The following is a 65162-nucleotide window of genomic DNA, read 5'->3' on the forward strand; positions in this document are numbered from 1 at the left end:
CAGCCCTTCATTATTTTTGTCTGTATGAAGGGAAACCATGATATGACAACTGAAATAAAATTTTAAAGGACCTATTCTTAACATACCCAGAAAGCTTCTCAGGAGTAACACTCAGCTTAGAAACATAATTGCAAAGTCTCATGACAGCTAAGGCAGAAAACTCAGTATTTTATTCATTTATGTTCCCAAATAACTAAAAGCTCATAAAATCCTCAGATACATACTACTTTTTATGGAACAGCTCTCAAACTATCAGCAGTAGAGAGTATTTGCAGTCTTTTTTTTTTTTTAATTTCATTTTGAAAAGGTGCTTGTTTGTTTAGACTTTCAAGGAAATGATGATGATACGGAAAAGTGTGGTTTAACCTTGTTTGTGGTTTCCCATATTGCCAAACTGTATCTTTTATATTTGCCTTTTATACACCTTTAACCTATGTGGTTTTTTTACAAGGAATGAATCTGATGTTAAATTAAATTCTTCCCTCCAGGTTAAGCGACTGGGAGCATTTCAATGCTAAGAACTGGGGCTGTGATTTAAGTGATACCAGTGGTATGAAATTTGGAAGTTAATTATTTGGGCCATACAATGCAGAAAAAGACAGTGTAGTTAAGACTCACAATTTCAGTTCATATTTACTGGCATTTTTGAGGAATTGCATCTGCACCAGTCATCTCTCTCTGTCTGTGACTTTGACAAAGCAAATGTTCCCTGTTCTCCTACAGGGAGACTGTGTTGTGAGTGACAATGTCAGCACAAGGAAACAGTGCTCACAACCTTTTGATTTGCTTCACATTCTCTTCTTCCTCACTAAGAGGAAAGAAAAACCATGAGGTTTGCTTTCATCACTTACATCTCCTATCCCTCCCTGGGAGTTGCAGCCAAAGGATTCATGGGGAAGGTGAAGACGGGAGTAGGAATTTAACATTCCTAAGGTACCCAGAGAAAAGGGAAAGCACAATAAACTCACATTTTTTCAAAGAAGCACAAGTTTATGTGCCCTTTTACATTATGGCTACTTTTTTTATCTGTATACCTTCTGGACTATTTTGAAAGAAAGGAAAAATGCTATTAATGGTTGATGTTGTAGGACAGGTTTTAATGTAGAGAAGAAAGAAAAGAAAAAAGAGGTTTCAGATCTTTGTGTGACTTAGCATCACGCCTAAGCTGCAGATCCATCTCTAGTGCTGACTAACTGCTCCCTCCTTTGATTGGCAGTGTTTATTCACCTTTGAAAGACTGAGTGAGTGGGGATGTAATATTTTTATTAGGTACAAGCCAAGTCATAACACTATGTAAGAGACAATTCATTTTTCTAATTACAAAGACAGGCAAGAAGAAGATTATATTTGGTGCAATTAAGTGTTAGTCATTCTTCCAGAATGAGAAAATCTTGCATACAGCTTTAAAAACCTTTTTGAACTACAGTAAAAGCAATCATATTTAAAAAAAAAAAAAAAAAAAAGGCATAAATGCTAAACATTTTGAATATTAAGCAAGCACTATATCTTTAATTAAATAAATTTTAAACAACTTAGTAAGTACCCAAATTGCTGACAGTCAAGTGATAGAGCCCTAATATCAATTTACCTCTTACATTGATATAAAAGGCAAAATAACTGCTGAATATGGCAACTAAAACTGGTTGGAACACACCATAATTATTTAAAGGTAGAAAAACTGAAATGTAAAACCTAACAAAATATTTATCAGGTTACAACTTAGAATTTGAATTCTTTTCCTGAATCAGAATCCATATGATATCATGGAAACTATCCATCCCAAAGGATTTACACAAACATGGAATATAAGGAAATTTAGTGATTTTCTCCTATTGATAATCAGTAACAAAAATGGACCTTGATAAAATTCCATATGATAAGAAGCATTTTTTTATTAATACTTTGATTTAGGTATCAAGAAAAGTAACTTCTTCTGAGCATCCAAGCAAAGCTTTAAACAGTCCTACATGAAAATAGCTTGAAATTACTAAAACAGAAGAGATAAAATAAGGAAGTATTAAACCACTGTGGACATTAATAATTAGATTAATTTTTTTTTAAAAAAAGGGGGACAAGCAAAACCACAGTAATAACAGGAAATCATTTTATCTTGATTAAAAGTATACATCTAAAGAACATTTATGCTCCTAGCTATTGAAAATAATCTGATACTAGCTATAGAAAATAATCTGAAACTGTAACAAAAATTTGTTTACAAAGAGGCTGTCATTTCAGTAAGGCTGAGAAAACAGGAGGCTTAAATGGAAGATGCAGTAGGCAGCAATGTTGTTACATTACAATTGAAATGAAAGTAACACTGCATCTGCAACAACCCATGGTAAAATCATTACTGTGTCATTATTTATGGATTCATGCATACTTGACAAGAAATGGACTAAATAATGTACAGAAATGTTGTACAACTACAGTTTTGATTAAGGAAAAGGGTAAAAGTATAGACCTGCCTCAATGAAATATACTTCAACAACAGAAAGAAGGAAAGGCTTACACCATGTCACTCTAACCTTTTGCACTCTTACTAGATTTCCTGATACTGTCACTGGTGGGATAGAGAAGCCAATAAAAACCTACTCAAACACAATTTGTCAAGGCAGAAGCTTTACCAGGGCTGGCAGTAGAAATGACAAGTTAAGAACAACTGACACAGTGGACAACTGTGGCCAAGGGGAACTCATCTCATTCCAGCTTTCAAAAATTTTTACAAGTATTGAGGAATCAAAAAAAAAAATCTGTCTCAGATGCCTTGAAGGTGAATATTACCCTTTTTTTCAGTGTTGGTAGACTCTTCGTTGAATGGAAACAGACGAAGTTATTTTCCTATTTAAATGGGAGGTGGGAAAAGGGTATTTTCAGAAAAATCCAATGAGGGTTAAATAATGTGACCAAAGTGGCATATATCCCAAACCTCTTTCTTTTGGAACAGATGTCACAGGAAAAACTTCAGAGCAGCTGGTTTAGCAAACCAAGTGAGAAGGGGAAGGAGAGTGGGGTGCAGGGTGACTGGGAGGGCTGTGCCAACCCCCTGCGGTGGGAGGAACCTCCTCTATGTCACTGTAATATTGTGTTATACCTCAGGTCAGGGCTTCCCTGTCACACCAAGAAGCTGCTCATAACGTTCACTTGGAGTACATGTCAGAGGCAGACTCCAAAATGACCCTGGATATCTGGCAGTGAGTTAATCGTCCTGGGTGATGACAGCTTCACAAGACTTTTGTCTGATCAAATGAAAGCACTTACTGTAGGAAGGCAGCTGGAGGTAACTTGATCAACATTTACCTAGAAGGCTACATTTTGATGTTTAAATGATTTTCAGATAGCGTTACAGCGTGCTGAGACTATTATTTCATGAGCATTAAGCCTATTAATTTATCAATGATATGAAAGGCAAGAACTGGCTCCGCAAGAAAATACCTTCTTAGTAGCCTCAGCCATCTGCAACAAACCTGCCTTCATGATCTCTTTTGCTATTTCATAGCATTTCTGGAATTTGCAGACTGGCAACAGAACAGGCACCAGGTGCTGCTGCTGGATTTCTCGAATGGGAGCTCTTTGCTCCGATTCCTTTGCGTTTGCGTAGGAGTAGCTGCATCTTGATCATTCAGTGGAGAAGACAGTCTGGAAAGTCAAGGGCACTGGATCAGCCACCCCTGCGCAGAGAAAGCAAACAGGGACAGTTTCTGCTTTCATCCTTTTCACCCTGTTTTAATTAAGATAGTGGGAGGAACCTCCTGACAGGACACGCAAAGGATTTGTTTCCCTAAGCTTGTGCTGTGCTAAGGATCTGTATACAGATCCTTCAAAAAGTGCCAGCATTGAGTGAATAATCCTTCCTGCAGAGAAAACAATTAAAAAAAAATAAAATTGTGCCACTATATCTGGTGCCTTAACAGTCAGTAAAATTAGGATCACACAACCATGTGAAGCATTGGAGGACAATTTTCTTCTCCCACTGGGTGAGTAAATCAACTCCCAGTGCTGGCCGGAAGGCTTCAAGGCATGAGAAACGGGGCTGTCACAAAGGAAAGATATCCAGGCTTCCTCTTTCTGCACACACATCCTCTTCCAAGTCAAGTAGACTTGGTCAACAATGGAAAGAATAAGTCTTCTCTTCCTTTTGTGTTGTTATTAGAACATTTTTTAGGATTTCACATGATACTTTGTAACTTCAAAAAAGAAGACTCAGTCTCCCTAAGCTGGCCAAAACAGCCAACATGCACAAATCACAGAAACTGGGGAATCAAAATTGGCATAGCAACATAACAAAAAAAAAATTTTAAAAATGTCAACACACAGCGATGTTAGGCTCCTTCATTTATATTCAAAAGCAATCCACTATTACAATTCCGAGATGTTATTCCTTACTTTAGAGAGTAAGCACATGAGTCACGACCTTCCCATGCTGAGGAAAACTTAAGTAGCTTCAGGAAATACCATAAAAGCCATTCTTGAAAACAGTTGGTAGGGTGGGAATCAGATGAGGAGGTAAAAGCTGTTGCTCACTCAAGAGATGACATTTTTACATCCTTGAAATGCTTTATTTTTTTCATTATCCTGTAGTACCTGCAAAATAGTATTTACCCTGAGTCAAGCACTGGCAATTCATTAAAGACTGAGCAGAACTTGGAAATACAGTAACACCCCTAACAGGTGGAACAGAGGATCTGGGACCTTGACAGGCTAGTGCAAAACAGCATGAAACCTTTGCAAGTAAAGTCTGAAATCCACTGCTTTTTTTGTTTTATTTCATTTTAAAATGAAATTGCGTGTTCTAAAATGTTGCTGAGGTGCATATACTTAAATCACTTGTCTATGTTACATGGACTTTGGTGTTGAGCAGAAAAATGCCTCTTTCCAAATCAAATTGGTCTATTATTTTGGAGTGGAGCTGTACAAATTGAAGAAGCAATCAAACCATTTCTACATTCTCTGACTGCAAACAGAAAATGGGAATGAGGCAAGAATAGAGCAAAATCAAAGACAGAGAAATGCTGAGTATTTTGTTGAAAAGCTATGCTGCGTAAGCTATAGGTTCTCTTACAGAGGCTTCAGAGATACTTGTCATTAAGATGTGGGACTTCACCAGATGAGCAGCATTGGGTCCCCAGCCCAATGTTTTTCATAAAACTGGAAAGGTAAGGATCAGAATGAAAGTAGAATGACGATGTGTAAGCTGGGGAGCATGCCCCAGTGCAGCTCATGCCAGACAGGTGCTGGCCTCCTGCTGCAGTCCCCGTGCAGCCCGTCACCGCGGGAAATCCCTACCAGAAGTAACAGTGTCCCCAAAACATTGCACGTGGAAACACAGCAGCCAAAAGCTGCGCAGGTGGCAAAGGTATGGAGACCTGCACGCAGCACGACAATACAGAGGCTGTGGGATCCCACCTTCGAGGCCCCTCGGCACACCAAGAGCAGCACCGTGGTCGCCTTTCGGACGCCGGTACACAAAGTGGCGTGAGGCAGAGGGCCCGGCTGCCTTGGCGCTCAGCTTGTTGGCTCAACACCTTCAGACCTTTGCTGAAGGTCTTCAGACCTGGGAGACCTCTCGCTGCTCTATCTCCAGTCGCGTCCCTGGAAGAGTAAAAGCCCTGTCGGTGTAATCCGTGGAAGGTGCCACGGCTCCACCGCAGCCGTGTCCCGCCGCGTGGGGAGAACGGCAGCGGGAGCGGGGCCGCCGCGCCGAGGGGGCTGCGACTCCCACTCTCCCCCTCTTCAAAATGGAGACGCGGCACCTCCTCGCCTTACTGCCGGCAGGCAGCCCCCTCCCCCCCACACCTCGGATGGAGCTGGACCGACCCCACCTCCCCGCCCGAGGGCCGCCTCACACCCCTCCCCTGCCATGCCCAGGGCGGCTGCGGCTGCCCACAGGTGTGGCCCGCTCCCGTGGCGGCGGGCGGTGCGTGCCCGGCGCTGTCTGTGGGCAGCGATCCTGCGCGGAACGCGGCGGCCGCCCCCCGGGAGCGGCGTGGAGGGACGGCGCCTGCTCCTGAGTCAGCAGCGGCGAGGAGGAGGCAGCGGCACCTTCGCCCTGCCCAGCCCGGCCCGGCCCCGGTCCTGGTCCCGGCCCCACGCCCGCTCCCGGCTCCCGGCGCTCAGCACCCGCGGGAGGGAGCGAGGGAGGGGCGGCGGGGCCGCGCCGGCTCCTGCCCTCCGCTAGGTAGGATCGCCACGAGATAGGATCGCCACAAGATGGGATCGCCGCCGCGGCCTGGGCGAGGGTGGGGAAGGGGCGGAAAACGGAGCCGGTGCTCTGGGTGAGGCTGGGCTGAGCGCTGGGCAGCCGCCCTCGGCTGCTGGTGGGGCGCAACCGGGGCTCCGGAGGAAGGAGCTCTGGCACGGCTGGGAACGCCGGGCTGGAAGGCTGCAGGACAGCGGTAGCGATGAGCCACCCGGTCTTCCAGGGAGTTCTTCACTCCTTGACTCCCCCGTCTGCGTGTAGCAAAGTGTGTATCCTGTGCGACCTGTTAGGCCGGGAGCGTGGGGAGATACAACAGTGGGCTGCTTTGGGGAAATGTGTGTGTGTTGGTGTTTAGTTGGCAGATAGATGTATTTATTTATGTACGTGTAGAAAAATAAGTATTTATGTATGAAGTATCAGTTTTGATAGGCTATTTCCTAGGTGTGCATGTGCATTTAGCTATGTCTGATATTAGATCAGAAATCATAGCATTATGTTGTTCTCTCTATGTGTGTGTATTGATATTTATGTATCCAAGGAATGTAAGAATATTACCCTCCCCAAGCTGCTCTCCAGTGTCAAAGTGTGTTTTTCTTACAGCCCAGACATGTATTTATATGTCTGCTGAGCATGGTGCTAGTGTGTAGTATGTGAAATGCTTTGTCAGATTGCATTCTCAGCAGTAGAACAGAGCTTAAACAGGAGAAAGTGTTATGTGTGATTTTTATATTACTGTAGTTTTGGGTGTTATCTGTATTATGATTGCTATACAGGAACAGTTCCATCCTTCTCCTTACCCCCTTCAGGCCCCTATTGCAGAATAGTCAGATAGTTGAGGGAACAAAATTAAATGCGAACTGTTTTGCCCTCTGTTCCTCCCTATCTGTTTATACTGTATACATGTTCCTCACACTGACTGCATGCCAAGAGAGCGGATTTGATATATTAAACTCTGGGGTAGGTTCTCTATCTGTTTTTGCCTTTAGTAGTTGGAGACTGGTCCTCAGCCACACAACTCAGAGATGTTTTTCATGTAAGTATCCAGCTCTTGTGTTTGACAAGATCTGACTGTTGCAGTTGATGTTTCACAGTTAGGCATTGCATTGAGCTAAATTTGAATCTTTATAAACCTGGCATAATACAGAGTTAATAGGTGATACTGTCTATACTCATTTTGGGAGCTTAGATGACGAGAGGTGAGCTGCTCAGCATGTTATGGGTCTGAGTGGTGCAGGTGAGGTGGGACTGTGTGTGTACAAGCTTCTTGGGCTGATGCTTCTCCCCTAAGCGCAAGGCAGTGGAGAATGCAGTATAGCATGGATTTTACATTATTTAAGGTAAGTGGAATTACGGTCATGGTGGTCTGTGGAGGGTGCTGTGTGCTGGGGCTGCTTGCCCAGTTTAGTCTTTTCCCCACCATTTCCTTTGGAGAATACTGTGATGGAGGGCTGGAGGAGCACTTCTGTAACACTTCTGAAAACTTCTGGTTCCACAGAGAACACATGCAGCTATTAATGTGCTTCATCTTCACTAGTTGTGTTATCAGTGAGCTGTAATTCTGTCAATTCTAATGAGCTGCATGGAGTGAAGAAGTTTTGGCGACCTGGAGGTGCTGTAGTTTGGTTCAGCTTTGCACAGAGCTGATCTCTCACCATGGTAGTTTTGGATGCTGTCTGAGCAGGCTGCTAATTTCAGTGGCATGGAGATGGAGGAGTTACCGTGGCCAGGTTTCTGAATGTGCTAATGAAATCTCCATCAGGAATGCTTTAAAAACAGTTTATTCTCTCTCCTACCTATATACTAAGACACAATATCTGTTTTAGGTGGAGTCTTTCCAACCCTTTCCAGCTGTACCTTCTGTAATATTGGAGCAGGCTTGCTATGGGCTTCCACATATACCAGTGGTATAGACTTTGCTTACAGATCTTTCTTTTAAGAAAGTGTGTGGGAAAGGTTTATGTATGCTAGTTTTGATATGTTAGTATGCTAGGTACTAAATGTATATCCTTAATGGGAAACTGGTGATTAAAGGTGGAGCTGTAAACAAGTGCTGCATATCCAGCAGTCTCCAATTGCAGGACTGTGGAGAAAGCAAAAACTATTGTAATGGATATTGTACTCATGGGGAGAAATCCTTCCTACTGTCAGGCAGTTAGCTTTCAATTTCTGTCACAAAGTGTCTTTCTGTACAAATTTATAATCTAATATAACAGCAGATATAGTTGCTTTTCCATTTAAGCATCTAATCTCTTTCTGAATGATGCCAGGGTATGACCACTGAGTATTTTTCAGGATGATGTGACTTTGTACTAAGCAGATTGGAAATGAGTCAGTCCATTTGGAGATAATATGAATGTGGTTAGTCTAATGCCATTTTTCAGCTAGTTAACCTTGATGAAGGGGCAGTTCAAGGGTTGTTTCCTGTCCTAGTGCATTTTCTTTGATAAATCTGTCCTCTGTACACTTCGTTAACTGTTCTGCATGTTGCAAGGAGTTCCCCTAGTAAAATATAGATGGGTTTTAGAGAAATAAAACATGCTCAGTTATCTGAGATTGGGCTCCAGAAGTTTGCATCTTAGGGGAGTGTGTGTGTGCATGTGTGCTTTAGCTGTTTATTACAAGCAACTGGTTTTCTGAACAGCAGAGTTAATGAGAATTTCTTTAAAGTTGTGTCTTGAGGTCAAAAAACCATTTTTTCATTGTCTTTACCTGTGCCTCCTCATTTTTGCCATGAAGCTCCCTCTTGCCACAGGCTGGACTGATTTCATGACACATGGGCTACCATTTTCAATTATGGAAACTGGATGGCATATTTTATGAGGTTTGAACCTGTAGATGTTAAAATTGCAGCTTTGCCTTCTCTGGCCTGGTTGATTTTACAAAAGTCGTAAGAACTTCCTTCTGGTTATCTCTTCTTCTCTGGTTGAAATCAATTAATGGCTTAAAGGGTACCTAAGTGAAAAAGAAAAGCTGTCAAGCAAGATTTTTCTCTGCAGGAGAGCAGACTAACAACGGACATAAAAACTTGACATGCTCTTGACATCCCCATGTCTAGAAATGGATGTGCAGCATCCAACTACATTAAAACTCTTTTCTTGAAGGTGATAAAGTAGCAAGACAAATTGAGAGAGTGTTTATGTTTGGAAGATTTGGGCTTTTCTGGCTATCTGCTGTTGTACCCATGCCCCTTAGCAAGCTTTTTCTCCTGCAGTGTGTGTTATTGTATCTCAGGCAGTTGCTGTGTGTTCAATACTCTAATCTCAGAAATGGTCAATTAACTTTGTTGACATCAGTACTTACTTATATTACTTGATCCAGTCTCTGCCAATCAATCTGTGAACAGCTTTGAAAGCTTTCATAATTAGGTAAGTTGGATTTTATCACACCATAGCATGATACAAAAATATTAACCTAAAATCCTAGCACATCCATTTGACTTTGAGTGTCAGACTAATGTTTCTTCTACTGTATGGTGCTTTGTTCATTATTGAAGGTAGTATGTATCACCTGCAGGCCATAAACCAGAAAGTTTGCATCTCGTATAAGGGAAGTGGGTTCAGAGAACTTCTACAGTAGAATTGTAATGTGGTAGTTTTCATTGTCTTCCTCCACAATGTTTGCATTGTGAGTACTATTAGTGCCGGAGTGTCAAAGTAAAATCTAATCATTAATTTAAGTGCAGCAATTCAAATTGCACTGGACAATAACATAAACATTTTTGCAACTCTTTCTGTAGGTAGTATTGCTTTGGTTGAGGTTATAAACTCGGTTTTTTGAGACAGCCTTGTGTGACAGCTAGCCTCTACATTTCAAAGATAGAAAGTGTCTGCAATTTCCTTTGAAGTGTTATCATCTCTGTGTTCAGCACTTCTGAGATCAGTGTCCGGGATTCCTGCATGGTATGTTTGCAAACCTGGTCTCCAGTCTGCAAATATTAGCTTTGATGCTTAGGTAGAAATCATGTTACAAGAAGAGTCATCTTTAAATTTTCTTTTTAAGTATTAGGTACTAAATAGCACTATTATTGCAACAGTTGAATTGCAACAGTTCAAGTTATCATAAAAGACATCTTCTAAATCCTAGCAGTGACTTAAATGGGGTCATGACTGTCCCATGAAGTTTTTCTTAAAAAAAAAAAAAAAGGGCATTATTTAAAGTCTCAACCAGTCTATGAAAACTATGAATCTTGTGGGTTTAAATTGTACGGTTTTCTCTTCAGCAGAGAAAGAGGGGGTTTTTTTCTACTGAAAATTGAGACCTTTTCAATAATTACTGTCGTTCAGGAAATGGCATTTTAAGAAAATTTGTCAAAATCCTAAGAACTGCAATTCAACAATGGTATTTTGAATCGATTAATTGTTCCTTTTAATTTGTGGATGTGGAATATAAGTGGAAAAAAATTGCTCTTTCTTTCAGCTCAATGCTATAGCAAAACTTTTTGTAGTTTTAGGATAGTCATTTTTGACCTTGAGCAAGTGCAAAATCAATACATTCTTGTGTTCTGTTCAATTATGTGATTCAGATTAAACTATCCACGTGAGAATCTTTCTTCCACCTCTCCTTATAATTTCCTCAAGTTTCTCCAGAAGCATCAACCTGCACTTGCAAATTTTCCCTCTGCTGCACAGGGATGCCTCGGCACCTAGCTGGAACCGGCTGTGTGGGGCAGCTTGCTGTGTGTAATTGCTTTCTGCCATAATGGCACTTGAAGGAACAAGGCAGTCGATTGAGACCACACGACTTTGTCACACAGGCCTTCAGTCAGCAGTTGAGCAGTAGCACATTTGGATTCTGCAAACTGAAGAAGATTTCTACCACCTTCTATGCAGTTGTACATGTCTTTTTTGCAGGCAGTTTCCTAAATCTCTTTTTGCGTTTTCCATCTGAAGCTCAAAACTGATGTTATGTACACCCATTGGATAGTTTTCTTCTGTGATCTGTTTTCCTGCTGGAAAAAAAGTAGTTAAATACTAGAAGATAGATAGATCGTTTGATAGATAGATAGATAGATAGATTGATTGATTGATTAATTGATTCTGAACTACCCTTCATGGCAGGCTAATGACAGGCTAGATGAAAATCCAGAGGATGGTGCAAGGTTGCTTTGCCTTGCCTCTGTGCTGTGGAAGGTACAAGATACCATCTTATTCCTTCGAGCTCTCCTTCTATGGGTCTCACTTAATTTTCATTGTGGTGTAGATATTTGAAGATTGCCTCACCAGTTCTCTCTCCTCTATGTCCTTGTGAAAATGGAAAGCAAATGGAGACGGAGTATAATAGTTTAGATGAGTTGTCCAATAGTTTCACTGCCTTCTGAAGAGAAATATTTTGATGTGTCTGACCTGTCAGTGGGGAGAGAAAGGTTCTCAGGTGTCTACTGATCTCACTCTGTGCTACTAACTTTTCCTAAGGGTTAGTATTTGATTAGTCTTCCCTCCTTGCTGGGCTGGCTGACCTTAGGGCTATACAAATGTATGTATGGAAATTAAGTAGTAACAATCCTGAAACATGTAAATCCTGACACTAACACAAATAGTGTTTTTACATCTTAGCAGAACAGTTCCACCATTCATTGGTGGGTTTAAAATATTCTTTCCTTCCTTGTCAATAGCTCTTCACAGCATATACCCCTGCTAACTCTCTCACCTTTAGGATTTCCACAATTGTTTGCTCTCTCCATGGCAGTTGTAATAAAGGCTGCTTAAATCTTGTAGAATAAAAGTGCTCTTTGTATGCAGCACTGCTCTTTCCTCTTTATCTGGCTGTTTGGTGTCACTTAGCAGTTGACAGAGCTGTGGATACCAGTGGAACTGGTGGAGCACATACTATCCAGCTTAACATGGCAGAGTATATTCAGCTATTCAGTTTGTTGTTTTATCACCACTTGCTGTTTGGGCCCTGGACTTGACTGAGGAAATTGATACAGAGTTGGGATGTAATGCCAATCCAATGTCAGCCTTCACTAAGACCTGTGGGAGACCCTCTTAATGAAGCAGAGAGATGTTTGCAATTATAGCTATATCCTGCAGCTGCAATAACTTTCCATGGGTAGTCATGGTTTTGTTTTCAAGTATAGGTACCTATTGTTAGAAAATTGTGTGAGAGGAAGGTGACTTTGCACAGGTCATAAGCATTGATGACTCTGCAATATCTTCCTCATCTGCTGAAGGGTTTGAAAATTATCCCCTTTATTTAGATGCCTAACTTGTGGCTGTTTTGATGATGTGTGTTCATACAGCACGTGTTATTGTTAGAAGTCCTAGTGTCTGCATGTGTCCTGAGTTTTTCTCTCTCTTATTAGGGACAAATGCTACTGGCATGAAGTTTAATTTTCCTCCCCTCTGCAGTATTTATGCAATGTTAATTAGTGCTCAGCTATTAAATAACTGTCTCAGGTATTAATGCAGGTACCATAACTGATAAAATAACTAATTTGAATTCTTCATGAGGGATGGATTTCCTGAAGGATTATCTTGTATTACGTTTAATAGAAACACTGACAAGTATGTGTGTGCGTGTGTGTTTTTGTGTACAGACACTTTCATTAGGTGTGGTAATACATTATTTTACTCGGCCAGCCTGCTTTATAAAGGAAATGTTGTCAGTTCAAAAATAAGGTTTTTGCTTTACCTGTGTGGTGAGTTTCAGATGCTGTTTCAGTATTTCTTTTGGCGTGTTCCCTAGCTGTGCTAATGACCAGAAGGGCAAGGAGGCAAGGAGCCCCTGCCTGCCTTTCTCCCCAGTGCCGGTGTGGCTGAGCCCAGTGTTCAGGGCCCTCATTCTCCTGGAGGTTTCTGCTGTCTGGCAGTGCTCTTTGACTGCCTTCATGACAGCATTTGTCCCTGTCTCTGATTTTTTTGGCATGCACGGATTCTGCTACACCTTTTGTGGAATGCCAGCATACTGCCTTATGCTCTATTTGCAGGTTTGCCGATGTAGGATTTGAATGTATTCCCAGACACAGGTAATTCAGTCTGTACACGTTCTTACTGCTAATGGCCCTGGCCTAATTATGTGTAGGAAGTGGCAATATAGTTCTGCTTGGCTGATCCCTTTCTCTAAGGGAGAAAATTACTTGAGTCTGCATTAAAATTAAGGTGAACCAAAATGCAGAGTGAGATCTGGCGTGGAGGAGAGGGGGAATATGAGGGTAACTTCTTTTCCTTGCAAATGTGTTGTACTTCATGTGTTATCTATGAAAAGGTGTTGTGGTCCTGATCAGCAACTGCATATGTCTAAAAGATCATGAAGTCAAAATGTTTGTAAAGAGGGATCAATTCAGAATTTCCCCTTGTTCTGTTGGCTAGAACACTGCCAGAAGCTGCCAGCTGGAACAGAAAAGCATAGTGTTCAGAGTAAGGCAATATATGTATAATACGTACCTGTTTTGACCATACCTGCTTCTCAAGGCTGCCATCCCTCTTCTAGCTAAGAGTGCAAGTCAGACTTGAACTCTTAAGAGCCAAGAAATGCCAGAGTAATTACCAGCAATGGTGTCTGCTTGTGTTGTTACAAAAATAACAGGCTTTGTGTTATATGTGAAGGATAGAGACACAGCTAGCAAATTAATCTTGTGGCCTTAGTTATTTTTAACTGCTGGGATTTCAGGGCTGGCCACCTTAAATTTTAATGTGTCTTATGTTTGTGTGATGAAACTTGCACTTGTGTGGCACAGAAAAGTATCATGGGGAAGATAAGAGGAGTGTTGCGTGCACACACCGCTGCTCTGTTTACTGTTTTAACAGTTCAAGAAGGCATGCAGTGTCTGGTAGCTTTGTTCTCATCTGTGAATCAGAAGCTGTGCACTGAATTGTGACTGGGTGTGCTTTGTGTCTGAGCTTGATCCTCATATCAGGAAGCACAAGCTAGTGTTGCAGTGAATACGAGCTCTTTTATTATGTGGAAATTAGGCATCAATAGATGTGGAGCCACAAAGGAGCATGGGAGAACACAGTGCTGCTTTTGTGCATTCACTGTATCCTCACATGGTGGGTCCCATCAGGATTCGATGAAGATTGTACATGTGGTCCAAAGTCTGGCATTTTGCAGCTTTGTTAAGTCATATTTTCTTAATAGAAATTTAAAAAAAAAAAAAAGAAGAAGAAATCAAACCACAACCATTTACTTCAAGAACTTTTGTTTCTGAACGCAGGACAGGTAATGCTGAAAAAGTCTGGATCATTTGCACCATCTCTCATTGTTTTTCTTAGTGTTGCTAAAAGTAATCATGTGGACTCCTCAGGGTACTGTTCTGTAAGAAATAGAAGCTGCTATTTGTCTCTTTTTAGTGACAGTGAGATTGTAAACTTGGCCTTGCAGAGGAAAAGACCTATAAAATAAATTATTTTTCTGCCTCTGATTGTGATTAATTCTGACCTTGTGATGTTCTGATACCAAGCCTGATGCTTTTTCCTTAGGCTAAAGAACTAAAAGTCTCTTTTAGGCATCTGGTCCATTTGGCTGTTTCTGGGAATGAGTGGAGGTTACAGGAAATGCACAGTATCTCAGAAACCTTGAGCTGCAGTAATAAGTTCTTCTGCAAATCATATTTTTAGTGGCTAACAACTTTTCCAAGTCTAGAAGGATTTCCATAGAAACAAGAAAAAGGCTGTATGTGAAATTATAGTCTTACCATAATAATATCTCTTCTACCCCTCAAGAATGAATTATTTGGGGTTTGTGCTAGTAAGTTGGAAATATTTATTAGGAACATAACTTACTAATGCTCCTCTGTTTTTTTTTTCTCAAAAGCCACAGAAACATTTTGGAAACTGTTGAAAGGTGAAGTCTATAAAAATTGTGTGCTCTGTACATTTCTCTGGTTTGGTTTGAATGTTCTGAAATAAAACACCAAATAAAAATAATCACTTTGAGTAATGTGTTAGAATAAATGTGCATGGGCAAGTGTATGCTGCTGGATTCAGCTGGAAAGGCTTAAGAAATCATCTCTTTTCAGCTGGACATCCCTGCCTGCATAACTGAGAGCAGGATAAATAGACTTTATTGTGGTGAGTGTGACCATTACTGACATATTGTCCAAGAAGGTTGTGGAGTCTCTATCCTTGGAGATACTGGATCTGTCTGCACATCATCCTTGGGAGCCAGCTCCTGGCTGCCCCGCTTGAGCTGGGGAGCGGACAAGGTGACTTACAGAAGTCCCTTCCAACCTCAACCATTCTGTGGATGGGTTTTGTTAGTCTCCATAGTTCATTTCAGTATGAAATTAAACAATTTCCTTTGCTTCACTTTTACAATGAAGTCAAAAGACAAGGCTCCATGTTGTAGGACCTTCAGGACTGGCTCTTTCCCTCTTGCGCACAAGTGCTCATTTCTGTTCAGTTGCCAATGATCCTGTACCCTGACACTGCTCAGTGGCTATTTCAGTGGCTACGTAAGTGGAACATGTAGAATGACTTGGCTTAAAAAAAATAAACACTCTTGGTCTTTTTGTCTGCTACAAAACCAAGTAAGTTTATCGTTGATTGAAGGACATAAGAGCAATTAGGGAATGCAAGACAGCAAAAATGGCCCTGTTGCTGAAAATTTTGTATCACAGAAGTAGTACCTGGAAGCATCCAGACAACCTTTTGCTCTTTCTCAGGTCAAGCCTTACTAAATTTGCTGTGGAGGAGCACAGCTATGTATATTCTGTCAGGAATTACTTCCTGAGAGAACATCTAATTGCAGATATTAAAATGGCATCATCTTAGAAGCAGTATAGTGTTGTGTGTTTGATTTTTTTTTTTTTTTAATATGATCAGAGATAATTTTTCTAATTGTTCAGCATAGGAATAGATTGGAAGACCATCTTACTCTTCACTAAGGCATCTGCCTTAGGAAGGGGATTTTGTTTTATGCTGTCTAGAGCAAAGGTCACAGAAGTAGAGTATCAGGCTTTTGAAAGTTAGTAATGGTCTCTCCTGGTTTTACAGGGAGCTTTCCCAAAGCTTTATCTTTTTGTATTTGGGACAGTCCCTGCTCTAGTCATGTTCTGTAGTCATGAGTCAAGGTTTTAAAAGGTTAGAATTTTAGCTAAGAGTTAGAAGAAATTTGTATTGATTAAGATACAAAGTAGAAAAACTAAAGGTAAGTTAATGATTATTAGATGCCTAAGCTAGAGCTAAGTGATGTATTATTTGCCATTATATTTTAGTTTTAAGGTTTTTTTTATAGAAGGAAACATAATAAATGAACTGTCATCAAAACAAATGGAAACTAATAGAACCAAGAAATAATTTCGTAATAATTGATCAAAAGTAGGAGATCTTGGGCTGTGCCAAGAGGTCATGAAGGCCTGCCAACAGTAAGAAAGTAAAAAGGTCACTGTGAGGAAGATATTCCTGATGTCATCTTTCAGGACCACTGACCCAATTCGAGACCACTGGCCCAATTCAAGAGAGAAACTGCGCATGCATGAAAGACTAATGATCTCATTTTAATACAAAGCGGAGGATGGGAGGTGCTGGGGTGATACATATGTAGAAGATGTAAAACTTGGAGGAATAAATAGAGAACGAAGAACCTTGTACTTTGCTGGCATGTCTTTAGGAGGCTACTCCCATGCCTCCTGCTGGTGCCTGAATAAACGTACCACTTTCTAACTTTAATTAGTTAGAGGGTCTTTTGTCCATGGATATTGAGATTTAACAAATCAGTCATTATGTTTGTGTTCTGAGCAGAGTTAATGCTTGTACCACAGGCTTGAGGAGAAATTGTCAGAGTCCAATATTCTCTGACCGGGCTCATTTAGATATTCCATGTGTACAGCATGCAATGTCTAATATGAGATTTAATTACTGTGACATGGGATTCCTGATTTAGTGAAGCAGTACAAAGTATACTGAAATCACAATAAAAATATCCATTATATTTGGCAAAATATAGCAATGGCAATATACAGTTCTATCTCAATACCAATATGATTCCCATTTCTGGTCTCTATCATCCCAGCATCACAACACTGGGCATCCTCTGTCACTGGGATGGAATGTGTGGGTTGAATCTAGCTCAGGCTCATTGCTGTCTGAAATTTTTTTGTTAGTTACTCAGTTTTTATACTCTGTATTGGGTTAAGCCACCTGTTTACTTGGCTTGTGCTGGTCTGGCGTTCTCAGGGAGGCAGTCACACTTTAATGAACTAACTGGGGGAAGTATTTATACCATCAGTTGATCCACTCAGCTGTTGCTAGAACACCTAGCACCTAAAACAAAAGCCAGCCTCAGGTCCATTTTGTCTTGAGATAAATACACGTCTTGCTTTGGAAAGCCTGTGGTCAGTCTTACAGGAGTGCAAGTTGCAGACCAGGGTCCAGTTGTTTGTGTGATTTAGGGACATGCCTCCTATAAAGGATCCCTTCTCGGAGGGCAAAAGTCCGACTGCTGAGCTGCTAAGGTTTCTACTCTAGCTTAGTCAGCCCTGGCACGTCTAAGTAACTTACTTTTCATTTTGAAAGGGAGAAAACCTAGACAGTCTTCCATCATATAAAATTACGTGTGGCAAGGAACCTACGAAGAGCAACCAGTTAGCAGCATTTCTATGATATGTGGATATGGACAGCTGAAATATGAAAGTCATGTAATGAACATGGGATACTTTGCCTTGAGCAGGGCTGTTCACTGAAAAAAACACTACCTGTGTTTTCATTTACAGGAGTGTTTTTTGGTCAAGCATTCATTTAGGATCCTTTATGTGGGGGGAGTTTGGCTAAACTAGTTTTTTCCTTGCATGAGTCTTGTATGAGTAATGTTGCTTTGAACTATTAATTCCTTACATCTATTTGTTGCTTAGGATGCCTTACTTGGAGAATTTAGTGTTCTGACAAGGAATGTCTTCCTAGAAATTCTGGAGGAGTGTCTGCTTGCATTGCCTTGATATCTGGGAAAGAATAGCTTGAGGACTGCCTCAAAAGCTGACTTAACACTGCATGGATTTTAGCATGGACAATGCTGTGATTCCTCAGTTAAGGGTACCTGGTACTTTAAAGTCAGAGCTAAACCAGGGTCTGGATAACTGCAGACTGAATATTTGTGGGGTTTGAGGTACTGGAGCCCAAGAGTGCAAGTATTGCTGGGATGTTTCTGTATCTCTAGAGAAAGAGATTTCCAGGTGGGTAGTTTGTTCTGTATCTTCAGCTTGCATGATCCACTATGTCATCCTTCAAGTCAGTAAGTAAGGATAAAGCCTGCATGTCACCTGTCTGTTGTCTTTTACTGTGACATTCTAATTAACGCTCACATCTGACCTATTTTTTCCTGTGCTGTCTGTTTCAGTGCTTGATGGTCACAGCAGGGCACTAAACAATATTAGAAAAACAGAAACAACGTTAAGACCTGTAATTTCCACACAACTGGCCGGAAAAGCAGCTGTCACTGCCTTCCTGGTGCAGCATGGCATTTGGACCTGGTGTTCTCTGCCTGTTCCTATGGACATTAACAGGTAGGAGTTTACTTCTCATGTGTCTGAGTCATCCAGACAGAGCAAGTGAACTAAATGCTCCTGGAGTGTGTATACAGCTGTGAAATAAATATGAATAAGGCAAGAGCTGGGAAATCTTGTGACTCCTCAGTGCAAAAAGCTTTGGTAAGGTACAGCTTCATAACTTGCAATGGAGGAAGGCAGCTGTGAGTAGCTGTTTGAAGCCAATTTCAGCAGGCTGTTTTGGGGGAGATGCATGGGGCAAAAGTGGGTAGTGGGAGAGTTCAGAGTTTTCCCTCTTTTTCTTCTTCAGGACAGCAATTTAAGAATGATGTGTTGCTTGGATTGTGAGCTACTTTTTTGTTCTGAATTATCATGAGGTGGTTTATTTATGAGTAGCATGAATGCACTGGTTCACATCTCTCACCTCGTCATCCTCTCTGCAAACATATATATCCTTTCAAAAACCACAGGAAAGTCCTGTAATTTTCTGCTTCAGCCACAGGGATAGGTAATTTATTTCCATAACCAGACAGATAAAGAATGATAGCAATTCTTAATACTGCCTGTGTCAGAGAGGTGCAGGTAGTTTTGATGTGGTAACTGAAGAAAAATATATGAAGAAGTGGGGTTTATTTCCTTAAAAAAAAAATTGAGTTCTGGCTGGTGGTGGTACTGGCAGTATTAGCAGAAACTGAGAAAATAATGCACAGTTATCTGACTTTTCATCTCTTGTAGTATAAACAGAATGAGCTGTTTCATGAGGGAGAGACTTGCTTAATGTGCTAAGGCTTAGACCGGCTACTGAATTTGGAAAAGTTGGATGAAAGGGGATATGTGTTAACGTACAGCTGAGGGAAGATAGGTATTAACTATGTCTGTGCTCGTAGCTGGTTCAAATTAATCATCAAGATAACCATTAGGATCTCATATTGCCAAGCTTTTTGAAGAGAACATGGAGCTGAGTTTTTTGTTGCTGTAGTAAACAAGTTTGCCTTTTTTAAATAAAATCCTCTCCTATGAGATACTGAGTACCTGCTGTAGGGTCTATGCTAGTATCTTTAGAAGAAAACCTACAGCAACTTCAGCAGAAGGCAGTAATGTGCAGTAAATACTGACATTTGCCTGTAGAGACTGTCACAGTTTCATGCTTTTGATAATACTGTTAATTGTTAGCAGATTAGAACATCTTCCGCATGCATAGAGGAAGTTATCTGTTTTTAGTTGCAAATTTATTATGCTCTCTTGGCTTATCTGAGAGCAAGACCATTGCACTCAAACTGCTGGCCGTATTTCAAGCCTCTCCCTGTATCTCAGCTACCAGCTCACAGTGTTTAGAGGACAGTATAATCTAACAGCTCATATTATTTTAGTAAAATTGTTAGTATTTATTTCCATCTCAATAATTTGCAGTATTTTTAATACAATTACTACCTAATTAAACTGGGAGGTTCCTGCTAATTTCCAGGATATGTTTGCTACAATATATCAGTAAATCCTCACCTTTTCTAAATCAAAAGGACTTCTTTTTAGTGCAAGCTTTAAGTTGAATTGACTCAGACTCAGGAATTTGCAAGATGTTCGTTCTGCAGTTTTTTCTGCCCATGAGCTTGTGCTTTTAAAGGCTACCTTTTCTTAAAAAAATCCCCCAGGTTATCTCTACACTTGTTCTAATTTAAGATAATGAGAAGACTGACTTAATATAGGAAAGAAAGGCTTGACATTCCATCACTGAGAGAAGGGAGAAACAGGCTCACTGATGAATATCATTGGAAGGATATTGAAAAACATGCTCTGGTTCATTAAAAGAATTTGAGGTGGGCTACTCTGTCCTGTTTAGGTGATGTTTATTTAGTTTTATTTGTGCATGATGGTTTTGACTAATAGCGTTTTACTGCTTTTAATGAACGTGTGGGCTGACCTTTGCTGACTGCTAAGTGCAGAGCAATTCACTCTATCACTTCCCTTTCTCAGCAAGATGGGAGAGAAAAATATCATTAAAAACTCCATAGACTCCAAGACAGGGAGGTCATGCGCCAGTTACAGTCAAGAGCAGATGAGACTTGACTTAGGGAAGTTAATTTAATTTATTGTCAGTTAAGCAGAGGAGGATAATAAGAAGTAAGAACTAAAAACACCTTCCCCTCATTTCTCCCTTCTTTCTAGACTCAACTTTATTCCCAATTCTTCTTTCTTCTTCCCCTGAGAGGCTCAGGGAGTCAGGAAATGAGGGTTGCAATTAGTTCATAATGCTTCATCACTGTTGCTCCTTTCTCCTCACACCCTTTCCCTGCTCCAGCAGTTCTTCTTCAAGAACTACTCCACCATGGGTCCTTTTCACAGGGAAGTCCTCCAGGAACAGGCTGCTCCAGTGTGGATCTCCTGTGGGGTCACAGGTCCTGCTGGAAAATGTGTTTCTGTATGGACTCCTCTTCAGGGGGTTGTGGTTCAGGCCAGGAGCCTGCTTCAGCCTGGGTTTTCCAAGGGTTCACAGCTTCCTTCAGGGTTTATCCACCTGTTTTGAGGTGGGGTCCTCCATGGGCTGCAGGGGTCGATATCTGCTTCACTGTGGAGCTCCATGGACTGCAGCAGGACAATGTACTTCACCACGGTCTTTACCACAGGCTGCAGGGGAATCCTGCAGTGGCACTGGAGCACTTCCTACCCCTTCCTCACTGTATACTTGCTGTATACAGGATGGCTTTTCTCACATTTTCTTACTCCTCTCTCCTGCCTGCTGCAGTTGTGCCAGACTTTTTGCCCCTTTCTAAATACCTTATCACAGAGGAGCTGCCACCATCCCTGGTTGGGTCAGCATTGGCTGGTTCTGGGTCCATCTTGTAACAGGTTCTGTCCTGACAATGGGGCATTTTCTGGTGTCTTCTCACAGAAGCCATCCCTGCAGTCCATTTCGCCCTGCCCCCAACTACCAAGATTTGCCACATAAACCTAATTGATACAGGTATCCATCACTGACTAATGTTGGTGCCTCTCAGGAGGCTTGAGCTGGGTGTGGCAGTAGTACCGATGAGTGTGTACCATGCCTCTATCACTCAACATCTCATGCATTTTGGAGGATTGATTTCCAAAACCTCTGGCTGCAGCTGCTAATTTATCCATATAGACATTCCTTAGAAAGCTTATAATCTCATTTCACTTTTTTGAATCCATTCATTGATGAAATCAGCATATATTGAAATACATTTAAATTATTCTGGCCATTAATTACTGATTTTTTGCTAATGTATCAAAGTTTTTTTCTCCATGAGAGAGAGAGATGACATTGTTTTCCAGCTTAGAAACAACAGCTTACTTTGCAGCTGGGAGTCCAATACCTTGGAATCAATTAAGTCTAGCTCGCATCTTGAGCAGGCATATTCTAATTTGGCATCTGAAGCAGACCTTGCAAATACTGCTGTTGAAATGCATTTCTGCAAATACAATGAATAGTGTTCTCATGGCTGACTCTCAGTTTTCTCATGTGTGCATGTGTTGTGTGCTTTGTTCTGAGATTAGGCACTCCAACAAAAATGTAAACAGGGATTGCCAGGTAATTGCAGTCATAGGTGTTGTGCAGTCTAGTCTCCTGTTTTCAAGTCCACATATCCCAGGTGTAGATTATATGACCTCCCAGATTCTTTGATAGCCTTCACCAATATCCTTTTCTTCACTCTAGCAGAGGGTGTTTCTAAATACATTACAAGCCCTCAGTTTTCAACACATTGCACTACTACTGGTCTTGAACTTTGGTAAAGATGAATAACCTTTTCTTCCCACATGTCTAATATGTGAAGCACGGGCCAGGAGTGTCAAGGGAAATTTAAGATATAGGTGTCCCTTTGAAATGACAGCAGAACCACTGGCCTGGGGTCGTAGTGCATTCTTTGTTACTTTTACTACCATGACTAGATGTTCTAGTGTTCTGGTTCACACAGGTCTTTCCAGAGATACAAGATGGTGTAGTGCTTGATTAAAATCTCTGAGATTAGTGTTATGCAGTATGCCAGGTTAGTTCACATTGTCCATACCTCTGTTGGAAGTGGTCTGGCATTTCCTTGTGGAGGGATGCAACAGTTGCAGCCATGCATCTACCCTTCTGTTTTCCTGGGTTTTTTTTCTTCTTCTCTTTAAATAGCACTTAGTTGGTTTATCAGTGACAAATAGGGATGATAACAATTCATGGAATGAAAACAATACTTGGAAAGGATCATCAGACCCACTGAACTAATCATGATGCCTTGACAGATCCTGGAAAAAAGAAGTGTGAAGGCTGCTGTAATGACCATAAAAGCTTTGCAGATCATTGTTTGCAGATGTAACTGGGTTACTGTTGGCTATGGCTTGTGTTGAGGATTTGCTTTTCTGTAACTGAGGATTTTTTTGGATGTTTGTTCCTCAGTCAGCACCTTTACCAGCATGCAAAAGAGTACTTTGTTATCTCATGTGTGTCTGTGTCTGAAGACCTGAGAGATGCCAGGGTCCAAAGAACCTTGGGGCAACCTGCAGAAAAAGAATGAAAACACTTCCATGATGTGCAGAGATGTTAGCTGCTGCTAGTGGAACCAATGCAGTGACATTTCAGATGTTGAAGTTTCCAGTGATACTGCTTTTCTGGTTTCCAGGACAGTACCTTCTGTAGGGCATTACCAAAGCTGATGGAGTATAAGCCTTTTTCATCATTTATGATATAAAGTGTGCTTTGCAGGGGTTTATAGCTCTGCTGTGGAAATTCTCTCTAGCTTGAAAATTGGAATTTTAGTTTCTCTTCTAAGATGACTGTAACTAAAAGTAAAAAGTTATTTTAATTTTGCTTCCAGAACCTAATAAAAATTGTTTCAGTGTGTTATTATAGTAGTAGGAAAAAACAAAACTTATTTTTTACTGATACAATGTATTTCATCTCAAAATTCACCAAATGAGGTAAAAGTTACTTGGATAGATTTAAAAAAATTACTAGGCCTAAAACCAGAATAGAACTAATTTGCTGCTGAAAGAGAGTGGATGGAGCATATGGCAAGAAAACAGGGACAATCCTACTCTTCCTGTAGCAAGCTGCTATAGGATCATCCATGCTCAGGTTATTCAGACGCTTTTAGTCTGTGAGAATAATATGCTATGTGGGCTCTCAGTGCTGTGCTGCCAGCAAGAAGGTGATGGGATTCTGGTTAAATGTTGACTTTTCTTGGTGCAAGGTCTGAATCTGAGCTTTTCTCTACTACTGTACATTTCCTCTTGCCTGTTCTTTCTGCTTCTTCTTATAGTGCTTGCTGCCAGGGAAAGCAAACAGAGTAGCTCAGAGGTGGATAGTTCTGCCTGTGCAGGGCTTCCTGCTGGGGTGTTCAGCTGTGATGACCTCAGTGTTAGTGCACTGTCACAATTTACTACTGACTGACTAAAGAATATTTGCTGCCAAGTCATTCAAGTGCTCGTGGCTGTGTGATCATGGGGGAGAGCAGATGTTAGGTTTCCATGTCCACTTGAGGAAAGGTCTCCAGTCAGCTGCAACAGGGGAACAGCTGTGTTCCTGATGGGCTCTTGACATCAGTGGACTCATGCTCCAAGATGTGAAGGAGCAGAAGTGTGAAGCTCAAAGGTGTGGATGTTTCCTCATTAAAGGAAGGAATCTCTTTAAAATGAAACTATATTCCACACTGTGACTGTATTAGGATTTTGGTGGGGAATATAGGTTGGGTATTTTTAGGGTAACCAACTTGCCTGACTAGGTCTCTGGATGTATCAGCATTGTCCTACTGTAGATGTAACAGGGTACAGCTAAAAGGAAGGGAAACACTTAGCTTGCAGAAATTTTAGGCTATTGACTCATGTTCCAGAGGGTTTTCAGGGCTTGTAATAAAGGGAAGCAATCTTCATGTTGGTAGCTTCAATGAGTACTTCTGAAACAAAGAGCATTGCATGATGCTGGGTTTTGCCTTTACTGGTCAGAGTAGAAGAGTAGTTTAATTCCTGAGATCAGTTCACTAAAATAAAACAGCTGTGTGCTATGACCTCACACAGCAGGTAATACTGTAGCAGACACAAATGTTATTAAGTGACCTTTCATGTGGCACACATTCAGTAAATTTTCTGTAAATAAGAGACCTCCCTATCTCTATTTGAGTCCATTACAGACTGGAGATTAGATGGGGTGAAAGGGAGTATGAAATTAGAGATCAGATCAAGTTTACTCTAAGTAGATCTTACATATTTTTCATGTGAAGACAACTAGTGGACACAGTGTGATGCCGAAGTAGCCTGATAAATTCATCCTTACTTGCACACTTACTGCTACAGTTCAACTTAGTGTAATGCTAGATAAAGCAAGACATAAAACTTCTATTACTTTGAGATTTTTTTCAGTTCCTTATTGGGATGAAACCAGAGCCTTCTGACATTTGCAAAAGCAGGTAGCTAAGGTTTGTGGCTAGGTTGTGTGCTTGGGAGATTTTGGTTCAAAGTCATGTATCATCTTAGGAATGTGCTGAACTTGTTTCTCTCTATGGCTAAAGAAGCACCACGAATTTTGAGAGAGGTTGACTCTGCAGTGTGATAACGGATGTGTCAAACTGAAAGTGGCGGAGTGAGATTTGAAGCTGGTTGAGGACTTGAAGTCTGGCCTCAGGTTAGAGCTGTGGAGTATCCCAATTGTGTAGGCCTGTCTCTAAGACAAGAACTGTTGGTCATTCTTTTCTGAACAAGGAAATAGGGAAACTTTCAATTTTTTTTTTTTTTAACACACTGTTCACTTTCTATTTCAGAAAAAAGTTAAAGAAGGGGGGTAATGAAAACAGCCTTCAAAGGAGTTCTTTGGCCCACATTAGTAGTGCTGTTCCAAAAGTATACATTGTAATGAGTTGTTACTGACCTAATATTACATATTTGCACAGAGTCATGTTTCTGTTTTCTCCTTTTAAAAGCCTACTCTCTACTGATTTACAGGATTAACTAAATGCATATGGGTTGCAAAAAGACAGAATGGTTGAATGGGCTTCCTGACTCCTGTACTTCATTTTAACCCAGAGCTTTTCTGGCTCCCCTGTTCTAAAGTAGTGCAGACAACTTAAAGAAAAGACTTGTGATGATAATTCAGAGTCTCTGCCAGGGTCTTATGTTCTTGGAGGTAACTGGGAATGTAGAGGAAATGTTTGTAGGCAGTGTAACAGAAAAAAATGCAGAAGTCTTAAGCACTTCTGGGTATAGATAAGAATACTTCATGTCTGGGCTGTGTAAGAACAAGATAGGTTTTTTTAAAGTGTGTGTTGCCCTGGATAGATTTTTTTCACTAAAAGTGTAAAGTGGAACAGCTGACAGCCTCCTCGCTCTGTGTGAAGGAGTAGTTGCAGTTAGGAAAATGGTACTTGAAGCTCTTTATCCTTTTTCCTATTCAGCTATACCTGTTTGCAAGTCATCAATGTTCTTTAAGCTTTGGTTTCATTTCATGTTTTTCCTTACCCCAGACAGCCAGCTCTGCAAAAACATCATATCATTTTGTCCCCTCTGTCCCTCAGTATGTGGTGCATTATTTTTTGTTTGTTTGATTTGGTGTTTTTGCACTGAACTAACCTATTTTGCAAGCTTTACATTCTTCCCAAGCAGTTTGATGCCTCATATGTATTTTGGCAGCTGTATTCAGACCATGTATTGTGAAGGAGTGTGCTGCAGTTCAGCCCAGATGAGGTGGTGGGAACTGTAATGTGGTGCTGGATACAGTGCATGTATAGGAGAATCTCTGCATCTCATATTCAGACCTAACCCCTATTGCCAGCCTATTCCTTCTCCTGATTTCATTTTTCCTGACCTATGCTATTGTGAATAATGAGATACAAAGCAGGCAAAGTCAGCTTTTTGTTCCATTCCTGTGTTAGCTCCACAGTGGGGACATGCTTGTTTTCATTCATTGAGTTAGCAAGTCCAGTTGAAAATCAAAAGAATAATTTTCTGTTTTTACTCGACTTTCTTGAAACATAATCAGATTTCAGAGAGAGGAATTCTGAAGAACAGTTACAACCAGGGGAAAAAACACCTAGAGAAGATGTTAAAAACTGACTGGAATATATAATATGTTGATTCATGCTTGTTTTGAACATTTCACACTCAGTCTGTAATGTGCTATGAAAATAAATCTGATGTCATGTTAAAAGATTGCAACTTAACTGCAAATGAAGGAAAGAGGTCCATACTGGAGCAAGATCTTGGGTTTTCACATGAACTTGTGGGCAAAGCAGCAAAAGTTTGAGAAATTGATCCAGGTTTTATATTAAGAGCAGTAATTATGTTGGAGTGAGGAACTCTTCATGAAATTCAGATGAGATGGCAAATCTTTCTCCTATTTAGAGTTTTTTTTCCTTCTGCCTCAAGTGAAACAATGACATGCTACAGCATCTTATTTGAGTTTTGTTTTAAAACACATTTTAAAGATCCCAGTAGGAACATGCAGTGGGAGTAATGGAAGTACACCATGATTTTTTTGGGTTTCTTTGTGTTCCCTGCTCTGTTCTTGTTTTTGAGGATTGGCAATTTGTTTTCATCTCTGTGTATTTGAATTTGTAGCCCAGGAGTAAAAGGTTCTTATGAAAAATATATCAAGATCCTACACTGAAAAATCCTCCATAGTACAAATATTACTGCAAAGGGACATGCTCAAAAAGGTAGTGGTGATGTTAGTGAAAGGAAATGAGCTTTTTTAAACAGGGTACCACCTGTCTTTGTCTTGTAAGCCACTTATGGTCACAGTAAACTATATTATGGCTTGGTTGTAGTGCTGTGCCTTATGTTGGTGATGTTGTTTCAGGTTCCAGCTGTGAGCAGTGCAGAGAAGGAGCCACATACTCAGGTGCAGTAATATCTCCCAACTTAGAAACCACTAAAATCATGCGAGTTCCTCACGCTTTGTCAGTGTCTGAGTGCATCGCAGCGTGTTGTGACCTCTCTGGTTGTGACTTGTCCTGGATGTTTGAACGGCGCTGTTACATCGTGAACTGCCAGCACAAGGACAATTGTGAACCTAAAAAAATTGAAACTGTGAAGTCCTACCTTACCTTTGTACTGAGGCCTTCTCAGAGGCCAGCATCACTGCTAGGATTTGGGCAAGTGATTCCAAGCATGGTCCACTCTGTGGGACTCCAGAATGAGCCGTCTGAGGAAGTGAGTAGCCTGAAGAAGCTATCTCTGCTTGGCAAAGATCCCAGCCTTGAGGAGATACCTGAATACATTGATGATTACAAAGAGTTGGAGCAGGACCCCTTTCAAGTGGGCATCAAACATGAGCAGAAGGACAGTATGGATTATACTGACTGGGGCCTGATGGTGGCAGGTGGAAATGGCTTCAACACTTCCACAGGTGATGATGGAGATAACCAGGAAGATTTTGCTGAAAAGAAAGGGGAGGCTGGGAAAGTGGAAAGCCTTCTGAATAAAAACAGCTCTGAACTGACTTCCATCAATGAACACTCCACAGAGAGGCTGTCATCCCTCCCGGAGATTACACCACTCCCTGAGAAAGCATTTGGAAGGGAAGCAGTTGCACAACCTGAGGATGCTTTGCAAAAAGAGGTATGTTTGCCCCTCAGGAAGTAGGCAGGAATAATTACTTGGCAATTATTTTGGTTTTCAAATCTTTGAAAATCTTAGGTTATTGCCTTGTAATATTACAACTCTCAAATGACTTACAGTCCTCTTAACCTGTAGAAAAGGCTGAAGGGGATTTGATTAATAGGGAGGTGAATCACTAAAGGACTTTTTTTTTTTTAATCAGATGATAAGGAGTAAAGTTCCTTTTAGGGCTCTGTGGGGTTTCCTTGAAAGTGTACAAAAGAATGAACTTGGACCTGGTGTAATAGTGTTACAGTGGTCTTCACTTCTGACCCCTGGTGACTCATTGGAAGATGTTAGCAGGGCAGTACTAGTAGACCCTCTGGCATCCAAAGGCCAAGAGCAGGAAACATAAACTCCTGCATCAGTAAAATTAGGCCTGCTTCATGTGGTTCATGCTACTAATGCATAGCAGTGTTACAGATGTAAGTGCTGAGTTAATTTTTATAATGCTTTTTAGACATGGGAGAGGCATGGTACGTAAGGAGGGATGGTAGCAGTTTTGGACCATGATGTGCAGCAGGATGAAGTGGATAAGGTGTTTCTGTTCTCAGAATCCTTGAGTCTGATAATTAGAAAAATAAGTTAAATACTTAAAGTTCAATACAAAAGTCAGTATAAGTAAGATGCACCTGTTCTCTATTTATGTAACAGGTGCCTATTCTCTATTTATGCCAACTAGTTTGATCAGTTGAAACTAATGGGGCCTCGGTTCCTTAAGAACAGGGTGGGTTCAATTGGAAAGTTGAAACAGGCTGTAAATTCAACATTCCCTGGGTTTGACTCCCCTTGCCAGAGGGAAGAGGAAATTAATCAGTGTTAGCTGACTTGCTCTAAATTCCACCAGATTTTGTAAACAGCAAGTATCTCTTGCTGTAAAAATGGTAATTTATTGCTGTTACTGTAGGGAAGAAAAATGTAAGCAAATAAGAAGTTGCCTGAAATCTGTGACAGCTGCGGTACTGGGAGGGGGTGATTGATGTATGGAGAACAGCAAGTCTTAAGAAACAGATAAAGACTTCAGGTAACTGGAAGCCTCCTATTAACAGCCCTGGTCCTCATGGTGGATTTAAGCCGCCCCAAAACCTGCTGGGAGGGCAAGAGAGCAGAGCACAAGCAATGCAGAAAGTTTCTGAAGGTTGATGACTTCAAGAAGGTTATTGCTTTGAGTTGCTTAGAGGAGTTGAGAAGGAGAGAGGCTCTGCTGAACCTTACCCTTTCAGGAAGCAAGGGGTTAGTTAGGGATGCAGGCATGAGGTAGAAGCTCCTAGGAGGGGCAGGAATAAGTCAGGAAGCAGGGTCACAACCATGGACTTCAGTAGAGCAGTCTTTGGCCTGTTGTGGGATCTGTTTGGAGGAATCACAAGGGAGATTGTCCATTGTCAGGATCCCTGCTGACTGAACTGTTTATGCCTTGTGTCTTAGAGGAGTCATAAAACTCTGAGTTCACCTAAACTATGTGTCGGAGCTGAGCAAGTTTGTTCCCTGTCTCTAAGGGATCATGTGAATACCATTTTATGAAAGTTGAGATTTCACATCCTGCAGCAGTGATAAATAGATTTATGGCCAAGCCTACTTTGTAGATTTCTACTTTGATTTTGCCACTCCAGCCAGAATATAAAGATTTTTGCGTTCTCTTTGTACACTGACTGTGTAAATGAGAGTTTATGTTAAAGTGAAATGGAGAGAAACCTGTTTCTCTTTGGGACACAGAGGAGTCATTCTTGTGTGATCTTCACGTTATGCTAACATTATGGTAGCACAGCCACTGAAACTCCAATAGAAAGGCTGAGGAATGAGCTTGCTGCTTTCAGTGCAGAAGGGATGAAACTCCAAACCTGGATCAGTCTTTAGCCACAGCTGATAATGATGCTGAAGAACTGGTAAGAGAAGTGTAGTTAGAAGGTGGTTGGGATGTGCTCTGTGAGCAGAGCTGTAGAAAGAGGGTTGGTGGGATAACATTGAAAGCTGTTCATTACATGTAATTAGAAATGGATCTAAAAGCTCTCTCTTAATGTAGAGAAAGAATCTGGGGAAGCAGAAAGCTTTGAGAAACTGCCAAAGCCTAAGAAGCCTTTGTTTCCTAGGTGGGAATCCTTTGAATTTAGACGTGTGGAGAAATGGAGATGTTGAGCAGTTTTAGCAAAGAGTTTTCCCTCGCCTTCCCTAGAATCAGCTTCAGCCCAGAGACATCTCCTCTCCCTTTCCTAGTCTCCACTCCCCTTCTTTTCACTGCAGATTATGCACAGTCACTTTGGTGAGAAAACAGGTGGCACAGGAGGTTGGGGTCAGTGCATGGTAGTTTCCTTTTTGCCACTCGTCACTTCTTTCTCTTTTCTGCCACTGTTCCTTCCTTTTCGTTTCATCTGTACTGGTGTGGGCTTCTTTGTGGGCCTCAGTTCCCTGGGAGGTGGCATGGAGTGCCTGTTTCCAAGAGGGCATCTCCAGCCCTGTGCACAAGAATGTTCACTTCCAGATGTTTCCTCTTGTGTCTCCTGTGTTGCATCCCCCCCCCCATCCTCCTGTGCCCCCTGCCCACAGTGGCTGTTGCCCTTTTTTAACTAGGTTTGAGAGGTTGCAGTGTTGGTGCATGGTGGCTTGATTCCATCCACTGCCAAACTGCCTGGGACCAGAGCCAGCCCTCTGCCGCCTAAGCCCCGCCAGGTATGCCTAACACAAATTTTCAGCTTGACTTAAGTTTTTCTGGTTTGGGAACTTTACTTGTCACCCCAGTGAAATAAAAGCTGCCCTGTGATATACTCTGATGATAAGATTTCCTTCTTATGTGTCTCTTTCTCCAGCAAGGAGACATTTTAGTCTAATCTCATATGGATTGCTTAGCACATTTTTGTGTTTCCTTCTGAAAAAAGTTGGTTTTTGAAAATGAAGTTTTGTTATGAAGGAAACTTAAATTTTTATACTGGATTAAAAATGCCGAGAGGTCTCCGAATAGTTTATTTCATTGGTATATAATCCAAACAACCTCTCAAACTGTGGTGGTTTTGTATAGATTATGAAAATATGAAGGTCTTAAAATCATGCTTGCTACTAAGTTTAATAAATTACCCTGTTCATTGCACATGTTTTGCTGTCATCCTTTTAATTCTGCCACGGCAATTCTGTATCTCTGTTCCTGGATCTGTGCTGACGCACTCCCTTCTGCAGGTTCCAGACAAAGCTGTTTTGACAAGCCAGACAGAGCAAGGTGGCAAAAATGCAATTCCCTCCCTTCACAGTAGTCATCAGGATGTGGTGTCCTCAGGTGCTGTGTTCTTTGAGCAAGGACCTGCACAGAGATTTTAAATTGAGAAACCGACCAAACACAGACCTCCGGAGTCTGTGCCCTTGGAGCATCCTTGCCATAAATGCAGTCAGTTGCAGGGAGTTTCTGTATGTGACTTGGGAGAGAGAATATGGGGCTTGTCATTTATGTGAGTCACCTGACTGTTGGGTTTACATCAGAGTTCAGAGTGATCTTATGGACTGTCACTCTCTGGCAGCTCGATTACATGAATACATTCAGAAATCTGTGTGGTGGCCAGTGAATATACATTACAAGGGACAGAGCGTTCTCAGTAAGACAAGTCCCTAGTACCACAGGAACCACTTCATGTTAGGGTGACCAAAAAGGCTTCTCCCACAATGCATTGTTATGTTATGTTAATCTACCCCAGTTTGAGTTCCCCGGCTGGCTGTCAGCTTCTACCCTTCGTCACTCCCCCAGAGCTTCCCCCTTGGTCCCTGTTCCCTAGTCCTGCCTTTTCCCTGCCCCTGGATAAAACTGCGGGCTTTGGGATCATGTTGGTGTTTGCCTCTGCAACCTTCGACAGTGTAGAAGCAATGAATGCTCCTGCCGGAACGCACGCAAATGCCCTTCTCGACGCTTTGCTACCGACTATAACAGTGAACCCACCCGTGCTTCTGCGGGGGCACGCGGGACCACGGAGCCGGGCAGGGGCAGGGTTAGATGGCGCCTCACATTGGGCGCCACTTATTGCTGAGTCCCCTATGGCTCTGTGGCTCTCACGCATGAACGCACCGACGCAGGGATGGCTTCGGTAATATTAAGCCGACGGCAAGGAGTTGAGAAGGGTCCTTGCGTAGAGTTCCACAGAAAGCAGTTTATTGCTACAATTTGTGAAGGTTTCTAGAGGCAAATGACCCCAAGCACGTGACAGCTCAAGCTTAAGTACAGGAGTGTGGCTAACACCAGGAGCCAGCTGGGGAAGCAGAGCTGGGGTACATTACACAACCAACCAAGGCATCCTGGGAGAGGCTCCTTTCCCTCTCCATAACCAATAAGTCTGTGGCACCAGAGACTGTCTTACCAAGAGGCCTCTCTGTCTCTTGTGCCACTGGTCAATTGGCCACCACAATCTGTACAGAGTATGTGTTGTCCAGATGCCCAGAACAGAAATCTGCAGTGTTGCCCATCCTTGAAGTGAGATATCTGCAAAGTATTAATTGTCTTTTAAAATTCCCAGTTAACTGCTGACTTGCTAAGCCAAGTAAGTTAACTGCTAAGCCAAGTAAGGTTTTTCAGGTTTAGTCACATTCTAGCTGCTGCTGTGTTGATGCTGCAATGTTTTGAACATTTACACAATAGCTAAGGTTTGACTTGATTCTTGTGCTTATTGTATTTGCAGGGATAATGGTGCAGTCAAAATGCATAAATCTCTACTTAAGAAACCTTAAGATGGCTGACAGACTCTGTGTGATGGTGAGCCTTTTAATGTCTGATTGGCTTGCCTTCCGAGTTCATATTTAAGACTTAGAACACAGTTGAGTTGAGTATCAGAGATATTCATCTCTTGTTTTGGCTTTGTTTCAGTTTTGAGGCCTGCAGAAGCTAAACAGTTCTGTTTGGTTAAAAATACATTGACTTGATCCATGGAGGATTTATAAAACCCCTGAAAGATGGTTTGATATTTAAATTTACCTTTCTTTCTATTTTGAAGTCTGTACTTCATGTTATACTGTGTGATGGTTTGCTCTTTTTGCAACTCCCCAACTACACAGTTAGTAGAGGTCATACTTGCTTGAAGTCATTAGACTGAAAGCAGAGAAGCAAGGAGAAGCAGACCAGCAAAAGAGCAGTTTCACTGCTGACAGAGCTGCTCTCCATAAAGTTTTCCAGATAAATGAGGAAAAGCAAGTGGTACTGCAGTTATGTGGTAGTCTTATGAGCAGAGACATGAAGGAAACAGTGCTGGAGAAGCAGTCATAGGAGCCCTTGACTCACCAGAGTCACAATCGTCTTTAGGAGCACTTGAGGAATACACTTCCTTTTGGGGGAAAGTGGGGCTGCCTGCAGGATCAGGATGAAGTAAGGAAACGTGGTTGGGTTTATCCTTCCCATTCACAGAGGGGAAAAGAAATAGTACCCAATCTACAGGGTCAGCCAGTGACTGGAAGTGGGAAAGGACCCCCTTGGCATGATACTGTTGCCTGCACTGTAACTTTGAGATTCTCCAGGAAACTGTATCAATTTTTTTTTTCTGTTTTGTATTATAGGGTTGTTCTCATTTTCTGTTGGAATTCTCAAGAGATTTTCATTCAGGTCAAACCCTTTGAACTGAAGGATGCGGGCCCTCACCATTGGTGTGTTTGTATCAAGGAATAGTGGCTGTACAAAAGGGCAAAAGCAAACAGCCCACAAAGCCTGTACCAACAGAACTGCCTACCCTACTCACTCCCAGAAAGAATTATTTTCTTTCCTTTTCTTTTCACTTCCCAAGCTGGAATTTAGGTTAATCTTGCCTTCCACATCTGTTCAGCAAATCTCTCAGTAATAGTTTCTGCCTGAGAAATTAATTTCTGGTGTTGTCCATGCCCCAATTGTCTGCTGCCTGCTAACATTTTTAGTTTAAGCTGTCTTTTTGGCTGTGACACCACTTCAGACATGACAGTGCCACAGGGCACCTTTTCTGACAGAAGTGTCTTGCCTAGGCTTGCTGTCTGAAGTGATGTTTGGTGCCACTGCAGAAGAAGCACCCTGGAAAGGTACATTTGAGGTGACTTTGTCTCCATCTGTCCTACTAAGCCATGATGGCTGCTTTTCAGCTGATGGATTGGCATAGGATCAGGAGAGGAAAGAAGCCAGAAGAAGCTCAGGAAAGTAGAGCTCAAATCCCTCAAATCTGGAAAGCGAAAGAATGCTGTGGTTTGCCCAAGTGTGGGGAAAAATATCTTTTGTAAAGATGTGGGGTGGAGTGAGTATGTAAAGGAGACCTGTCTGTAGGAAAGATCTTTTGTCAAGATACAAAGCAGGATGGGCCCAAGGCTCTTGCTGTACACGACGTTGTCAAAGGTGAGATTCCTGAGGGCATTGCTTTAGAGGAGCTGCAGTCCCTGATCCTGCTATCAGTGTCCCAGCTGCTCAGAGAGATCTTCTTACTGTCTGCATGTGGAGCAGGGCTGGAGGTGTGACCACAAAGGTGCTTGCATTGTCTGTGTTATGGACTCACCCAAAGGTGTGGTAGCTGGCACCTTGGTGTGGTCCTTGGCATCCTCAAGGGTGGGCAGCCACAGTCTCTGACACTGCACAGGGATCTTTTCTCTCTGTCCTTTACTGAGGGCAGAAATGGAGTTGCAGATGACTTCCATGCTCTCTGTTTCCTCTCAGGCTGGGAAGGAACAGTCCCTGGCATTTCACGTTCCCAGCTGCACAGGAAGCTTTTCCTCCTGTCCAGAAGGCAGAGTTGCCCTTATTTCCTAGGGAAGCAAACCGCAAAGTGAAAGTAGAGCACCTGAAATGCAAAGAGAAGTAGAGAGTTGGGACTGTTCAGCCTTGAGTAGAGAGGGTTCAGGGGGTCTTACAAATGTGTATAAATAACTGACAGGTGTGAAGAAGATGGAGCCAGGCTCTTCTCAGTGCTGTTCAGTGGCAGGACAAGATACAATGGACACAAAATCAAAGACAAGGAATTTTAGTTAAGCACTAAACCCCATCTTTTTTCCTGTGAGGATGGCTAAACGCTGAAATAGGTTTTACAGAGAGGTGGATTCTTCGTCCTTGGAGATACTCATAACCAGACTGAACTTGGTCCTGAGCAGCCTGCTGTAGCTGACCCTGCTTTAAGGGCAGGGGCTGAACTGGGCCATCTCCAAAGGGCCCTTTCCACCTCAGCTGTTTGTGATATAAGTGCATTTTGCTAACCTTCATAATCCTATTCTTCAGTTAATAGAAAATGTACAAATAAGAGTATTTTGCTGTGTCTTTATGTGCCACACATGGTAGCCAGAATTGGAAAAATGCTTTTCCCTAATTATTAGATCAGAAATAAGTCTTGAAAATATTAAGGAAAACCTGCTGGTCCATTGAGGGTAATGTGTTGTTGAAAGGCAAGATTAGCCCAGTGCTGAGTTATTTGTGCCACACTTGCCATGTCCTTTACTGCAGTTCTGATTTACTAACAAGGTGAGGCAGTGTTGCTTGGTGCCTGAAGCAGAGACATGTAGGGTGTTTTATTATAGCTGCGGAGATAAAAAGGCATGAGCTGCTGGTGTACTGAGCAGATGTAGTAAGAAGCAATGATTCTGTTATATTTGTGTATGGCAGAAAGACAATAATGCCACACACACTTTCTGACATTGGCTTTTCAAGGTTTATGACTGTGTTTAGACCTGTCACCCTGATTTTTTTAATATTTTGAGAACTGGTAGCCTTAGTTGTGTTCCAGGTTACCTCATGACTGTAGCTTACACTGTTCTGCATCTGAAACTTGGAAAATTATTAGCATTTCTTACAAAGCCTGTTTGGAAGAAAAACAGTCCTTGTTTGATAGGTATTCTGTATGTGAATAAAATCTCCTAGTAACATAAATCACTGGGGTCATCCTATGTGCTGTTAAAAAACAGCACACCTCTAAATCTAGAAATGTGAAAAATGTCTCACGACAACTTTTTCCTATAATTCCTTTTTTCAGGCTGCTACACCTTCCTCTTCTTCAGATAAATTGGATTTCTCCCCAGGCATGCCAGAGAAAACCCAGATTCCCACAGTGGTCCCAGAGAATGCCACTGAAGGTGGGATCATGCTACTTCCCACTAATACTGCACCATCTGAGCCCATGCAGCAGTTCACACCACCTGCTATGGCTGCTAAACCAGGTAATGTTTCCACATAGCTGGAGATCGGAGGGGTACCTGCAGGTTGGACAGAGGGTGGGGATGGCTTTCTTACTGTCAGGTTTCCAACCTGCTATTAGAAAGAACTCATTCTTTATCCAAATGTTACATTATCCCACTTTAAACCTGTAGACCTACAGTAACACTGCAAACTCCTGACCCTTTAGCCGGTTCCTTCTGAGGCAAAACTCTGACCAAGTCCACCAGTAATGGGAAATGACAACTCAAACAAATATGGCAAAGTAAAAAGCAGAGTTCAAGAGCCTGTTTTAAATTATTTAGGTTGGTTTTTTTTTTAACTTGGTGAGCAATACCTGAGGTTTTCTGGGGTTTCAGAATAGTCTCTTCTAGCCATATTGTTATTTTTGGTGTGACTCTTCAGAACATTGTTCCCTCTCAGAAACTCTGCAGTAGAAGCCTATCCAGAGTTGCCAGATACCATGCAGCAACATAAGTGGGACCTGAGGAAGCTCAGCCCTTAACAGGGGAGAACACAGCCTCCAAATCCTGGGAAAACAAAGTTTTGCTCTAATTTCAAAACTGTGGGGAAGCTTATCACACTTACAGCTGCAGAACAAAAGGTTTTATTTTGAAAAGGACTTTTAACCGTCATGCCCTCTATAGTTGGGTTGAATTCTGTATGTATGTTCATGTATCGTCTTTCTCCTGCTGAGTTTCCTACCTCCCTGTGCGCACTGACAAAGGGCTAGAAGGGCCATGAGAAGCACAGATGTGTGTTTTTCTGCACTCCTGATGTGCTGAGGGATATGGAGAGCTAAGCCCTTTGCTTCCTGGTAGAGAAAGTCTGGTTTGAGACATTCTTGACACCCTCTACCAAAATGCAACCTGCCAGCCAGGATAGAAATAGAAGATAACGGGAAGAGATGAGCTACAAGAGATTCCTCTCCAAGGCAATGGATCATCATTACCATTGACTGTTGACTAGGCAGCTCTTCCTCCTCCTTCTTCACAGGAGGAGGTTGAAGAGAGCTCAAAAAGGAGTTTGGAATAAGAAGCTGAAGGGAAAGTTGAGATGAATCTCACTTTAAGTACTGCTTTATACAGGGATTGCCTGAAGTCTGTGTGTTCTCAGCCACACTGTCTAGAAAGTCTCAGTGACAGTCCCTCCTTCTCTCCTTTGGCCATCACCCTCTTCTAGCTATTTTATTATCATCTCATGTGAAGGTCCAAGTGCAAACGTTTGCTCCACAGGTGTCTAGGGCAACTCCCACGATCAATTGTGAAGCCTTGGGTGAATTTAGGTAGCAGTGACAGAAAGTGTGCTGTCAATGTCTTCACTTCATACATTTTTAGACCCATCAGCTGCCGTTGCTGAGTAGCTTCTTTGGCATCTCTTCTGAGTTGGACATTTAGATACTAGTGAATGTTGCCTTTGGAGAACTTTCGTTCTGTGGTTTCCCAATATTGAAAGAAAGACATTTAAAACATTTGAAATACAGGACTAAGCAAACTTTCCCTAAGCTGTGCTTTGGTGTGTTTCTGCTGGCGGCTGTATTTGTGTATTTTAGCATTTTTTGAAAGAGAAAACAGTTTTCACAGATTAGAACTAGATAGCAAGTGGATTGAATGTGCATTTCAGGTGAGATAACCATTTGCCCTGCCATGCAAGTGGATTTTTTACAAGGAGCACAAGATGGACAGTGGAACTTGCCTTACAAGTGCCACACAAACATAGAAGTAGTACTTCTTGGTGGAAGTGTGATATGAAAGTTCTAGTATGTTTTTTGTCTTCTGTAACTGTATTTTTTTAATTCCTGCACTTCAGTTACTGAGAAAAATGCATAATTCTTTATGCAGAGCATTGTTACCTCTGATATAAAGGAATAATGAGAATGCTTTTCTCTAAAACACAAGTAGGGAAAATGACACTTCATAGCTGGGGAAGAAAAAAAAAAACTTTGGTTTGGTAAAAGGTGAGGGAATCACAGCCAGGATTAAATACATAATTATTTTATAATGCATTAAGGAATTTTTTTATTAATTTTCATTGCCTGTTCTCTTGTAGAGTACTTGCCAAATTTTACTTAATCCATTGCAAATCATATTTGAAGATACTAAATTTATATCAGTTCCATCTGTTATAACATAGTGTACTCATCCTGTCTTATATGCAGTTAAAGAACTTACCGTGTCTGCTGGAGATAACATACAAGTGATGCTACCCAAAAATGAGGTTGAACTGAATGCTTTTGCTGTCCCACCACCATCTACAGGTGAGTTGAATGCCTTGGTACACAAGGAGGTGCACATACTACCAACCTGTAAATGCAGACAAGTTCTGAGTTATGTGAACATACACCACTTAGGATAAAACAATTTTTCTCATTTCTGATACTGCCTCTTTTGGGGCTGTAACTACAGAGAGAATTTCCTCTGTTGTATTTTAAAGATGATTTTTTTTTAAGTGGCTTTTACTTTCAGAACCTGAACTTACTAGCCAAATGGTTCAATAGAAAGCCTGTAATTTCTACCAAAAGATGACGTGGCCTAGTTTATAGCATTTTGCTGTAAAGCTCAGGGGAAGAGGGGGAAGTAGGTTTTGAATGCAACATTTGCCTTAAAACTACCAGCTTCTGAATTGCAGGAGCAGATAAAAAAATGTTTTGTAAGTAGCTACGTAAAACACATCGGCTTCACATGAAGCTGGTTTTTGTAAAGAAGTGAATTATTTGTGAAGTCCATTACATCCTTGCTGCTTTACCAAGTTGCAGCACACTGGGAGTTTAACATGTGGTCCTACTGCTTAATTTTACAGGCTTAAGCAGTAGCAGTCATGATTTCATACTGTAGCATTTTATCTGATGAGTGGTGAACTTGGTTTCTTTGTTTTCTGGGCTTATCTTGAATGCAAAACTGATTGTTTTTACACTGTGTTATTGCTCTTAGAAACAGCTTACACCTATGAGTGGAGCTTAATCAGTCACCCTGCTGACTATAGTGGGGAAATGGAGCACAGACACAGCCAGACTTTGAAGCTCTCTCATGTAAGTGAGCTGTAAGCTCAGGCTCATTATGTTTGTGTGGTCCTTTCATAGAACTGTAACCTGTGGGGAAGGGAACCTTGATTCAAGGAGTTCAAATGGCTTCAAGCCATCCTGAGTCTCTTCACTTGTTTGTGTCATCAAATTTATGCCAGTGTCTTAAAGTGCTCTGATAATTTTCTAAGATAGAGTAAAAATCCTTGGTGTTTGCTTCATATTCCACACTTCCAGTCAGTGACTAATGGCTTTTTATGTATGTGTTTATAAAAGTAGCTTGAGGATTCAGACATCCAGATTTATTCTGTTATTGTCAGATTTAAGCATACTTCTTTTGTATAATTCAACATGTAACCCTATTTGTTTTGTGTTTATCCAGTTGTCAGTGGGACTTTATGCCTTCAAAGTCACAGTTTCTGGTGAAAATGCCTTTGGTGAAGGTTTTGTAAATGTCACAGTCAAACCAGGTAAATCAGTTGGCTGATATAATTAATTTCTTCAACACAAGTACAGAATTCTTATCAAACAGTCTCTCAGTTACTGTTTGTCAAGGACGTCTGGCAGTCCAGTCATACCGACATGTTTCATATCTTGGCATCTATCAGAGGTTTTAAGGAAGTAGAGCTAAGGGTCTTGCTCACTGTGTTTCAGTGCTCTCTAGTCTTCCCCCTCCTCAGGCAAAGCCTGATAGCGTCATGCCCCCTTTCCTGGTCCTGTTCTCCACCTAGGGACAGCAATCGTGCTGATCCCGCTCTGTCTGCAGGCTACAGTGCACGGCTCTGATCTGAATAACACCATGTAGGAGCATTGCAGTGGAACACTGCTGTGTCAGCACAGTGCTCATCAGTAACCTGTTCTTTGCCTTGTCCAAAAAGGACAGCAGATGCTGCAAAGCTGCATGTCCTAGATTTAATCTAGGGAACTATTGATCTGTAGACGTAACATTAGTTTTTCCTGGGCTTTCACTAATATTTTTTTCTTCTCCTTTTTTTCTTCTCCTCCTATCTTTCTCACAGGAGTCAGAATTAACCAGCCACCTGTTGCTGTTGCTTCACCCAAAGTGCAAGAAGTTTCCTTGCCTACAACTTCTACCTTCATCGATGGCAGTCGTATGTACTGGCCCATCCTGTGCTTATATACTATATTTTTAATACACAGTTACAACATTATTGTTTGTCAATTACAAGTGAAATTTCTTCTTCTCACTCTTCTCAGAAGTTCCCTGGATAATGATTTATTTTGGGGATATATGTCCAGTTATAAATTATTTTACTGAATTAAAAAATTATAAAATGCAACCTTGCACTTGGAGATTGAGATGCAGTGTGTCAGAGACTGCTGCACCCAGACAGCAGCTACTCTTGAGCTTCCTCCTGTCATGCCCAGAGAGCCTCTGTGCCTGTACAGCTGGGGCCATAGTAGAGAGCTGTCAGATAGGGTGTGATGAGGTGTAATTACATCCATAATTACTAAGTGCAGACAAGTTGGAATGTGCAGAGTCTGAGACTGACTTTTTTTTTTAAATTCATGTGTGTGAAGAATTGTTTAGATAAAACATACCAAAGGTAACTTGGAATCTGTGGTTCATGAAGCTCATTTAACTATGTTTGAAGAGACAATTGTAGAAAACCAGTTAGGAATGAGTGTATGAATGACTCAAGTATTCATTCCAGCAATTGCTACAAGAAAGTGATATGTTTTTCTTTAATGAATGTAGAAAGCATGGATGATGTGAAGATAGTGAGTTACCACTGGGAGGAAATTAAAGGTCCCTTGCGAGAGCAGAAGGCATCTGCTGACACACCTGTCTTGCACTTGTCTAACCTTGTTCCTGGAAACTACACCTTCAGGTACCTGCATGATGATTTTCTTGGGGGCTTATCTGTAATATCAGCTAAATGTTTGTTTCTTTCAGTGCTCACATGTATCTCCTCAAACAAAAAACTTAATTTTTCATCTGCATACTGTTACTCTTCATTTTGCACAGTACAGAGACATATGGAGCAGTTTTATTAAAAAGTGCTTGCAGTGATCCTTTACAACACAAAATTACAGAAAAGAAGGTATTGTAAATTAAATATGTCCCCACTTCCAGCAATAACTGTGACAGACTATTTTTCTTTCTCAGCTTAGCAGTTGGCTTGTGCCCTGAATGAAACTATGCAGTCAGGCTGTGAAAGTCATCCTCTGAAGGGTGGTGGCAGACAGAATAATATTGGCAGACTGATCCTCACAAGGCATTGTTTTATGCTGATTTTACTAAGAGTCATTCTGTTCTCTATAAAAGAGTTTGCCTTGCTACTGGTTTCCTCCATTTATGTATTGCTGAATCTGGGGTTTACCTCGACAATGGAAGCAATGTTTGTGGTTCTGGGTGCTCTAGTAAAAATCAGTCCTTTTTTTCTGAACTTACTAAAGCCCAGTCTGCATAGAGGCAGACTTCCCACTGACCCAGCTTGGGTTCTTTGGCTGCCAGTGGGTTGCCTACCAGGCAATATATTATGTATCAGTGTAGCATCAGCAGAATGTTGAAGCCAGCATACATAGCCATTAACTGCGGTGCTTTGCATAAGCTTCACCAGAAGTCCTACAGCTTCCACTTTAATTCTGTGTTCTTTATCTGGAGTTGTTCCATTTCATACAGTAGCAGAAATGAGTGTTAATTTTTTTCCGTATTAAAAGGGGCAGATTTTGCTTACAAGCAATGCTTCTAAGTGTGTTCCAAACCCTAGGGAATTAGGAAGTCAGTTGTTATATCTCTTCACCTTTGGGGGAGGCTGATTTACCTGAACAGTAGAGCAGTGTGTTGAAGATTACAAGAAATTAGCTGGTCAAAAAAATCCAGTGCCCGTGATATGCATGGATGTGCACCCATTGCAAAATATATGTGTTCCCTAATGTCTGAGGTAATGAACACTAGTTTTGTTCCTGCTCAGGTTCTCTTCCATGTGGTCAGCTGTATGCAGTTTTCACAGCAGAGGTGGATTAGAGATTAGTTGGTTACAACACTGCAGAGGGCAGCTGTTATTCCTTTGAAGTGCCTGCAGCAGTCTCTTTTTAAGATGATTTTGTATTTCTGAGAGGCAGTAATGTCTGGCTTTTTAAAAACACTGTACATTTTTAGTTCTGTGACTTGACATTGATTTTAAGCACCATTAAAATTAGTAATAGTGTGCCATGATCTGTTGCTATTCTATAAGCAGAGGTCCTGAATATCCAGTGTAGTTTTAGATGCAGATGTTGACAGGGACTGTTTCACTATAGGGGATGAATAAAATCCCTTTTTTTTACCAAGTACATTTCTAAAAGAGTTTGCAGTGAATGGAGCTGTTGCTATTGACAGCAGGTAAAGGGTTTAATCTGGGATCCAGAATAACTAGGCTTTTTTTTGTTTTTCTTAAAGGTTGAAAGTTGTGTTTGTAAACAGTTTTCTGAATTTCTTTCTTACCTTAGTTGAGGGATATGTGTGTCTGAAGCAGAAGTTCATATCATATAATCAGTGCCTCTTGTTTAGGTGGTGTTTGAAAAAGTGCCAGAAAAAGATTAATATTTCAATTTAGAAGTTGGCAGAAGTCCATCTTAACAGATACTGTTTTTCATGTTGTAGACTCACAGTGATTGATTCAGATGGAGCAACCAACTCCACCATTGCATCTCTGACTGTCAACAAGCCAGTGGATTACCCACCTGTTGCTAATGCAGGACCTAATCAGGCAGTCACTTTGCCCCAGAACTTCATCACACTGAACGGAAATCAGAGCAGTGATGACCATGAAATTGTCAGCTATGAGTGGTCGCTCAGTCCCAAAAGCAAAGGCAAGGTTGTAGCAATGCAGGTATGTGTGTTTCTCCTTGCATAGGATTGAAAAGATCTTTTATCTTTGCCTCTAACATGAGCAAACACATACCTAAGTAACTGCTCAGAAGCACTGAAATACCTAGAGTGATGTTATTCTGGTTTTGTTTTTATCTCACATGTATTCAGCTCTTATTTTAGATACTACTTTTAATTCCTTTTCATAATTTTTTTCATTCTTCGGGGCTAAACAAACTTGCTTGTTCCCTGGTGGTTTGGAAAGACTTCAAGTTCACATTTTCTGTCCTTGAACCTTAGAGGCTGTTTCACAGGCTCCCATCTTCTGAGGTTCTGGGCAGAGTGAAAACTGGTTATAGGAGAATGTGGGGATAGTCAGAGTTTTCTTGAAACACTTTCTCCTGGAGAGAGTAGAACTCAAATAGAAACTTAATTTTCTGAGTGAAAGATGACAAGACCTTTTGGCACTGTTTATGCAGCCATGCTCTGTGGCGGGTTTTTATGCTCACTAAAACTGGGTTTCCAGTGAAGCCTTACAGAATTTATTTTCTTATTTTTATGACTTTTTTGGTTTTGTTGTTGTTTTGTTTTTTTTTTTTTTTAATCTGAGAAGTTAATAAATATTTTCATTGGACTTGCATCTGGTAAGTTGAAGATTCTTATAGCTCTGTAGGCTGTTGAGATAATTAATGTAATGAAGCCAGCTGGAACTCAGAAGCCATTTTTTATAAGAGACAATTTCTGCCAGGTTGGCAAATGCTTTAGACCTTCAGAACTGGAAAGAGATTGCTCTATAGATCTGTTTAGGAAAGGAATAATATTATTAATGCAAGCCTACACTGTAGAGGAAATTTAAGAATTATAGAAGGACTTATAGCATAATGACTTATTTCTGATCATCCACCAAGTCAAAAACTTTCCAAAAGCACCTAAACAAACTGAACTTGTAGTTTTTGAGAGCCATTCAATCTTAAAACAACCTTTCTGAAGGAAAGGAATGACAGCTTAACATATCCAATGGATTCATTGGGTATTTAATGTGGAAGTGCAAGTGCATGTTACAGTTTCTTTTCAACAGACTAGTAATTTTAGTGGGGGGGGGGGGGTCCCGGGTGCAGGGGAACCAGCCGGAGTCATGACACGAACACCAATACGATTTGAGCATCGTGCTCCAGTTTTATTGTTTACTTTCACCAAGTTATACTTTGCAAAGTTCACGCCCCTTTCCCATGAGAAAGCCTCTAAGCAGCGGGGGAGCTGACCAGTGTATACCTTTTCCCAAGGCTGTTCAAGGCTGCTGGCTAGCAGGTGCCTTGCAAGCCTGTTTTCAGCCTGAGGCCCCGTCAGGGGTACTTCTGCAACAGCCCTGGGATGCCCAAGCCCTCCTGGGGTATCCTATGCCCCCATTCCACAAGGAATTCCTCTACAAGTAATCTTCTTCATGTGCTTGAAGCTAAGGATCACAGAATCATAGAATGGTTTGGGTTGGAAGGGACATTGAAGATCATCTTGTTCCAACACCCTGCCACGGGCAGGGATGTCACTCACTAGACCGGGTTATTCAGGGCCCCATCCAATCTGGCCTTGACACTTCCAGGGATGGGGCATCCACAGCTTCTCTGGGCAACCTGTGCCAGTGCTTCACCACTTCTGAGTAAATAATTTCTTCTAATATCTAATATAACCCTGCTCTCTTTCAGTTTGAAGCTATTCCCTCTTGTCTTGTCACCATCTGCCCATATACAAAGTCCCTCTCTCTCCTTTTATAAGCCCCCTTTAGGTATACTGGAAGACTTCAATAAGGTCTGCCCAGAGCCTTCTCTTCTTCAGGCTGAACAACCCCAACTTTCTCAGCCTTTTTTTGGAGAGGTGCTCCAGCCCTCTGATCCATCCTTGTGTCCCTTCTCTGGACCACTCCGGAGGATACTGGTCTGTGGTGTGTTACATGATATCCACTGTTAGAGTGCAATGTAACAAGTACCTCTTCTGGTTAGGTAATTGTTTATCAAGTCCCTTTGTTTTTATTACCATCTTTATCCCAAAAAAAAGCCAAACCTAATTGCATTATGATTTGGTATTCCTCATATGAGAGATGCCACAAATGTTCATTTTATTAGCAAAAGGATCTATAGCTGGGCCCAGTCATTTAATGAGCTTCTATAGGTACCAGCAAATACTGCTGAAAGAGTAAACTCAGGACAGATCTGTCTTGTTTAATATGGGGTTTTTTTTCCCATAACCCTGTCTATCTGTCTTCAAGTCAAGCTTGGTTTTGCATTTAACAGTTTTTATAAGTACTAAAGGATGTCATGATGTTTGTTTTTAAAATATCCCTAAGGAAATGGAATAAGCTGTAGGAATTTTCATCAGTGTTTAATTTCCTGATTGAGAATGGTAAGGTTCCATGTATTTCACAATTATGTTGTGGAAAAATAATGCAGTGGTTATACCAACAGAAGAGATTAGGATTCATTGCTTATAGATATATTTCTCCGGGTTGGTAGGAACAGTGAATATTCGCAATAGTGAACACATTACCTCTGTCTGTGCACCAGATTTTAAGCCTCCTCTTTATCTGCAAAGTGCATAAACTCCTTGCTCAAACATTGTATTCATGAATTTAAACATTTCTTATCTCTTACATTTGCTCTGTAAGACCTTTCATTACCCACAGCCATTTCTGTTTTCTCTCGTGCTCTGTCCTTACCGATGCTGTGAAGGGGGTGCGGACGCCGTACCTGCAGCTCTCTGCAATGCAGGAAGGAGATTACACGTTCCAGCTGACTGTGACAGACTCTGCACAGCAGCGCTCCACAGCCGAGGTCACACTGATCGTGCAGCCTGGTAAGTCAGTGCAGGCATGTCTGGGTCCCTCAGGGCTGGCCCAGCCTGGTGCCTTGGTGCTGTTCTCCAACACCTCCTCTCCCCACATTGCACCACTGATGTGGCAGCTTGAATGCCTGGTACCCCTGGATCAAGGACTTGTCCACCTCCATTTGCTTTCAAAGCAGGCAGTCAAGTGTAGAATCATACACAACCAGGTGGTGATCCTGAGGGTTCACACCAGCCTGGTTATGTAAGGCAACAGAGATCTGTTTGAGTGTGCTTGTAAAAGCCAAATTGTAGCTCTTGAGTTTAATGTCCTACAAAGTCTGTTTTGAAAGCTGCTCAGAGTATCAATCAGTGCTTTGCTCAGTTTTCTTATTGTTTTGCAATTCTCCTGCAAGAGTCCTTGTGTGATTTGAATTCACTCAAATGAATTGCATTGTGTTTCCTAGGGAAAAGTGTCAACCAAGGACTTTTCAAAAGCTGCATCTTTCACATGTTTATTTAGGTTTGGGAGCCAAATGATGAATAAGCCCAGATGGTCTGGGCTTCATGAGATTTTTTTAATGTCTTTTTTTTTTCTTTTTTTCACAGTATGTTTGCCTGTTGCATCCACAGTGGCCTTTTCTGCCCATGTGCAGGTCTCACATTCTACCATGGGGAAATGTTTTATCTTCCTGTTGTTGCTTAATACAAATCTTTTGTAGGTGATCCCTTCTGGGGCAATTTTACAGCAATCATTCACTGCAGGAATCAAGAACACGAATTGTGGTGGAGCCTTTTAGACCCATTATAGTGTGGAGTTAGAAAGATGCTATTGCTAAAGTCAAGACAAAGGGTAAATAAAAACCCAGGAAAATTGTAGCATTGTCAGTTTTACCTTGTCACAAAAGCAGAGGCTGAAAACAGAGTAACAGGTCATATATTTCTGCACTAAATTCTCAAAGGCTCTGATTTGACATTAACTTAGTGGCATCATGCTGGCCTTGAGCAGCAGACAGAATGGGTCAATATCTTCTCTGAGGGCAAAGAATCATATTTGTGTGGGAGATTTTAAAAGGGGTGGACTGGTGGAACCAGGAGAATACTCCACCACTCATGTTTTGCGTCATTTTATGTAATGCATTGAGTATGCAGCAAGATTTTTGGGACTGGGACTGTGCTTTCAGATATGACTATGAAAAAGGGAAGTACTTGCTGTGGGATTTGGCTTGTTGCAGAGTTGACTTTTCCCAGCTGCTGGCTTGTGCGTGTCATACTTGTGGTTTGTACCTTTTGAACCAATATATCAGAATTTTATTAAAATACTCTGTGTAAAATCTTCCCTCTCATGGGCAAGCCTTGCCAGTGACTGGCATACACTAAAATGTCATACACTAAATACTAATTTTGCAGAAAATAACAGTCCTCCAGTAGCTGTGGCTGGCCCTGACAAGGAATTGACCTTCCCAGTAGAAAGTACTACACTGGATGGAAGCAAAAGCCAAGATGATCAGGGCATTGTCTTCTATCATTGGGAAAATATCAGGTATCTAAAGATTTTACTCATCTCCAGTAAAATAGAGAGCAAAGTGAAAGTGATTTAATCTAGAGCCTCTTATGCAATTGTGTTGAATGATGCTCTGTTAGAGAACTGCTTTCAGGACCATCCCACTTGAGTAGTAATAGCATAAGAAATAGTAATTTCAAGTTGAACTTGAAAAGCTCAGACCTACCATAGGTAGTCTCTACCTATGTTTGCAATGTTTCATTTTGAGGCCTACTTTTATAAAATTAAGAGAAAATTACAGGAACTTCTGTGTCTCCTGTTAAAAAGCAAGTAGCAGGCTTGGGTACCCTCCTGTAATACACAGTTTTTCCATTAGTGCTTAGAACTAAGATTTTTCAATCACTTTTTTGTTGAACAGTAAAGTGTCAGTCATTTTAGCCTGAACTTTCAGTAACGGGTGACTAAATGACTCTTGAATGGTGGTTGAAAATGTTTTACAAAAGCTTATAATTGTACATTTATGTGCAAATCTAACTGATCCTTAATAAAAAGACAGGGTATTTTAGCTCATGCAGCTGTCATACCTGGTACAGGAAGAGGTCTGCTGGCAGCCTGTACAGATTGTGAGTTGCTCTTAGAGCAATATCATGTGCATTCTCCCATGAAATAGAACCATGGTGAGGTTGAAGTTCTGGAGGATATTTTCTGCTCTTCTCATAGGTGGAGATGTGTGCTTGGGTGCTTTTAATGTCTTGAAAGAAAGTATTAATCAATTCTCTAAACTCATGTCTCAAATAGTTCTTTAGCCATCAGTGCTTATAGCAGTAGTAGAACTACAACACATAAAAGCAAAAGGCCTGAGCAGTGCTGCTGAACTCACAGTCTGGCTGGCTAGGCGCGATGATTTTTGTGAGATGTTTTGTTTCAGTGGGCCAAGCTCTGTACAGATGGAAAATGATGACAAGGCAATAGCAACTGTGACTGGTCTCCAGGTTGGTACCTATCGCTTCAGGCTGACTGTGAAAGACCAGCAGGGCTTGAGCAGTGCATCTGTGCTCTCCATTACTGTGAAGGAAGGTAAGCCTGGCTGCTGCTTCTTAGGGCGTGGTGGGCAGCTGGACAGTTCATTCAGTCACTGACCTAATGTAAAGGAAATCAGAACAGAAAGGTGTAACATATTTGTTGTTATATTTCAAATGTGTTTAAGAAGACTTAACTGCTCTTTTTTAGTCAAGTAGTATTGTGAGTGACTGGCAGAATGAATTTCATTTGATGCAAGCTGTTTTAGTGTTCAATATATGCAAAATTAGTTGTAATAAATGTGCTCCAAAATAGTATTTTTGACAATTGTATGTCTACATCATTAAGAAGATATTTTTTTATTTTATGTTTGAAATTAAGCTTTGAGCAGAAAAGCAGTTTTACTGTGGATTTTAAGGTAACATCCAAGAAGTCACATCTCAGTGAACCAGTTTCCACTTAAAAATTTAGTATTAAAAGACCTGGTTTTATTTTTTTTTCAGTGATGTGTTGTTGTGGTGGGTTTGTTTTTGTTTGGGCTTTTTTTAAATTATACAGAGAAAGAGTTGTGGTGGTATGGGGTATTTCATGTTTTTTGGGGTTTTTTTCCCAACAGGATACTCATAGAATCATAGAATGGTCTGGGTTTGAAGGGACCTTGAAAATCATCTTGTTCCAAACCCCTGCCATAGGCTGGGACACCTTCCACTAGACCAGGTAGCTCAAAGGTCCCATCCAACCTGGCCTTTGACCCTCCCAGGGATGTGCTGACTTCAGCAAGCCCAGGGTGCAGTTGTGTTTCTGGACTGCAAGTGCACATTGTGGGGGCATGCTGAGCTTCTTATCAGTCAACACCCCAAGTCCTTCTCTTCAAGGCTTAGTGGCATTATGCTGACTGCTCCCAATCCATTCTCTTCCCAACTTCTCCTTGGGATTGGGATTGCTGTGACCCATGTGCATCTTGGAGAAGAAGCTGGACTTTGTTTTACTCATGTGCATCATTGCTTGAACTTTTTCAGAGTTTCAGTTAGTATTCAGTTAGAAATAGATGGCAACAGCTCTGCCCAAATGTGTCCATGGTCTCGTTTGTGCTGTGAGGTGTAGCCACAGTAAGTTCTGTCTACAGTTGCAGGTTCAGTATTAAAAATACTCAGTTTTCCAATAATCAAATTTAGTCAACTCATTTTACTTGGAAGAGACAAGATCAGTTGTATCACAGACAACCCTATGCTGTTACAGCCAACACCCCTGAGATCTGCCTGGGGCCAACTATTTGTGTCCAGTGAGGTATTTCACTCAGCTCCACAGCTTCCTTGAGCCCTGGCTTACCAGTTGTGTTCTAAAAAAAAATCAGTGATGTCTGGTTTCTGGAAAGAGATCATGTTCATGTTTCTTTGACTTTTTTTCACCATGTGCCCAATGCATGCCTTAGTTTCAGTGCTAGTGGTGAGCAAAAAATATTTGGGAATTAGACTTGCTCTTAAGTTTCCTGACTGCATTTTGCCTAAATACAGGCATTTTGAAGATACAAGATCTTGCACAAGCTTCTATTGGGTAATAAGTGATTTTCCAGATGGAAAGGTCCCAGCATGATGATCTCCTGCTGGACTGTTTCTAAGTAGGCAGAAAATCTTTTTGCTTGACTGAGAAGATCTGATGTTTAAGTTATTGTGAGACTGTAAATAGAATATCCCACAATGCTTTTTGAAAAAGATCTTTCTCCTTATGGTGCACCTCTGTTTTTATTAGACTGCAATATGCTCAGAGCCAGATTTTGTATACCCACTCATTCTTTCCCTGTAGCTTCGACATGAGGTTCTGTTGTTATTGTCTGTAATCATCAGGTAAAGAATTGCAGTGTGGGTGTATTGGCAATGGCATGTCATTTCATGTTTTGAAAGCAAATCCTTCTCCACTATTTTTATGGCTAGAAAACAACAGTCCACCCCGGGCACATGCTGGTGGGAAGCATGTTCTAGTGCTTCCAAACAACTCTGTTACCTTGGATGGCTCAGGGTCTGCTGATGACCAGGGGATTGTGTCATATTTGTGGATTCGGGATGGTCAAAGCCCAGCAGCTGGGGTAAGTTTCTTGAAGGTTGTAATGAAATTTGGCTTTTGTTATGCACATAACACCACTGCAGCAGGGAGAGCAGGTATGACCCATAAGATGCTGTCAGGTGTGGTGCCTTGTTTCTGGTTTGTCTCTCCTGCTCTCTGTAATGCTGCGGTTCAAGAGGCTGGTGATATTTTCAGTACAGCTAGAGAATACAGTAACTAAGGACTGCAGCAATGCAAACTTAGTTGGGAAAGACTCGAGACAGAAGAATAAAGCTGTGTCTGTTTAAGAGTAATTGATGATAATATGACGGTAATGTGTTTGAGAGAAAAGGATTATCTGAAATTCAGATATTCTAAAGGAGGAAGGGTCTGAGAGAGCAAGAAGTACAAATAAAGATTAAGGAATCCTGCCTGGTACCATATGAAGTAAAACTTTAAGGCAAAAATGGTGTTTGGCATTAGATGCGTAGGTACCTTCCCTCGCAGATGATGGTGAATAGCTTGGGGCATTAGGGCAGTGGATTCTACTCTCTGAGTGGGGCTAACAGGAGAAATACCTGATTATAAACTTCAGTTATTTGTCAGTTAATAAAACTGGGATAATTTTTTTCCCTATTTGCAAGAAGTGTTGTGGACAGCTCTTTGCGCTCAGGAAGATAGTGACAAATCAGCAAGCACTGGAAGAGGACAAAAAGCAAAATCATAAAAAAAGCTTCTAGAAGCAATTCACATGAGTGTGTAAGAATGGAAGAGGTTTAGCTTAGATATAGCTGGCACAGTTGATAGTTGAAAATACATGAATTCCAAGGAGAGGAAATTAGGAGTTAAGACAGCAGAACTAGGGATACTGGAAAAACATTGAAAAATATTAATATAGCTGTCTTGGATTTTCAAGCAGATGAGTTCTTCAGATTGTCAGCTCTTCTCTCTGGGGTATTTTTAATGAAAATATCCATAGACTGTCACTTCCAAATTTCATTACTCTGTCACTTCCAAATTTCATTACTCTGCTATAAACTCTGGGTAGGTCACATTTGTCCCAAAAGTCAAAGCAAGAACACATACCATCATACCAGATAGCCGACTCGATAATGACACCTGCATCTTTCTCTGAGGATGTAACTATTCTGGACCTTGTTTTTGCAGGATGTGATCCATGGCTCAGACCACGAGGCAGTACTGCAGTTAACTAATCTGGTGGAAGGAACCTATACTTTCCACTTGAAAGTGACGGATGCTAAGGGAGACTCAGATGTTGATTCAGCAACTGTTGAAGTGCGGCCTGGTATGACAATTAAAAGGTCATCGACATGTTGTGAATACCACATCTTTGTTCTCCTTTTCACTTATTTATTTAGATGTTGATGAGAATCTCTCAAGTTAAAACACAGAGAAAACAGGTCTCTATTTTCCTAACTTCTTACTGTTCTCTGACTAGGTCCAAGTGTGTGAAAAGTTGACATCTGGATTCTTAACTACTACAGTCCCTGTAGTTGGCACCATAAGTAGATAACAACTATACTTACTGGTTAATATTTTCATTAGGCTTTTGTTGCTTCTCATTCATTGTAGGTTTTTTGTTTCTTTTTCTGGTTGTTAATTAGTTTGGCCAGTAGAAAGAGATAGGAGCTGACCATTAAATTTAAGTACAAATGTTTCTGTTTGATGGTTGAAACTGTGGCTTTTTTTGTTTTTCTTCTTTAATCCTGAAAGAAAAAAAAACATGCTGAAAGAATTTCAGGGGGTTGTAAATGCAGGTGAAATAGCTAAAGGATGGAAGTTGAAGTGTCAGGAAGAGAGTGTGAAATCTTTGGTCTGTCAGAGATACCTTGTTTGTCTGGCCCCTGGCAATGATTTTATTTCTGTTCCTTACTTTATTGTTGAATGTAGTCGTAGTAAATGGATTATGATTCTCATGGGATATCTGTGAAGTTTGTTTTGTTTGCAAGACACTCTAGAAGTTCAAGTACTATTTAACAGAACTCTCAGTTTGTAAGGGTAGGCAGGGTAAACATACCCAATACTTCTCAAATTAACCATCCTCATTTAGACTCACTCACAGTCTTGCATGCTTGCATACAAGTCCATCTTTGGCTCCCTTTTCCTGGGTGGTAGTCAGTAGCAGATAATTAGCAGTGAACTTGGTAATTGGACTCATGTAGTCCTTACCTCTGACTTTAAGATGGCAGCATTTAAGGGAGCAGAAGTTGCTCTTCTGCACAGAAATGTGTAAATGCTGAAAGTGCACCCTGAAGTACTTTATTTGTATTGATAAGATGGGTTGCTATTTCATGACCCACCACGTTTATTTCAGAGAGAACGTGATGATATAGGCTAAGTACTTCTCTAAGTACATGAAAGAGTTGGCTTATCAGTGATATGGGTCTTATGCAGAAAACTACAGTATTAATAAATACTTTCAAGTAGTGCATGTTGTACTGAAGTATCTGCCAGGCTCTGAAGGAATAGCATGTTCTTCTTCTGTCAGATCCCAAAAGGAGTGGTCTGGTGGAGCTGATCCTGCAGGTTGGAGTGGGACAGCTGAGTGAGCAGCAGAAGGACACTCTGGTGAGACAGCTGGCTGTATTGCTGAATGTTTTGGATTCAGATATCAAAGTTCAGAAGATACAAGCCTACTCAGATATAAGGTACAAAGATGTCCTGCTGTGCCAGGAGGACTTGTGATTTTCTTTGCCTCTCTCACAGCTCATAATTAGTTGCAAAATAATCTTTCCTAAGATGACAAAAAATGCTATACTTCTCAACAGAATATACTTTAAAAGGTGAATTTCTTCTGTGGTAGAAAACTGACGAAGCAAACTCTGTGGAGGCTCAGAACTGAAGTGTTTTGTTTAAAAAAAAAAAAAACAAATTTTTCTATATACCTTTTTTTTCCTTTAAAGAAAGTACATGCATATGTATTTCAGTGTCTTGTTCCATACAGTGCTTCTGTTTTTTCCAAATGCTGAATGGAGCAAGATAAACAGACTTTCTCACAGTGAAACATGTATTGCATTTCAAAATAAGGTTCCAGCTCTATTTGATCAAATCTATTTTATTCCCTCTTTTTTCTCCTACTTCTTCTCCATGGTTTTGATGTTTGTAATATTTTATAAACATTTTCCCACGTAACTGGTGGTGAAAATGCATTTTTTGCACAGAACACTCCACAGTGGATTCTCTTAAATGTGGTGTTTTACTGTGAAGAAGAAATACGCCCTCTCCTTGGTGTAGAGTGCTAGAGATGGCTGTGCGTACCCAGAGAAACTTCTCAGCATGATTGGTAGAACCTGTTGACATGAGTTAGCTTTAAATTACTTCTTGTCAACTACTTGGTAATTTAAAACCCATTTTGGTGTTTATTTAGCTCTTGGGGAACCTCTTAAAATTTAAAAACACAGTTTGGAAAGTCTAGTATTTATAGCTATGATATTTTTAGTCAGAGCTTTTCAAATTAAAATGTTCCCTGAAGTGTCTAATGCAGGGTGAGATCAACACCATCCAACTTAAAAGTTGTGGATGACAGGGCAGGAGGGCTTCCACGTGAAGTACTCTGGGTCCTTTGCTTCTGAGCTTTTTCTCCTATTAAATACAATTTCCTAAAGTTAGTGAAATTGCTTCGGAGTGTTTTGTGACAGGCTCTACATGAGAGTGGAGAAAGCAAATATATACATACTTCTTAAAGCAAAAGTCAGGAAGACCAAGGAGGGAATTATATTTGCTGTTACCTCACCTGTCTTCTCTGAAACTGAGAAGCCAGAGAACTGCTAGTGCTCCCAGCTCAGAATGAAGATCAGTTGACTCCTCCACGGAGAGAGTTCCCTAATCTTTGTCAGTGGTGACACTGGCTTTCCAGAAACAAAAAAGACTAAAGGCTATATGCCTTTATTGCTGAATGCCTGACGAAAGTGATCTGTGACAGCAGTCCTGACCTTAGCTGTTCTTTCTGCAGCACTGCAGTTGTGTTCTACGTGCAGAACGGGCATCCTGCCACAGTGATCAAAGCATCAGATGTTTCACGGACTCTGCACGTGCAGCTTTTGAAGCAGAAAGCTGACTTCTTGCTTTTTAAAGTCCTACGAGTTGACACGGCTGGTACGTTTTGGATTGTGCTTGCTCATCTCGGAACTTTGTAGACGTTTGGCTAACATAGCACCTGGAAACACTGCATGAAGTCCTTCTGTCTGCCATCTGGTGTCTGGGCTTGGTGGGTGTAGCTTTACAAAAGATTATGTTGAGGACATTACTTAAAATGCTTCGTGATTTGTGGTAGGTAGACTGGTCTGAGTTACTTTTAAAAGACATCATCTGTATCAGCAGGCAAAAGCACATCCTAATCTGGTCTGCATCAGGAAGGCCTGTGGAATGAGGATAAAGATACCCTACCTACTGCCTTTTCTTAGAAGATGTGCAAAACTTAATATAGCCATAAAGTAGATATGTTTCATATCTCTGCTTCCTTCAGGGCTTTTAGAGTTCAGTAAATAGGTTTGTAATCTAACTTGTTCTTGTCTGCCTGTATCAAACAAAAGAGGTGATCGCTATGTTACCACCTAGTCTTCTAATCTTTGCAATGTACACAGGCCGCTGGGGTTTCCTATAATGAACTCTTTCTTTTGCCCAAAAAGATGCTTGAACTTCTAAGCTTATTTTAAGCTCCAATAGTAATGTCAACCCTTTATGATATGTAGGTATTACAGACATGACTTCTCCATAATTTAAAATCAGGACACAACAATTCAAATACAAAGAAAGTAAGCAAGCTCCAGTGATAAAATAGGTACTGATGGTATAGTAAATTCAGTCTTTGTTTACTGGTTGAAAAGGATTGTTGTCCTGTTATAAATATACTCTGATTACATTCTTTCTCCTCACAGCCAGCAATCTGTTAAACTGTAGATCTATTTGACACATAGGCCCAAAGGAAGGGGAGTTTCAAAACATATCACAGTGTTATGAGCAGACACTTTGCCACCAATCTAGTCTTACATTAAGAGGGTGTATGACATTTACACAACTGACCCTATGTTTGGTTCTGTTCTTAGCCTGTCTTTTGAAATGCTCTGGACATGGGCACTGTGACCCCATAACAAAGCGCTGCATTTGCTACCAGCTGTGGATGGAAAACTTGATTCATCGTTATCTAAATGATGGAGAGAGTAATTGTGGTGAGTTTGGGTGTTGTGGGATATATTTCAAGAGTAACTTGTCATCTTGTGAGACTGTTGATTATTTGTTCTCAGAACGGGGAATACTTAGAGGTAGATGCTGAGAGAAGACTAAACAGTGTGTGTTTTCCAGCCCAACAATACCTTTCTATAGAAAGATATTTGAATAATTTCCTGAAATGATGTCTTGACAGTAGTAGCCTAGATTTTAAAGAGAATCACTATTTGATGAAAAGAGTGTGAAAGCTTGGTAATGGGAAAGAGATTTTGCAACAATTTGGGGCCAGTTGGAGGGGCTGTTGAATAACGTTAAGCATTGCAAAGCTTTTGAGTAGGACTGTTGCAAAGCTGGAAAAGAGGCAGCAATTTCAATTTCTCTGATGCTGCTGTGCCAGAAGTATGGTCTGATCTAAGCAAAGAAAACATCAGTGTTCTGGACTGGCCAATACTGACCTTTAGAACCTGGTAACACTGACAACTGTGAGTATACACATGTTGGAGTTCAATTTATTGCACATCTGTCTGTATCCTTTCCTGTTTTCTTGGATTTATAAATATAAATGTGCGAGTAGAAGGATCTACCTCTAATCAGCTCCTCTTCTAAAGCACTACTAAAATGCCAGACCCAGAGTATACCTCTGTTTATTTCAGTTAGGGAATGGTAACTGAGGTGGTAACCGTGACCCTTTGCAGGACTGTCAGTTCCCACACAGACTTCAGGTATCTTGGGATGGTAAAAGGTATTTGAGAGGAAGAAAATTTTCTAATGTGCACTTCTAATCTTAAAGGCTAAAAATTTTTATGAATTCTTATAAGAATATGATGGTCCTGAGTTTTCCTACATTCCTGTTGCCACTCCCCATTCCTCAGGATTGGTTATTTTAATAGAGTTGTATTAGAAGTTATTGTATTCATATGACCTTAAAAAGCACTGTTGTGTTTCTTTTTTCAGAGTGGAGTATACTCTATGTGACTGTATCTGTTTTTATTTTGATTGTGGTCGTGGTAGGGCTTACCTGGTTCTGCATCTGCTGCTGCAAAAGGTACATGATTTGTGTTTCTTTTTGATGGGGTATATGCAAAAATTGCACACAACCGCCACATTTTAGTCCAGTCCATAGCACTAAATCACTGAGCTCATTTTGGACATGTGAGGAGCTTCCTATATCTGTTTCTGTAGACACACACTTCTTTTGAAAAAAGGAGTATCCATTTGTGTGTCTGTGCTCTTCTGCATTATGAAAACCAAAAAGTTAATATTGCAGTACCCTTCACATTAAGTGATAATTAATGTTAAAATGCTGAGAGTATACTGCAGATCTTTAGTCTCCTACTGAGTCCTGCAGGTACTCCATACTAAGAAAAAAAGGCACACCCTGAAGGTCACTGATGTAGGAATGTTCTAGGCCATGGGAAAGGATCTGCTCCCAGTCTCGTGTCTCCCTTGGACAGGAGGGGTGGGTGGCTGGGCTGCATGTGGCTTTCAGGCAAGGAGTACTGTAGTGATCTCAGTCACGCAGACTTCTTGCTTCCTCTTTCCTTAAACAGGAACACTCATACTACTGAATGTTGTTTCCCTCTCTGCCTCCCCTCCAGTCTTTCCTAGTGAGCTGATAAGAAATTCTCTTTCAAGTGACAAGCCCCTGCAACTTCTGTCAGTAGAGCAAGTGTTTTTGCTGCAGCTCAAACAGCTCAGCAAATAGATAGCTTGTTCAGGTGTTAGCAAAAATAAAATGCCATCAAAATCTTTCTGGATTTTTATTTTTTTCTAGGGTGTCTTTGCAGTATGTAAAGGATGTGTGGGAGTCGATACCGATTTTATTTTTATGGTTGAAGGAACAGTGCTGTTAGTAGAAAACTTTAAATAGTAAAGTGTGTCCCATTCCGCCTCCACAGTGTGGTGTGGAGCCTCACAGGCTTGTGTGTATTGGATGATTATTTGAGGGATTTTTAATGAGTTCAGCTGCTTCTGTCCTTTGTCCTCATGTGGCTTGTGTCTGAGAGTGAGGGCAGGTTGATACAAATTCATGTGGAAAAGAGGAGGGAATTACTGCACAGGACAGAACAGCAAGAGATTCCCTTTGCCTTGTGGAAACTGCATGAGAAAGACGGTGTAGACTCAAGATTTGGCTGGAGATTTGGAGCTTTTAAAAACTTTGAGTTGCCAGATGAACACTATAGAAGATCATGGAAGGGAGGCCAAGGCTGGTTGTTGCTGTAATGCTGGCTGAGTAGTAAGGTGGCTTCTCCACTGTGAACTGTGGGGGCATATGAATATTCATGTACCGTGTCTGTAGTTACTATGTTGGAATTGAACAAACTGTGGCTTACGAGAACAAATCAATCTGCCTTGCTTTCTTCATCTTTCCATATCAGAGAGCAAATAAACTATACTGTCTTGTCCATATTGTGCAGCTGCCTTATTCAGGTACAAACTGGAACTATTTTTAAGTGGAGGTGAGAAAGTACAATGATGTTCTGTATATAGGGGTATGTGTATGCAAAGGAAGGGGGAGCAGATTTGTGTGCATATGTGAGAATTAAATGTCTTTTTGGTAACTGTCTTTTTAGCAGGAAGAGGACAAAGATAAGAAAGAAAACAAAATACACCATCCTAGATAACATAGATGAGCAGGAGAGGATGGAGCTACGGCCCAAATATGGTAAGTGCAATATAGCAACCTGGGAACTCATCCACTAGGCGTGCAGCTGGTGTGTCTGAATTGATACTTGTAGGCAGCATGAGCCCAGAAGCAGGCCTACAAGTTTGGGAATGGCAGAGACAAACAGACAATGAAGTCGTTGGGGGAGAATCAGTTAATTTCTTTAATAAAGCCTTGGGCTCAGCCTCTGCTCTGAGCTTCAGTTTATCTTAATTTAGAACATTTAATTGCCCCACAGATTTTCTCCATGTAAGCCTTCCTCCTCTTTAGCACATGCTTTAATTTGGAGCTGTTTTGCTGCACAGCAGTTCCCTCCTCAACCATAAGTGCCCTGTTAGACATCAGTAGATTTCAGCTGCTGTTTATGTATCTTTTAATTTACCTGACTTCCAGTTTTTAGCAGAGGAAATGTTCAAATCCAAGGAAGCAAAATCATTCTGAGAAATTGCTGCCCTAGAAAGATGGAGATAATGTTTCTGTAGAAACCATGACGTTTCATTGCCACTCATGTTAATAAAGTTGTTGAGTGGACAGACTGATTTCCAGATTCAAGCTATTAAAAATTCATTGGGTGTGTACTAAGATAATCTAGTTGTTTCAAATTTAAATACATATATTTCAGAGTCATAAACTGATGGGCCTGCAATGAAGCAATAAGAGTATCTGAAATGATATGTGATACTTCCTAAGTCAGTTTTTGTATTGGTGTATGCTGTTACATTGCACTGCAGAGAATACTTTCACTTACCTTTCATATCACAGCAGGGGAGAAGATGGTTAGATGTTACTAAAAACCCAAACCTTTCTAATGAATTTGTTTTGCTTTTTCATTGTCAGGTATAAAACACAGAAGTACAGAACACAACTCCAGTCTGATGGTCTCTGAATCAGAGTTTGACAGTGATCAGGACACTATCTTCAGCAGAGAAAAGATTGAAAGAGAGAATTCTAGAACACTTATAAATGGATCCATCAGAAATGGAGTTTCCTTCAACTACAGCTCCAAAGACAGATAACTGAATGAGGGTAAAAGCACAGAACACACTGGTGCAACACATCTGAAACATGTTGGCCCACCTCTGTTTTTCCAGAACCAAAAGATTCCTAAAATGTCAACTAATTGCAGATTAAAGAGTAAATTTCTAGAACAGGTAGGGGAAGGCAGAAGGAAGGAGAAAGGATTAGATGGTCAGCTAACTCCTCTTGTCACCATCATAGGAATAAGAAAAAGCACATCTTATTTCTTGCATGTTCTGTGCTGAACGTTTGAACTTCAGAAGGCCTTTTTTTCTAAATCACTGCTACAAAACTAGCCAGGGCTGTTTTGCTACAAACTATGGTAACTAACAATGGCATACAGATTCATATGTGCTCCTAATGCTGTCTTTGAGAAGTGGTGTGATTTACAACAGCAAAAGCCAAAATAGATGAAGTTCCTTACAACTATAGAGAGCAATATGTGGCCACAGGCTCCATCTTAATTTTCAGTTTAGGACAGAAACACGAAGAGCATTTTTAGTGCAGTGTCTTTATCCAACTGTACTCTGTGACTTCCTTTCCTAGGTTAGTGTTCATCGGGTGAAAACATTCTTGTTTTCAGAGAAAGTTAACAACTAGCAATTGCACTGGATCAGCTGTAATGTAACATGATACATCTGTGTCCTGTAGGATGCAACATTCCCACTATTCACACAGGATGTGTGGTTTCTGCAGGGAATTCTAGCCTTAGGTTGCTTCTGTAATGACCTATTGCTTTGGCTCTGCCATGTCCATCCAGGAAACTGTAGCAGGAAGGACTTGGTGCGATGCACCTTCAGAAGCATTTTGAGCATCCCAAACAACCTTTTTAGATCACTTTGAGGAGCTCTGGACCTTTTAAGACTGAATGCTCAGCTGAGTTTTCATCTGTCAGCATCAAGCACTCAATTAAGAATGTGCCAGGCACTTGTGTAGTGAAATGTTTGTGGAGAATACCCTTGTGGAGCAGGGCGTTCATTGTACCTTCATTGTCGTGGTAATCAGTACTGAGCAATACTTTAGCTTGAACATGAGATTTTTTTGACTTTTTCGTCTCTGGCTATTCAGTGACTGGATGTGTTGGCCTAAAGAGATCCTTTTACGTCTTTGGCAAGGGTAGGTGTATTGCAGTTCTGACATTCTTGCTCACAATCTGGATAATTTCTTCACAGCCTGCTTGTTAGGCTTTGAAATCATGTCCCCCGTACTGCTTTTGAAACCCCTAACTGAAGACCAGACTTTTATACATAGTCGTCACTTGTAGTGAGTAGTACTGTTTAGCCATGACATCAGCTTTTCCTGGGGGTCCTCTACTGACATACTGGAGTCTTGGGCTGAGATGGAGGAATGATGTGTTTTGATGGAGAAAACATTCCTCTGGGAGCATTTTTGAAGAGTTTTTTTAAAAATGTTTTAGGGTTTTTTGGTTTTTTGGTTTCGTTTTTTTTTTTAATCCAGTGGTAGAGAACCCATTATCAGAGGATGGAGCAGTATAGAGATCAAGGGGAGCAGTTTAGAAGGGTCAGGGAGGGGATACAGCCCATCTCCATCATGAGGAATATAGTAGAGAATTTCGGGGCTTCATCCTTTCTTAGAAGTCTGACACAACAGAGTAGCTGGGTTGAACACTGTGGCTTCTCTGCTTCTCTTCTTAATGGGCTTGGCAACAGTCAGAACCATCTAGGCTGGAAGAAATCAGTGGTCAAAAGTTGCAGCAACATAGCATGCTCATAACTTGTTTCATACCTTTGATTCTCAAGTGCAGTCAGCAACAGTCCCTAAGGCTACTAATGCAGTAATGAGGAGTATTTACCCTGTGTCCAGCCCTGCATTTTTCTGGAGATCTTTGTGGGGCTGCAGGAGTCATCGTGGTGGGAGAGGCTGTGAAGAACTAAAAAGGGCTAATACAGGTGTTGTCCATGTTTTTCCCATACGCACCAGCGAAGTGCAGTATGAATGGTATGATTTGCTTTCTTCAGAAACCAAGTTTCAACTCTGTGTATGGGGGTTTTAGGCTATTTCTTGCAACAAATCTACTTTATCACACTCTTCCTCTTCTTGAGAGTGTGTGTGTATATGTGTGTGTGTATATATATATATATATTTTTAAATAACTTCATCAACAAAAGCAAGGTCAGCTTCTGATGTCTTTCAGTTCCTGCTCCATATGTGTTAACATGATAAAAGCAGTGTTCACTTTAAAGCGTTCCTGAAAAAAGTTAAAGCCCACTCAAAATACTAATTTATTTCTTTCCTTTGAAATCCAGATGTTGGGCTTATTCCATTCTGAACAACTTCACAGAATGTTCTAGCAGGAATTATTCTCTTGGAAACATGCATTTTTAAACAAGCAAATAAGTTGCTTAAACAATTTCAAGTTTGTATGTGCTGTGCTGCCATTGATGCTTCTGTAAATTCTGTCTCCAGTGTGCCTTTATCTTGAAGCTTGCCTTCTAGGACATGTCAGTGCAGTCAGCAGCATCTGTCAGTTTTGTGAAATTAGTGACTTACATCTTTTGGGTTTATTTTATGTTTTTAAAGCCAGTGCTGAAGCCTAGGATGTTGTTCTTCCAAGGTATTAAATTACCTTTTTCTTTTTTTCAAAACAAAAAAACCCCACCAAAATGAAAAACTGATTCTCTAGTAAAACAACTCCAGGAGTCATAAACCTTCATTCCTTAATGCTGCAGAATTTCCAGGACTGTTCCCCTGCCCATGGACACACACTGGTGGGCTCAGATCTTTGGATCACTGGTAAGTTCATGTGCCATGAGAACGTATGCATTATTTGGCTAAGTATTTCTCACTCTAACAAATAAGAAGTATTAGACCAATTTCTCATTGTATAAGGCCCTAGCAAGTGGAAGCTGCTTGGTAAATTCAGTTCTCTAGATGATACTTGGACATCTTTGTTGCTAATAGTATTTTAGCTATGTTTTCAAAGTTGAATATAGTTTAAATTTTTCAGCTGCTGCTGAATTTTACTAGTTTGATTATTCTACCTGCTTGGGAAGAGAAGTTATGCCTCTTACTGTAAGACCAGGCTTGCTTTTAATATATGGAACTTGCATAGAAGCTGGCTCTGTGAATTTGTGGTATCACGTTTGTATCACTTGGCCAAGCATGTTTGTGTCAGGAATTTAGGAGAGACTATAGCAAGGCTTGTATCTTGATTCAGTATAATTGTTATTTCTAGAACTACTGCTTTCTTGCAGAATGTCAGGTCATACCATGAATGAAAGGGTCAGAAAACTGGCTGTAACAGTGCAAGCATATTGGCAGAATTTAGATTCTAACCCTTTGGTTTGGGTTATTATAGGTTAAAAGCAGATTCTCAGTCCTCGTGTTTACTTCTGCACACAGTTTTCCTTCACATACAGAAAGAGTACTGGCAGCTGATTTGTAAAATAGGGATAGGGCTATTCCCAAAAGACTCATTTGCACTGAAAAGCAGAGGAGACTAGATAGAGCTTGTCCTGTGTGGCTCAGAATCAGCTGAAAATAAAGAATAATTCAGTTTGACACTGCTAAGATACTGCCTCTTGTTACAGGCAGTCAGTGCGGTGATACTTGCAGTGCCTCGTTGCCTTGAAGTGTAAGCGCTGGATTTTCACTTGCATCATGGTTTTACACGCACAAGCAGGGATTGTCCAGCTATGTAAAAGGACTGCATTTGTTTGCATTTTAAGGAAGGAGTATATTTTGGAAAAAAACTTCCTAAGCATTAAACAGGTTCAGTACTCAAGTGTAGTATTCAATGCAGTACATACACAGCATGAAACTGCCATGGCTGTGAACAGGTAATTGTCTTGTGGATTTAATTTTCCTAACCGAAACCGTACTGCAGTATGAAACAAAATTTACCTTGGCAAATCTGTTGAGATTCACACCCAAATTATCTGTCCTATGGTTCAACCTGTCATATTAAGTAGAGAAAACAAAGCAAAATGCAAACTGTCTGATTACAGAGATTTGTTTATTTGCATAGGGGAAAAAAAGGTTATTCTTGTTCCATATGTAAGAATAGATGATCAGCTCTGTCCTTTTAGGTAAACAGTCTTACTCTCCCTCTGTCAGATGTATCAGATAAAAGTACTGTTCAAGCATCTGTTCTGTGCTGTCAGCTGTTTGCTTATATGATGTCAGTTTTCCTTTCCTTGGTCTCCTTTGGGCAAAGAGAAGTGCACACACATGCAACGAACTTAATAGTGAGAGAGAGTGTAGACGTGTTCTCTGTGCTGGTGCAAACTTTCCTTAGATAGTCTGATGTTCTTGAAATAATTGAGTTCCTAGGCAAACATTCTATTCCTGCTTTTAACTTCAAGTGAAACTAGTTTTGCCCCCTGGTATACCAGTAACAGGCAGTAGTCAGGTGGAGCTTTGGGAAGGTAGTAATAAAATGACAGTAAATGTAGTCTTCTGCCATTTAGGTGAGGTTTGAGAGAGGAAAATGTTCCTCCAGGAGAACAGAAACAGGATAGAGGTGAATCAGTTTCTTAATGTCAGTTATTGCTTATCAGGGATCCCTAACTTGAATACTAACCCCATACTTCTGCAGCAAAGAAAAACCCATTTTATGTACCTTTTATATCCTGAACTCCCCAAGGCAGAAATACAAAGGGCAATACAAAGTTTAGAAATAAAATTTTAAGGAGGAGGCAGCAAAGGCAAACAATTTTTGCACAGGCTATGAATCAGGTGCAGATGAGCTGCACATATGTATTTTGTCTCTGTATGAAAGCACTTCTCCCTGTGGGTGGATGGGTGAGCTATTACAGAATTTATATTAGGAATCTGTTTCTAGAAAATGTTATTTATTGCAAATGCTATTGTATTGTAACTGGAACAATTTCTGAGCTGAAATTACTACATTTATGTAACTATTAATAAAGTTTTGTCTTTCCTTTTAGAAGCTTGTCACTCTTTTAAGCATGGTACTCTGTATTGGACTCAACACTCAGGCTAGGCTAATAGACATATGTTGTCTACCGTAGCTTGTCTGTACTGAAACATAAAAGCAGTGCAGTAGCTGATTCCTTCCCTTTCTACTGACAGAAGCATCTTTTTTCTAGAGAATTCAGTACATCAGAGAGCAGGAAAAGAGTAATTTACTGCACTTCACAGTAAGTTTTCATGTGGTGCTTGTCCTTACTTGGTTTAATTGGCTGTGTGTAAGTAATCACCAGCTGTCATGCCAAGTGTGGTGGTTTCACAGGTTTTGTGGCTTACTCTGTAACAGATTCCATACTTGAGTCAGCTGCTTAACGATAATGAGAGATACAGGTTTGCAATATAACTAAAATATGCTGTTAGAGAGGGGTAGGTTATGCTGCTTGTTTCTGAACTGGAAAAGAAAAATCCTTCCATTGCTGTGTATTAAGTTTGTGCTAAATAGTGATAATAAAAGGTGCTATGAGATACAAGTGTCTTTCTGTAAGGAAAAAATCATACACCATGAAAGCAACTTTTTAAGTCTATTTGGATTCATGGTGCCTCTAACATTGCCACTGGACTACAAGGGAATACTGGCAGCTGAATAAGCTGACGAGATATGTATGTCCTTTGTTGAAGGATGGAGTCTGCTCCTTTGTTATTGCACTGTACATTCTGGTAATAGCAGTAGCCTTCCCCCATCCCTGTGAGTAGGTGATGCAACAGAAGATAATCGGCATGATTCTGAAACAACTTCAGCCAGTTGTGCTAAGCAGCTTTGGCACTCACTGATAAGGTGAATAAACCACCAACTTCTCATGGTCCTTCTTCTTAGAAGGACCTA

General features: G+C 40.9%; 1 protein-coding gene across 1 annotated transcript; it reads left to right on the plus strand.

The window, feature by feature from the left end:
* Positions 1-27464: 27464 nt before the first annotated feature.
* Positions 27465-59385, plus strand: KIAA0319 (the record flags this gene model as incomplete). The annotated part of the gene is made up of 19 exons (XM_082289674.1): positions 27465-28160; positions 36128-36311; positions 38465-38563; positions 39237-39334; positions 39708-39795; positions 40345-40437; positions 41046-41178; positions 42936-43164; positions 45863-45986; positions 47364-47496; positions 48386-48534; positions 50409-50560; positions 51685-51823; positions 53027-53186; positions 54491-54633; positions 55584-55706; positions 56659-56749; positions 58278-58369; positions 59207-59385. The coding sequence occupies exons 1-19, from the start codon at positions 27480-27482 to the stop codon at positions 59383-59385; spliced, it is 3090 nt and encodes a 1029-aa protein (XP_082145800.1). The 5' UTR covers positions 27465-27479.
* Between the last annotated feature and the right edge of the window lie 5777 nt (positions 59386-65162).

This window comes from Coloeus monedula (assembly GCF_965178545.1).
Source record: "Coloeus monedula genome assembly, chromosome: 1".
Taxonomy (NCBI): Eukaryota; Metazoa; Chordata; class Aves; order Passeriformes; family Corvidae; genus Coloeus; species Coloeus monedula.